The 56,195-nt window shown below is 47.2% G+C and overlaps 2 protein-coding genes across 2 annotated transcripts; both read left to right on the top strand.

Annotated features, from left to right (window-relative positions):
- The first annotated feature begins 21,279 nt into the window (after positions 1 to 21,279).
- HOXC13 (homeobox C13) lies at positions 21,280 to 29,265 on the top strand. Its single transcript, XM_058042179.1, has 2 exons — positions 21,280 to 21,952; positions 29,009 to 29,265. The coding sequence occupies exons 1-2, from the start codon at positions 21,280 to 21,282 to the stop codon at positions 29,263 to 29,265; spliced, it is 930 nt and encodes a 309-aa protein (XP_057898162.1).
- Positions 29,266 to 43,121: 13,856 nt separating this feature from the next.
- On the top strand, positions 43,122 to 50,429 carry HOXC12 (homeobox C12). The gene is made up of 3 exons (XM_058042020.1): positions 43,122 to 43,701; positions 43,922 to 44,026; positions 50,191 to 50,429. Exons 1-3 carry the CDS (start codon positions 43,122 to 43,124, stop codon positions 50,427 to 50,429), a joined length of 924 nt encoding a protein of 307 aa, XP_057898003.1.
- Positions 50,430 to 56,195: the final 5,766 nt, after the last annotated feature.

Genomic DNA, 56,195 nt, shown 5'->3' on the forward strand with positions numbered 1-56,195 from the left:
TGTGTTTTTCTTGGGGAGCGCGGCTGGAACGGGAACGGCTCTTCCAGGTTATCTGGCACTTCTTGGGATGAGGAATTTTGGGATGAGGAATTTTGGGAGGAGGAATTTTTTGGGATGAGATTCTTTTGGGATGAGTTTTTTTTTTGCCAGCTCCAGCGCCGTTTTTCACTCGTCTCTCCAAAATCCCGAATAAACCCAAACAAGCCCAAATAAACCTGGTTTTTCCCCGCAGTCCCCCGGACCAGCACGGTGTAATTACGTTAATTGGCTGCTGCTAATTACGCTGCTGCTGTAATCAGCAATCACGCAAACAACGCGCGGTGACGTCGCCGGGAAGGGGCGGGAGGTGCCCACGGTCGAATTTTGGGGTTTTTGGGGTTTGGTGGAGCTGGGGGAGGGTCCATCCCCCCCAAATCCCATCCCAACCCTGGAATCCCATCCCAAATCCCATCCCAAACTCAGAATCCTCTCCCAAACCTGGAATCCCGCCCCAAATCTCACCCAAACCCTGGATCCCATCCCAAATCCCATCCCAAACCCAGAATCCTGTCCTAAATCTCATCCAAAACCCAGAATCCCATCCTAAATCTCACCCAAACCCAGAATCCCATCCCAAACCTGGAATTTCATCCCAAATCCAATTCCAGATCCAGAATCCCATCCCAAACCTGGAATCCTGTCCCAAATCTCATCCAAACCCAGAATCCCATCCCAAACCCAGAATCCCATCCTAAATCCCATCCCAAACCCGGAATCCTGTCCCAAATCTTATCCCAAGCCCAGAATCCCATCCTAAATCTCATCCAAACCTGGAATCCCATCCCAAACCAGGAATTCCCTCCCAAATCCCATCCCAAACCCAGAATCCCATCCCAAAACCAGAATCCCATCCCAAATCCCACCCAAACCCAATCTCACACACTCCCATCCCAATCCAAATCCCATCCCAAACCCAATCTCACACAATCCCAAATCCCATCCCAAACCCAGAATCCTGTCCCAAATCTCATCCAAAACCCAGAATCCCATCCTAAATCTCATCCAAACCCGGAATCCCATCCCAAACCTGGAATTTCATCCCAAATCTCATCCAAAACCAGAATCCCATCCCAAACCCGGAATCCCATCCCAAATCCCACCCAAACCCAATCTCACACAATCCCAAATCCCAAATCCCATCCCAAACCCGGAATCCCATCCCAAATCTCACCCAAATCCCAGAATCCCGTCCCAAATCCCACCCAAACCCAATCTCACACAATCCCATCCCAATCCCAATCCCATCCCAAATCCCACCCAAACCCAGAATCCCATCCCAAAACCAGAATCCCATCCCAAACCCGGAATCCCATCCCAAATCCCACCCAAACCCAATCTCACACAATCCCAAATCCCATCCCAAACCCAGAATCCCATCCCAAATCTCACCCAAATCCCAGAATCCTGTCCCAAATCCCACCCAAACCCAATCTCACACAATCCCATCCCAATCCCAATCCCATCCCAAATCTCACCCAAACCCAGGTCCTGGCGAGGCCTCGCCCTTTTCCCTCCCCGGGCTGGGATCTGATGGAATTTATCCCAAATCTCCCTTCCCCACCTTCAGCCCCTCCTGAATTTCACCTTTCCCACCTCCACTCCATCCCCGTCCCTCATTTTCCGCGGAATTCACCAAACCCAGCTGTTTTCCCCTGTTTTTATTTTATTTTCTGCGTGTTCCTGCCGGCTCCTGATGGGCCCCTGGAGCCGCTCCCCGCGCAGGTTGATGCATTTTTAAATGGCTCTGATTTTATCGCCCTGCTTAATGATTTGTGCCGTTATTTATTAGGCACGGCCGTCTCCGCGGGGACCCGGCGCGTTAACGGGTAAATAATGGGGGAAACGGTTCAATAGGGCCGTAAAAAAATGGGGGTTTGGGAATAAACTGGCCCCGGGTGCTCCCTGCGCTGGATGGGAACTGGGGGGAAATGATGGGGACAAACTGCGGGGAAAATGGGGAAATCGAGGGAAATATCCCCAAAATATCCCCCTGGGGGTTGGGGATAAACTGCGGGGAAAATGGGGAAATCGAGGGAAATGTCCCCAAAATGTCCCCCTGGGGGTTTGGGATAAGCTGCACTGAAATCGAGGGAAATGTCCCCAAAATATCCCCCTGGGGGTTTGGGATAAGCTGCACTGAAATCAAGGGAAATGTCCCCAAAATGTCCCCCTGGGTGCTGTGGATAAACTGCACTGAAATCAAGGGAAATGTCCCCAAAATGTCACCCTGGGGGGTTGGGATAAGCTGCACTGAAATCAAGGGAAATGTCCCCAAAATCCTACTGGGGGTTTGGGATAAACTGCACTGAAATCAAGGGAAATGTCCCCAAAATCCTACTGGGGGTTTGGGATAAACTGCACTGAAATCAAGGGAAATAGCCCCAAAATCCTACTGGGGGTTTGGGATAAACTGCACTGAAATCAAGGGAAATAGCCCCAAAATATCCCCCTGGGGGTTGGGGATAAACTGGGGTGAAAATCAGGAGATTGAGGGAAATGTCCCCAAAATCCCCCTGGGGGTTTGGGATAAACTGCAGTGAAAATGGAGAAATCGAGGGAAATATCCCCAAAATCCCAAAGCAGCCCCAGATTGTACAGCCCGGCCTCAGGATGTGCCAAAACCCAGGGAAACCACCCCAAAACCCCGTGCGGGAATTCGGGGTGGTTTTGGGGTTTTTTGGGGTTTGTTTTTTGGTTTTTTGGGTTTTTTGGAGGGGGGTTCCCCAGCGCAGCATCCGCGCCCATCCCGGAGCGGGAAATTGGGGAAATTGGGGAAATTCGGGGATTTTCCGCCGTCCCCTCTTTGTTCCCGCGCGCACCTGAGGGCATCCCGGCGCGTTGCCATGGCGACGGGAATGTCGCGTTGCCATGGCGACAGGAATGTCGCGTTGCCATGGCGACGGGAGTGTCGCATTCCCGCGGGAGGCGCCTCGCGAGCGACCCCATAAAAAACCCGAAACGGGGAGAAATAAACGGGAAAAACCAAACCGGGATGGGAAGGGCTCCTATGCAAATGAGCTGCGGATTAATTAACTGCGGGTTTTAATTAGGGCGGCGTGGAGGGGGGGAGCAGGGAGCGGGGAGGGCATTGAGCAAAATCCCCATTTTTGACCATTAACAAAAAAACATTTCTAACGCCAAAATCCCCATTTCTGACCCCAAAAATCCCCATTTGTGGGGTCGGTGGGAATTGTAGGATGCAGGGATTGGTGGGATTGGGCAGATTTGTGGGATCGCCGGGATGCGTTGGGGTGCAGGGGGAGGATTTGGGGCGATTTATGGGATTTATGGGATTTTGGGGATTGGTGGGATTGGTGGGCGGAGCCGTGAGGTGGCGGCGCGGGATTGGCGGGGAGAGGAGCTGGCAGAGCGGGATTGGCTGCGGGGTTGGGGATGGGGATGGGATGGAATTGGAAATGGGATGAAATGGGATGGAATGGGAATGGGATGGAATGGGATGGGAATGGAAATGGAATTGGAAATGGGATGGGAATGGGAATTGGAAATGGGATGGAATGGAAATGGGATGGCATGGAATGGGAATGGAATTGGAAATGGGATGAAATGGGATGGAATGGAATGGAATGGGATGGAATGGGAATGGGATGGGAATTGGTTCATTCCCAGAAATCTCCCCGGATTTGGGGTCATTCCCAGATGTTTGCCTGGATTTGTTTGTCATTCCCAGATCTCGCCCCGGATTTGGGGTCATTCTGAGATATCGCCCCCCGGATTTGGGGGCCATTCCCCCGAAATTTCCCTCAGGATTGGGGATCTTCCCATGGATTTGGGGCCATTCCCAAAAATCCCCCTGGATTTGGGGCAATTTCCAGATGTTTGCCCGCATTTGGGGTCACTCCAAGATCCTCCCATGGATTTGGGGCCATTCCCAAAAATCCCCCTGGATTTGGGGTTATTTCCAGATGTTTTGCCCCGGATTTGGGGTCATTCCCCGAAATCCCCCCCCAGATTTGGGGTCACTCCAAGATCTCCCACTCTGGATTTGGGGCCATTCCCCGAAATTCCCCCCCTCCGGGTTTGGGGTCCCAGCCCCGTTTCTGCCCAATTCTCACCGCCCCCCCCCCCCAGCCGGGGCAGGCCCGGGGCTCGCTCGGAGCCTTCATCCCGAGGCAGACAAGGCTCCCTTTGTGCCGGGCCCCCCCCGGGCCGGGACGTTAATTACGGTAATTACGGTAATTAACACCGCGGCCGCTGCCGCCCCGCCCCCCGCGCCGGGACGCTCCGCACCCTGGCATTTGCGCGGCCTTCCTCCTCCTCCTCCTCCTCCTCCTCCTCCTCCTCCTCCTCCTCCTCCTCCTCCTCCTCCCACGGCCCCGGGGGCAGCGCCCCGACCCCGGCGCGGCCCCAAACGCGCGGCTCGGGCTGGGACGGGGCCTTCGGGGAGCTTTTGGGAGTTTTTGGGACCTTTTGGGAATTTTTGGGGAATTTTTGGGAGCTCTTGTGAGAGTTTTTCAGGAGCTCTTTGGGAGTTTTTTTGGAGATTTTTTTTTTTTTAATTTTTTTGGGAGCTCTTTGGGTGCTTTTCAGAACCTTGGGAGCTCTTTTGGGGACCTTTCCGGAAGCTCTTTGGGAGTTTTTTGGCGATTTTCGGGCGCTCTTTGGGGCCTCTTCAGGAGCTCCTTGGGAGCATTTTGGGGATTTATTTGGGAGCTCTTTGTGAACTTTTCTGGAGCTCTTTGGGATCTTTTTGGCGCCTCTTTCGGGGCAATTTGGGCGCTCTCTGGGGCGCTCCTTGGGAGCATTTTGGGCCCTTTCTGGGCGCTCTTTGGCGCCCTCTCTGGGAGCATTTCGGGCGCTCTTTGGCACCTCTTTGGGAGCTCTCTGGGAGCCCTTTGAGCGCTCCTGGGCAGCGCTGGCGTGCGAGCGGTGCCCGCGCGGCTCCGGGCACGCCCTCGGTGCCGCCCCACGCCCGGCACCGCCCCGACCGAGCGCCGCTTTGGAGGCGCCGCCGCCGCTCCGGGAGCTCCTGGCCCCGCTCCCGGCGGATCCTGGCTCCAGTCCCGCTCCTGGCCCCGCTCCCGGGGTGATCCTGGCTCCAGTCCCGCTCCTGGCATCGGTCCCGGCTGCTCCTGGCCCCGTTCCTGCCCCCGCTCCCTGCCCGGCATCGCCCGCGCGGCGCCCCCCGGCCAGGGCAGGGCCCGGCTGTGCCCCCGTGCCGGGAGAGTTCCAGCCGGGAACGGGCCGGGAATGGCTCCGGGGTTTGTGCCCTTTGCCACGAGAATTCCAGCCGGGAACGGGCCGGGAATGGGATCCTTTGGAGCCGGGGAATGGGCTCGGGTTTGTGCCCCAAGTCAGGAGAATTCCAGCCGGAAACGGGCCGGGAATGGCTCCGGGTTTGTGCCCCTTTCCAGAGGAATTTCAGCCGGGAACGGGCCGGGAATGGCTCCGGGTTTGTGCCCTTTGCCACGAGAATTCCAGCCGGGAACGGGCCGGGAATGGCATCCTTTGGAGCCGGGAATGGGCTCGGGTTTGTGCCCCTTTCCAGAGGAATTCCCAGCCGGGAATGGGCCGGGAATGGCTCCGGGTTTGTGCCCCTTTCCAGAGGAATTTCAGCCGGGAATGGGCCGGGAATGGCATCCTTTGGAGCCGGGAATGGGCTCGGGTTTGTGCCCCAAGTCAGGAGAATTCCAGGCAGAAACGGGCCGGGAATGGTCCTGGGTTGGTGCCCTTTTTCAGGAGCTGGGAATGGGATCCTTTGGAGCCAGGGAATGGCTGCGAGTTTGTGCCCTTTTCCAGAGGAATTCCAGCTGGGGATGGGCCCCGGGCTGTGCCCCTTTTCCAGAAGAATTCCAGCCGGGAATGGGCTGGGAATGGGCCCGGGTTTGTGCCCTTTTACAAGAAAATTCCAGCTGGGAATGGGCCCGGGTTTGTGCCCTTTTCCAGGAGAATTCCATCCGGGAATGGGCCCGGGTTTGTGCCCTTTTCCAGAGGAATGAATGGGCCCGGGTTTGTGCCCTTTTCCAGGAGAATTCCAGCCGGGAATGGGCCCGGTTTTTGCCCCTTTTCCAGGAGAATTCCCCCAAACCTTGCAGGGTGGATAATCCACAATCCCGACCCTCCGTCCTTGCCAGAAGGGTTGGAAGAGGCCGGGAACCCCGGGATGGAGGCCTGGGGATGTTTCCCCCAAATCTGAGTGACCCCAAAAACACCAGGAGGGGTTTTCCTGGGACTCCCCAAACCCACCCACTGGTGAATCCCAGACCTGGGATTTTCTGGGAGATTTCTGGGATATTTGGGGCTCTCAGAGGGAACCCCAAATCTGGGATTTTCCAGGATATTTGAGTCTCTCAAAGAATCCCAGATCTGGGATTTTCCAGGATATTTATGTCTCTCCGAGGGCTGGCACAGCCGTGATTTTCTGGAATATTTGGGGTCCCAGGAACTGGGATTTTCCGGGATTTTTGGGCTCTCAGAGGAACCCCAAATCTGGGATTTTCTGGGACATTTGGGGCCCCCAAATCTGGGGTTTTCTGGGACATTTGGGGCCCCCAAATCTGGGGTTTTCTGGGACATTTGGGGCCCCCAAATCTGGGGTTTTCTGGGACATTTGGGGACCCCAAATCTGGGGTTTTCTGGGACACTTGGGGACCCCAAATCTGGGATTTTCTGGGACATTTAGGGACCCCAAATCTGGGATTTTCTGGGACATTTGGGGCCCCCAAATCTGGGATTTTCTGGGACATTTGTGGCTGTCAGTAACTGGAGTTTTCCAGGATATCTGGGGCTCTCCAAGGAACCCCAAACCTGGGATTTTCCGGGATATTTGGTGCTCCCAGAAGAACCCAAAATCCGGGATTTTCTGGGATTTTTGTGGCACAGAGCCGGAGGGGCCGCAGCTCTGTCCCCTGTCCCTGTCCCCGGCAGTGGCTCGGGTGACACTCGGGTGACACCGATGGTTCCGACCCCGCCCGGGATCATCGCCCCATCCCGGCCCTGGCACAGCCGAGCCCCGGCCCGGCCCAGCCCGGAATTCTCACCCGGCCCAGCCCGGCCTGCCCGGGCAGGACCCGCCTGAGTCACCCCGAGCCCGGATCCAAACCCAGAGCCCCGCACGGAGCGGGGAACGGCCTGGAGCACACAGAAAAATAAATATAAAAATAAAATTAAACATTGGGAAATGGAGGGGAAAGGGAAAAGGAAAGGGGGAAATAGAAGGGGAAAAAAAGGATAAAAGGGGAAGGAAGGGGAAATAAAAGGAAAAAAGGATAAAAGGGGAAGAAGGGGGAAATAAAAGGGGAAGAAAGGAATAAAAGAAAGAGAAATGGGGGAAGGGAAAGGAATGGGAAATTAAAGGGATAAAAAGGAAAGGAAGGGGAAATAAAAGGGAAAAAATAAAAGCGGGAAGAAAGGGGAAATAAACGGGAGATAAATGGGATAAGGGAAAGGAATGTGAAATTAAAGGGGGGAAAGGGGAATAAAGGGGAAAATAAGGGAAAGAAATGGAAAGAAAAGGGGAAAAACCAGGGAAAGAAAGGGGAGAAGGGACGAGAAATCAGGAATAAAACCAGAAGTGTGAGGGAGGAGCCGGAGCCAGGCAGTGCCAGGATTCCCCACAGTGGGACAAACGGGGGCACAGAGGGGAAAAGGGCCAATCCCTGGAATTCCGGGACGTTTCCAGCGGGAACAGAACGGAATGGAAGGCGAGGGAGCGGGGGAGGATCCCGGCCTTATCTCAGATCGCTGAATCATCCCCGGCCTTATCTCGGCATCGGTGAATCATCCCCGAGCAGGTGGATCCTGCCCACCCACCTGGAGCATAACGGGGCCTCGGGAATGCCGCGGTTTGCCTGGGAACGCTGGGATTTACCTGGGAATGCTGGGATTTGTCTGGGAATCTCGGAATTTATCTGGAATCTCGGAATTCTCTGCGGGAATCTCGGAATTCACTGCAGGAGTCTCAGAATTTATCTGGGAATCTCGGAATTTATTGTGCCAATCCAGCCTTCTCCATGGGAATCTTGGAATTTTATTTATTGTGAGAATCCGCCCCTAAAATCCCCCCAGAAAATTCCCAGATTTCCCCCTAAGGGCCTCCTGGAGAAATTCATGGTTTTCCATTAAAATCCCCCCCCCCGAATATTCCCAGTTTTCCATTAAAATCCCCGCCCGAAAATTCCCCGGTTTTCTATTAAAATCCCCCCCAGAAAATTCCCGGTTTTCCCCCCAAAATCCCCCCGAGAGCTGCTGCCGGTCCCGGGTGTGGAGAACCCCAAATCCCAGCGGGAATTGGAACATCCCTGCAGAATCCCAAATCCCATCAATCCCCTCCTTCATCCCAACATTCCTGCCTGCCCTGAGCTCCCAAAATCCCAAATCCTCCTGATTTCGATGCTGCAGGCCTGGATTTGGGGGACAAAACTCCGCCGCAGGATCCCCCAAATCCCAAATCCCAGCCCTTTCCAAATCCCAAAGCCCAAATCCCAAATCCCAAAATCCCAGCCCTTAATCCCAAATCCCAAATCCCAAATCCCAAATCCCAGCCCTTAATCCCAAATCCCAAATCCAAATCCCAGCCCTTAATCCCAAATCCCAAATCCCAAATGCCCCCATCCTCTCCCACCATTCCCAGCCTGGGCCCCTCTGAACTCCAAACTATTTTATTTTATTTTATTTTATTTTATTTTATTTTATTTTATTTTATTTTATTTTATTTTATTTATCTATTTATTTATTTATATTTTTCCTGGTTTATTTAGGGTTTGCGCTGATTTCCGGGGCGCTGCGGGGCTGCACGGACGGATTTACGATTCCCCAGGATTGATTTATCCCCCTCGGGCTCCCCCGCCCCTCTCACCGTTGAAAGGTTTAAGGTTCGCCCCCAGACCAGGCTCCAAAAAATTCGGGAAAAACACAAAAACCAAAAAAAAAAACCATAAAATAAAAAAGGGATTTTCCTGCCCGGAGCGCGGAGCCTGCGGCTGTAATTACCCACCCCATAATCAGCACCCAGTCCTGCAGAACTTTCCAGAAATCCTGCAGAGACAGGGAAAAGCTGCTTCATAGGGACAAAAAAAACTGCTTTATAGGGGGAAAAAAACCTGTTTTATTGGGGAAAAAAAAAAACTGCTGTATAGGGGAAAAGAAATCCTGTTTTATAGGGGAAAAATACTGGTTTATAGGGAAAAATAATCCTGTTTTTTCTAGGGAAAATCCCCCTGTTTTTTAGGGGCGAAACCCCCTGTTGTTTTAGGGGAGAAATCCTGTTTTTATAGGGGAAAAAAATCCTTGTTTTAGGGGAAAAAGACCCTGTGCTTTATAGGGAAAATATCCTGGTTTTTAGGGGAAAAATTCTGCTTTGTAGGGAAAATCCGGGTACATCGCCCTCCTTCCCCGGGGCTTTGGGAAAAGGGAAATTTGGGAATTTTCTGCTGTTCGGGGTGCGGAGCTGCTGCTCCCAAACCCGGGGTTCTGCTCTCCGTCCCCGTTTTCCCGGGATTTGCCCCCAGAATTGCCAGGGACGGGGCTGGATTGGCCAAACGGGGATTTCCTGGCGCTCCGCGAGGCCCAGATTCCCACAATCCCCGGGATTCCCACAATTCTCAGGGATTCCCACAATCCCCAGCGATTCCCACAATCCCCACAATTCCCACAATTCCTGGGGATTCCCACAATCCCCACAATTCCAACAATCCCCGTAATTCCCACAATCCCCACAATTCCCACAATTCATGGGGATTCCCGCAATTCTCAGGGATTCCCACAATCCCCAGCGATTCCCACAATTCCCACAATTCCCACAATCCCCACAATTCCCACAATTCTCAGGGATTCCCACAATCCCCACAATTCCAACAATCCCCGTATTTCCCACAATCCCCACAATTCACACAATTCTCAGGGATTCCCACAATCCCCACAATTCCCACAATCCCCGCAATTCCAACAATCCCCACAATTCCCACAATCCTCACAATTCCCACAATTCCTAGGGATTCCCACAATACCCACAATTCCCACAATTCCTGGGGATTCCCACAATCCCCTGGATTCCCGCAATTCTCGGGGATTCCCACAATCCCCACAATTCCCACAATCCCCACAATTCCCACAATTCTCAGGGATTCCCACAATTCCCGGGGATTCCCACAATCCCCAGCGATTCCCACAATTCCCACAATTCCCACAATCCCCACAATTCCCACAATTCCCAGGGATTCCCGTAATTCACGGAGATTCCCAGAATTCCCAATAATTCCCAGAATTCCCAATAATTCCCACAGTTCCCAGGGATCCCAAATCGCAAAATGGCCCCGGGAGAAACTTCCAGGGATTGGCCGGGGAGAGGGAAATCCCACTGGGGATCATTTTGGGATCATTTTGGGGTAATTTGAGGGTAATTTTGGGGTCACTTGGGATAATTTCGGGGTAATTTTGGGATAACTTTGGGAACACTTTGAGATCGTTCTGGGGTCAAGCTTTGGGGTCACTCTGGGATAATTTTGGGTATAACTTTGGGGGCCATTTTGGGATCACTTTGGGATAATTTCAGGATCACTTGGAGGAACGCTTTGGGATCACTCTGGGATAATTTCAGGCCCAAATTTGGGGATCCCTCTGGGATCACTTTGGGGTCACTTTGGGGATAATTTTGGGAACACTTTGGGGATAATTTGGGGGATCACTCTGGGCTCACTCTGGGATAATTTTTGGGATCACTCTGGAATTACTTTGGGAACATTTTTGGGATAATTTTGGGGATAACTTTGGGATCACTTAAGGATCGCTCCAGGACCATTTTTTGGATCCCTTTGGGATCACTCTGGGCTCACTCTGGGATAATTTTTGAGATCACTCTGGAATTACTTTGGGAACGTTTTAGGGATAATTTTGGGGATAACTTTGGGATCACTCTGGCTTCAATTTGGGACAGAACCGAAGCTTTGTGGGACGCCTTGGGGGCGATCCCGGGTTTGGCAGCGGGAAATTCGGGATCAGGGAACGGCTGAGCCGGGGCTGAGTCACGGGGCCGGGGCCGCGCCCGCACGGAAAATTCCGGATCGGCCGAGGGCGAAGGGCTCGTCCTGCCAGAGCTGCTGCGGCGCCCGGGAGCCACAGCTCTGCACGGGAACCCCAACTCCTGCACAGAAATCCCATTTTCCCACCCCAAAATCCCATTTTTCCACCCAAAAATCCCAATTCCTGCACAGAAATCCCATTTTCCCACCCCAAAATCCCATTTTTCCACCCAAAAATCCCACTTCCCATCCAGAAATCCAAATTCCTGCCGGAAATCCAATTTTTTACCCAAAAATGCCATTTTTCCACCTACAGATCCCAATTCCCACCCAGAAATCCCTTTTTTCCACCAAGGAATCCCAATCCCTGCCCACAAATCCCATTTCTTCCCCAAAATTCCCATTTTTTCCACCCAAAATTCCCATTTTTTCCACCCGGAATTCGGGTTTTCCCTCCCTCTCCAGGCCCCAGGCGGAGCTGGGGATGGATGAAGAGGAAGAGGAGCAGAATTCCCAGGGTTTGTCACCCGGAATTCCGGCGCTGCCGACGCTCCCGGGCGGCTCCGGGGATGCCGAAGCCAAAGCGTGGCCCAAATCCCAGAGCGGCCCGACCGGTTTGGGAATGCGGGAACGAGGGATGGATCCCAAACACATCCCAAACCCCAAACACATCCCAAACACCAAATCCATCCCAAAGCCATCCCAACCCCGTCCCAAATCCCAAACACATCCCAAACCCCACATCCCAAACCCTAAATCCATCCCAAACACATCCCAAATCCCAAACACATCCCAAATCCATCCCAAACACATCCCAAACGCAAATCCATCCCAAAGCCGTCCCAAAGCCATTCCGACCCCATCCCAAATCCCAAACACATCCCAAACCCCACATCCCAAACCCTAAATCCATCCCAAACACATCCCAAATCCCAAACCCATCCCAAATCCATCCCAAGCCTGTCTCAAACGCATCCCAGATCCCTACCACACCCAAATCCCAAAATCCTCCCAAATCCATCCCAAATCCCAAACATATCCCAAATCCAAAACACATCCCAAATCCCAAACCCGTAATCCCATCCCAAATCCCATACTCATCCCAAATTCCATCCCAAATCCCAAACACCCATCCCAAATCCGTCCTAAACAATCCCAAAACCATCGCAACCCCATCCCAACCCCATCCCAAATCCCAAATCCATCCCTAATCCGTCCCAAACCCATCCCAAAATTCCATCCCCATCCCAGAATCCATCCCAAATCCATCCCGACCCTGTCCTAAATCCTAAATCCCAAATCCCATCCCAAATCCTCACCCTGTCCCAAAGCCATCCCAGATCCCAACCCCTTCCCTGGAGCTGCAGGGACGGGAATTTTCCCGCAGGAATTTTTGGGATTTCCCGGAGGGGGAAATTTGGGATTGGTTGGATCGGTCCTGATGCTCCAGGGTCCTTCTGCTGCTCCCGCGGGCAAATCCCGAAATTCCCGAGTCTGGAATTCCCGAGTCTGGAATTCCCACAGGGAATCAGCCCGAGAGGGTCCTCGATGGGATTGGGGAGGGAAAAAATGGGGGAAAATGGGGAAAAAAATGGGGGAAAATGGGAAAAAATGGGAGAAAATGGGGAAAAAATGGAGGAAAAATGGGGAAAGAATGGGGAAAGGGAATAGGGACAGGGAAAAAGGGAAAAGGGGAATATTCATCCCAAATCCACCACCCGGGAATGGTTAACCCCAAAAATGCCGTGGGCATGGCAGGAGGGGCTGGGGCAATTCCCGGCTGGAATTTTTGGGGATCCGGGGAAAAGACGCGCCCGGATCCAACGGAATTGGGGAGTTCAAAAAAGAGACCGGGAAACAGCAAAACAACAAAAATCCCAAAAAATAAAACCCCCCAAAAAAACCCCAAAAAACCCGAGTGGGGATCTCGGAAGGGACTTTGGCATTTTCCAGGTTTTTTAAAGGAAAAAATCTTTGATTCCTCTGGAATTTTCCCGACAAAGGCGGGGAGGGAAGAGGGAAAATCCGGGAAGGGGAAAAACCGGGAAGGGAAATTCGGGAATTGGGGAGGGAGGGAGGGAAGGATTGAGGACGATCCCGGAGCCTCCCAGCAGCCAAACCCGGCGTTTGTCCAGGGAAAAAGAGGAATTTCCCCAGAAAAAAAGAGGAATTTCCCAGGAAAAAAAAGAGGAATTCCGGGGCTCGGGAATGCCTCTGGAACTCTTCCCATTCCTGCCCCTTTATCCCGAATTTTTCCCTTTTTTTTTGGATTCTCGTCCCCATTTTCCCCTCCTAGGAAAGCCCCGGGAGGATCCGGGATCGGCTTTTCAAAAAAAAAAAAAAAATTTAAAATAAAAAGATTTTAAAAGCCTGGGAAAAGGAGAGGGAAACAGAAAATCAGAATGAAGCCTGGAGGGAAAAATTCCCTTCCCTAAACAAATTATCCTTAAATAAACCGTCCCTAAATAAACCGTCCCTAAATAAACCATCCCTAAAGAAATTATCTCTTAAAGAAATTATCCCTGAAGAAATTAAATTATTCCCTAAAATAAACTATCCCGAGAGAAAATATCCTTAAAAAATTGAACTATCCCCAAATAAATTGGATAATCCCTAAATAAAGTGGATTATGCCCAAATAAATTGGATTACTCCCGAATAAATTGGATTATTCTCAAATGAATTGGATTGTTCCCAAATAAATTGGATTATTCTCGAATAAAGTGGATTATCCCCAAATAAACGGTCCCTGCTCCAAGCTGAGAAGGAAAGAAATTCCTGAAATCAATCGGGATTTCGGGGAGCTGGGAATGGACCCGTCCTCACGGAAAATTCACAATTTTTGGCTGTTCCGGGGGTTTTTCGAGCGGAATTTCTCATTTTTGGGGTTTTTTCCGCCTCCTTCCGATGCTTTTCCACGGGTTTTTATCGGGGAAAAATGGGATTTTAAATTTTCCCCTTCCCGTCTGTCTGCCCACAAAACCCTCCCCAGAATTCCCAAATCCGGGAAAAATCGGGAAAAAATCAGGAAAAATCCAAATCTGGTTTGGTCAAATTTTCCTTGAAAAAAAAAAAAAAAAAAACCAAAACCAAAAACAACCCAAATTTTCCCATTCCAGGCGCTTTTCCATGCGGAAAAATCCCTTTGGAAATTCCCCGAGCGGGGCGGGGAAAATATTCGGGAATTTTTGGTGTGGGATTTGGGGAGGAATTTGTAAAAATGGAATTTTTAAATGGGGGAAAAAAGGGGAAATTTAGCGGGAAAAAAAAATGGGGAAAAGGGACCCAGGCCGCTGCTCCTGGAGCCGGGAATGCCGGGAATCATTAAACAATTAACAAAAATAATAAAAAAGGGATTTAAATTAATTAAAATTAATGAGAATAAAGGTGTTAAAGCAATTAAAATTAATTATATCCTGGTAAAATATTAAAATTAATCACATCCGCGGAATTAATTCAATTTTTCCCGGGATTTTTGGCCGCTTCTTCCCAAAGAAAGGGAGGGAAAAGCGGAATTAATTAAGGAAGAAATTAATTGAGGGAGGGATTAAAGGCGCCAAGCGACACCCGGGGAAAATCCAGGGTTTTTCATGGAAAATCCCTTTTTTAATGGAAAAATCTGAATTCCTGCTCGCTTTTATTCGGAAATCGGGAGCGGGATCTCGGTTTTTGGGGAATGGTTTGAGATCCCCAAATTTTGGTGGCTTTAGGGCGTAAAATTCGATTTTTTGGGGCAGATTTTCCCTTAAAAATTCCCCGATTTTGCCCCCAAAATTTCGATTTTCCCTCCAGGTTTTGCAGGTGCCGGTGGCAGAAATTGGGGGGAAAAAGGAAAAATCCGGGCCCCGATGGGAAGGAGGGAATTTCCCGCCTGGGAGTGGCTCCGGGAGACCCCAGAATTTCATTTTTATATTAAAAATAATTTCATTTTTATATTAAATTTCATTTTTATATTAAAAATAATCAAATTTGGATTCCCGGGCCAATTCCCGGGTTTTTCTTGCGGAATTCCCGAGCCACGGGAGCCGCTGGGGAAATGCGGGAATGAACCGAAAATTGCGGAATTCCGCCCAAAATCCGCGCGGGTTCTTAATTAGCGGGGTCGATAATTAATCCCCGCGGTCATTAATTGCCGGCGGTCATTAATTACCGGGATTAATTAACGAATTCCTTCCTTTTCCCGGGATTTGCGGCTTTTCCAGGCACATTTCGGGAGTGGAAATTCCCCTGAAATTCGGATTTTTCTCCCTTTTTCCCCCCTCTCGCTCCCTCCCATCAATAATTTAAATTGATTGAATATTAAAAACCCCAAATTTGCCATTTCGGGATCGTGTCGGGCCGTCCTCTGCCCCTGGAAATTCCAATTTTCGGTGTTTTCCCCTAAAATGGGAATGAATTGGGGAATCCCTCCCAGGACTGAAATATTTGGGTATAAAGGGGGAAAATTGGAATTTTTGGGGAGAAAGCGCCTGGAATATTCCGAACTCTGCATAAAGATTTTGGGGCAAAAAAGGGGAATTTTGGCCTGGGAGGAGAAAACATTCCAAAAACCCCCAACAGCAACAGCGGGAATAAATCCCATTTCATTAACAAATAAATTCAATTTAATTAACAAATAAATTCGGTTTGAATCAGAAAGAAACTCAGTTCAAATCAGAAAGAAATCCGGCTTAAATAAAATAAGGAACTCAATTAAAATTAAAAATAAAGGAGGTTTAAATAAGAAATAAATTCAATTTAAAATCAGAAAGAAATTCAGTTTAAATAGAAAATGAATTCAACTTAAACTCAGAAAGAAAATCAGTTTTAAGAATTTTTAAAAATTCAATTTAAGCAAGAAATAAATGCGCGTTAAACAAGAAATGAATGCGCGTTAAACAAGAAAATAAATGCAAGTTAAATAAGAATTAAATTAAATTAAATGAAAAATTTTAAAAGTCAATTTAAAACCAGAAATAAATCCCGTTTAAATAAGAAATAAATGAGATTTAAATTAAAAAATAAATTCAGTTTCAGTCAGAAATAATTTACGCAAGAAATAAAATTAAATTTAATTAATTTTTATTTTTTTAAATGAGTTTAAAGCCGGAATAAATGGAATTTTGGGGGATAAATTCGCGCTCCGGGAGCGCCGGGGCCGCTCCGGGCTCACCTTGGATTTGAACTTGGACTCGAGCGGCGCCGCCGGAATTTCCTTTGTCTGCAGCGGCCCCGGAAAACGCAAAAAAAAACAGCGGGGAGGGATCGGGGCTGCGGGGATGGGAAATGGGGAAAAATCGGGAAAAAATGGGAAAAATCGGGAAAAAAATGGGAAAAATGGGGGAAAAATGGGGAAAAAATGGGGGGAAAATCGGGGGAAATAATGGGGAAAAATTGAATTAAAGGGGGAATCAAAAGGGAATAGAAAGGGGGGAAAAAGGGAATTTAAAAAGGGAATAAAAATGGGGAAAAGGGAAAAAAAGGGGAATGAAAAGGGAATAGAAAGTAAATAAAAGGGGAATAAAAATGGGGTAAAAGGGAAAAAATGGGGGGAAATCGGGGAAAATAATGGGGAAAAATTGAATAAAAAGGGGAATCCAAAGGGAATAGAGAGAGGGGGAAAGGGAATTTAAAAAGGGAATAAAAATGGGGGGAAAGGGAAAAAATGGGAATGAAAAGGGAATAGAAAAGGGGGGGAAAGGGAATTTTAAAAGGGAATAAAAATGGGGGGAAAGGGAAAAAAAGGGGGAATAAAAAGGGAATAGAAAGTAAATAAAAGGGGAATAAAAATGGGGTAAAAGGAGAATAAAAAAGGGAAAAAAAAGGGATTGAAAAGGAACTAAAAAAGAGGGGGAAAAGGAGATTAAATGCGAGGAAAAGGAGAAAACAGCGGGAGAGAATTGGGGGGAAAAAGGGGGAAAGGGGAAAAAGATGAAAAAAAAAAGGGTAGAAAAGGGAATTAAAGGGAATAAAACCGGGGGGGAAGGGGGGAAAATAGAGGGGGAAAGGGAATAAAAAAGGGAATAAAAAAAGGAATAAAAAGGGAATAAAAAAAGGAATAAAAAGGGAATAAAAAGTCATTTTTGGCCTCAAAAAGCGGAGGCGGTGGGAGAAGAGGAAGAAGAGGATGCGGGAATTCGGGAATTGCTGGAAAATCCCGAATTTCAGTGGGAGCTGATCCCGAATTTCGGCTTTGGGAGGGGATTAAACTGGGGGGGAAATGGAAAAGCGGAGTTTGTTTATTCCCATTTCTAAAGGAATAGTTATACTTTTATTTTTATTTTTATTTATTTATCTCTGTTCGGTCTGAGTTTATCTGGGTAAAGTCCTGGCATTTGCGGAACAACCCTTATTATATGTATAGAAATATATTGATATATTCGTGTCTTTATTTGCCACCTTTAGGGGCAGAAAAATGCGGGCAAATCCAAGGAAAACTCCCCAAAAATCGCCCAGATTTAGGGATCAACCCCCCCGAACCAGGCTGGGAATTAAAAACTGAAAAATTGGGGAAAAGATGGGGAAAATGGAATTTTTGGGGTCTGGGGCCAGAGGGCTGCGGGAATCTGATACCCTGGGAGGGGGGAAAATGATGGAAAATGCAGAAATTGAGGGAAAATCAGAATTTTGGTGGGGTTTGAGCGGGGTTTTTATGGGCAGAAAAAATGGGAATTTATTCTTCTTTTCCCAAGTTTTTCCTGGAATGCTTGAGGCAAAGCCGAGCTGGGGCTTGGCCGCGGGAATGAATGAATGAATTCAGCTCGGAGTCGCTTTTGTATCCCTAAAAAAAATCAAAATAAGCGCGGGGAAAACTGGGGGGGAAAAGGTGAGTTTGGGGGTTTTATTGATCCAAACATTTGGGACAAATATTGGGGAAACTCAGCCGAGAATGGGCGGAAAATCCCCCCGAAATTGGGATTTAAGGGGAGAATCCGCTGGAGTTCGGATTTCCCTCAAAAAGAGAATTAAAATCGCGGGTTTTTTTCCCTCCTTCATTCCCCAAAAATGAAAATCATGGGAAATAATGGGAAATAATGGGAAATAATGGGAAATAATGGGAAATCCTTTTTTCCTCCATTTCGGGGGATTTTCCCGGCGCTGGAGCCGATTTTCCTTCCCGAAAAATTCCAAATTCGGCGATTTTCCTTGGAATGGGGAGGCGGGAAGAGGCAGAAATTCCCATTTTTCCCGAGGGAAAATCGAGGAGTTTTGGGTTTTTTTTCCTTCATTTTAGGGCCAAAATCAAAGCGGGAAACAAATGGAAAAAGAACCCAGGGAATTACCCGGGAATTATTTGATGGAAATTGGAATTTTTCTTTGTTTTTAATATTTTTTCCCAAAACCGCCGCTTACTTTTCCAGGGACGGAAAAGGGAAAAATCGCAGCTCCGGGGATTGGCGATTTTGGGGCAGAATTCCCTTTTTTGGGGCAGAATTCCCTTTTTTTGGGGCAGAATTCCCCCTTTTTTGGGCCGCTCTCCCTGGGATCTTTCCCATCCAAATCCGCTTTTCCCAAGGGGAATTTGTGCAAAACCTCAAATCCACTCCACCTGCGAAAATTGGGCTCAATCCTGAATTTTTGGTGTTTTTCTTAAGGAAAAACCGGGAATAAATTCCTGAATTAAAGGGGAAAAAAATGGGAAAATTCCTCAAATCCCGAGGGGTGAAGCGCTGCAGAGAAAATGTTGGGAGAAGCGGGAGCCAGGAGGAAAAATGGGAATTTTCCTCTTGGATTGGGACAGAAATCGGATTTTTCTGCCTTTTTTCCTGGCAGGGATAAAAAATGAGGAAAAAGACATTAAAAAGTGGATTTTCCCCGGACCTGCCTTCAGAAAAAAGGGAAAACCCGGGGATTCGGGGGAGGAAAATTCCGATTTTTCTGCTCGGTAAAAATCAATTTACCAAGAGGGATCCGCGCGCCCGGGATGAGCAAAAAAAGGGAATTTTCAGGAATTCCTCCATTCCCAAATGGAGCGGGGATTTGGGGGTTCATCCCCGGGATCGCCGCTTTTACCCCAAAAATCCCCAAAATCCGGAATTTCCGACCGGGAGATCTCGCGGGGATTTCCTCCCATTTCCCATTTTTGGTTCCTCATTTCCCCAATTTTTTATCCCAGCCCCGAAAATGCCCCAAAACTCCTGGAAATGCCGATTTTTTAAAAGGTATTTATTTATGGAATTCTCATTTTTCCTGCCCAAAGTTTCCTTTGTTCGGCTCCCGCGGCTCCCCCGGGAATTCCGGCCCGAAATGCGAATTTTCTGCTGCTTTACCTCCGAAAAATGAGATTTTTTTACCTCCTTTTCCTCTTTTCTTCTCCTTCCCCCATTTTCCTTCGGTTTTCTCCCATTTCTCCCATTTTTCCCTTTATTTTTTTTTCCTTTTTTCCCCCTTTATTTTCTCCCTTTTTCCCCCTGATTTTTTCCTCTTTTTCCCTCTCATTTTTTCCTCTTTTTCCCTCTCATTTTTTCCTTTTTTCCCCTCATTTTCCCGCATTTTTTCCCTTCTTTTCCCCCTTCCCCGACCCCCAAACCCCCTCAATTCCCACCCCAAATTTTCCCGTGAAATTCCCGCGAATTCCGCGCTGCCCAAACCACAGAACTGCGGTTTTAATTTGAATTTTTGGGGCATTTTTGGGCCATTTTTAAACTATTTTGGGGCCCTTCCCGCCGCTGCCGCCCGGCCGCAGCTTTTGCCCATAAATCTCGGGGTTTGGGGCCGTTCCGGACGTGCCGCCCCGTGTTCAGCACTTCATAAAAATTAAAAGCGAACAAAAATCCAAATGCAAACCGGGGGCGAGGCCGCGTTTGGGTTTAATTTGGGGATTTTGTCCGGGAGTTGCCGCGGGCACAAAGGAGCAGAATTTCCCCAATTTTCCTGCGTTTTTAAAAATTGTTTCTGGTTTTGTTTGTATCCATCACCAAAGTTATTTTGTTTTATTTCATTTATTGGCGGGTTTTGTTCCCCGCTGGTTTTTATCTTGTTCGTCCATTTATTTTATTCCACCGCCTTCCCTTCCAAGCCTGTTTTCCCTGATTTAATTCAATTTTCTCTCCCCATTTTGTTCCCTTTTTTCCTCATTTAATTCAATTTTCCCCCATTTCAGTCCATCCATCGCCACTTTTCCCCATTTAATTCCATTCTTTTCCCATTTTATTCCATTTTTTGCCCATTTTTGCCCTTTTTCCCTCGTTTTCCCGATTCCCGCCCCCTTTTTTCCCAAACCCGGGAATTTTCCCTTTCCCCTTGAACTTGGCATTCCCGGAATTTGTTTGTTTTAGGGTTTTTTTTCCTTTTCCAGCTTTTTCCCCTTTCGGATGATCTGGGGGTGGGGGCAGAACAAGGGGGCGACCCCAAACCAGCGGCATCGGGGGAATTTTGCGCAATTTTGGCCAATTTTGGGGCATTTTGGGGTTTTTAGCGACACACAAACCGTGGGGAGGGTCTGAACTAGAGACGCGCTGAGGACAAAAATCCTAAAAAATCAGATTTTCCCCCATTTCCCCCCCTTGCTCCCGCTTCACTCCTGCAGCCGAAACCCCCGAAATTTTGGGGCGGAATGGGAGAAAATCCGATTTTTTGGGGGGGAAAGCCCCGATTTTTCGGGGAAAACCCAACTCCTCGGGAATCCGGTAGGAAGACGCGGGTGGGGAGCAGACGGGATGAAATTTTCCTCATTTTTAAAACGGATTTTCGGCAAGGGGGGAGCGCCTGAAAAAGGGGGAAAAAAAAAAAAAAAAAAACCAAAAAATCCCTCGACAGGTCCAAAAAAACAGGAAAAAAAATACAAAAAAAATTTGAAGCGTTAAGAATAATTTAGGATTATTGTAAATAATTATAAATTAAGGGGGGGGGTTATCCCATTGGAATCCGGCGGAAAATCGGGAATTGGGGAGGGGGACGTGGAAAGGGGGGGGGGCACCAAAGGGGGGGGGGCACGCGGTGTGTGGGGGGGAGTGGGCGTGTCCTGGCGGCGCGGGACGAACCAATCAGCGCGCGGCATCCCGCCGGGGGCGTGTCCCCGGGCGCGGTAAAAGGGGCGTGGCCCGCGCGGATTTCTTAATGGAGCGGCGGCGGCGGGCTGGCGGCGCATGCGCGCTCGGCGCGGCGATGGCGGGGGGGTCCCGGGGCGCGGCGCGGAGCTGCCCCCGCCGCCAGCACCGGAGCGGGCGGAGCGGCGGCACCGGCCCCGCCACCGGCACCGGCAGCAGCAGCAGCAGCAGCAGCTCCGAGAGGAGGCGGCGGCAGAGGAAGGGCGGCGGGAGGCGGCGGCGGCAGCGCGGCATGACATGACGGCGCCGCTCGGGCTCCCCCCGCGCTGGCCCGACGCGCTCGGCTGCCGCTGCGAGGACGCGCCGCGGGAGAAGCCGCGCATGGAGAGCCTGGGCCAGTGCCGGGACGGGCTGGGGCACTGCCGGGACGGGCTCGGGCACTGCCGGGACGGGCTGGGGCACTGCCGGGAGATGCTGCCCCACGCCGCGCTGGGCGCGCCGGGCGGCGGCGGCGGCGGCGGCGGAACGGGCGCGGACGGAGGAGCCGCGTTCGCGGAGCTGGCGGGCGCGGAGCCGGCGCGGCAGTGCCCGTCGGGCTCGCTGGGCTACGGCGCCTACCCGTTCGCGCCGGGCTACTACGGCTGCCGCCTGAACCTGCCGCAGAAGCCCTGCGGGTACCACCCGCCCGACAAATTCGGCGAGGCCGGCGGCGCGCTGGGCGCCGAGGAGCTGCCGCCGGCGCGGGCCAAGGAGTTCCCGTTCTACCCCGGCTTCCCCGGCTCGTACCAGGCCGTGCCGGGCTACTTGGACGTGTCGGTGGTGCCGGCGCTGGCCGAGCCGCGGCACGAGGCTTTGCTTCCCATGGAAGGCTACCAGGGCTGGGCGCTGGCCAACGCCGGCTGGGACGGGCAGGTTTACTGCTCCAAGGAGCAGCCGCAGCCCGCGCACCTCTGGAAGGCGCCGTTCCCAGGTAGGCAGCGGCACCGGGAGCGGGAGCGGGAGCGGTGCCCGCCGTGCGAGCGGCTCCTCCGCGGGGATTGATCAGGGCAGCCCAGAAATCCCATATCCCGTGCGTCCCATCTATTCCATCTACCCGGATTTATCCCATCTATCCCGATATATTTATTCCATCTATCCCGTGTATCCCACCTATCCCAGAAATCCCATCTATTCCGTGTATTCCATCTATCCCAGAAATCCCATCTATTCCGTGTATTCCACCTATCCCATCTATTCCATCTACCCCATATAGCCGGATTTATCCCATCTATCCCGATATTCCATATATCCCGATATATTTATTCCATCTATCCCGTGTATCCCATCTATTCCATCTACTCCTATAGCCGGATTTATCCCATCTATCCCGATGTATTTATTCCATCTATCCCATCTATTCCGTGTATTCCATCTATCCCACCTATCCCATCTATTCCCTGTATTCCATCTCTCCCATATATCCGGATCTATCCCATATATCCCGATACATTTATCCCATCTATTCCGTGTATTCCATCTATCCCACCTATCCCATCTATTCCCTGTATTCCATCTATCCCATATATCCGGATCTATCCCATATATCCCGATATATTTACCCCATCTATCCCATCTATTCCGTGTATTCCATCTCTCCCATATGTCCGGATCTATCCCATATATCCCGATATATTTATCCCATCTATTCCGTGTATTCCATCTCTCCCATATATCCGCATCTATCCCATCTATTCCGTGTATTCCATCTCTCCCATATATCCCGATATATTTATCCCATCTATTCCGTGTATTCCATCTCTCCCATATATCTGCATCTATTCCATACATCCCAATATATCTATCCCATCCATCCACATATTCAGTACATCCCGATGTATTTATTCCATCTATCCCCCATATCCTGTGTATCCCACCTATCCCATCCATCCTGTGTACCCCGTGTATTCCATCTATCCTAGAAACCCCTGCATTCAGTGTATCCCGTATATTCCATCTATCCGGGTTTATTCCGTATATCCTGGCATATCAATCCCATCTATCCATACATTCCATCTGTCCCGGTATATTTATCCCGTCTATCCCATATATTATATTTATCCTGTCTGTCCCACCTATCCACATATATTCAATTTATCCCGATATATTTATCCCACCTACCCCACCTGTCTGGATCTATCCCCAAATATCCCATGTACCCCGTGTGTCCCGTATACTCCATCCATCCCACTTATCCCATATATTCCATCTGTCCCGTTTATCCCATATATTCCGTGTATCCCATCTCTCCCCTATATTCCGCGCATTCCACTCATTCCCTATATCCCGATCTATTTATCCCTTATATTCCAAATATCCACACGTATTTATCCCACACGTTCCCGATATCTGGATATACCCCATATATTCAATTTATCCCATTTATCCCGCACCCACCTATCCCATCCATTCCATAGAGCCGGGGACATTAATTCCATATATCCCGGTATATTTATCCCATATATCCCGATATATTCCATATATGATTCCAGCTCTTCCATATACCCCACATATCCGCATATGTTAATTATTAATTCCATGTATCCCGGTACATTAATTCCATTTATCACATATATCCCGATATATTTATCCCATATATCCGGGTATATTTATCCCATATATCCGGGTATATTTATCCCATATATCCGGGTACATTTATTTCATCTATTCCACATATCCCAACATATTAATTCCATATATCCTATATATCAGGGTATATTTATTCCATGTATCCGGCTATATTAATTCCATATATCCGGTACCTTTATTCCATATATCCCATTTATCCTGGTATATTTATTCTATATATTCCATTTATCCGGGTATATTAATTCCCTATATCAGGGTATATTAATTCCCTATGTTCCCTATATCTGGGCACATTTATTCCATTTCTCTGGGTATATTTATTCCCTATATCCGGGTACATTAATTCCATGTATTCCCTATATCCGGGTATATTTATTCCATATATCAGGGTATATTTATTCCATATATCTGGGTATATTAATTCCCTATATTCCCTATATCCGGGTATATTAATTCCATATATTCCCTATATCAGGGTATATTAATTCCCTATATCCGGGTACATTAATTCCATATATTCTCTATATCCAGGTGTATTTATTCCATGTATCTGGGTATGTTAATTCCCTGTATTCCCTATATCCGGGTATATTAATTCCATATATTCCCTATATCAGGGTGTATTAATTCCCTATATCCGGGTACATTAATTCCATATATTCCCTATATCCAGGTATATTTATTCCATATATCTGGGTATGTTAATTCCCCATATCAGGGGATATTAATTCCCTATATTCCCTATATCAGGGTGTATTTATTCCGTGTATCAGGGCACATTTCCCCCCCATATCCGGCCGTGTTTATTCCGCATATCCGGGTGTGTTCCGCGTTTCCCACCAATTCCGCCCGCTCCGTGTATTCCATGCGCCCGCGGAGCTCGGGCCCGGCTAATTAGAGGGAAGCGGCTCAGGAATGCTCGGAGCGGAGCGGGCAATGTGCACGGGCACGCTCGGCGGGGCGAGGCCAGCGCGGCCCCAAACCCGACTTAATTCCATAATTCTGCCCTTCCCCGGCAGCCGAACCCGGCCCCAAAACCCGGAGTTAATGCCACAATTCTGCCCTTTCTGCTGATCCAATCCCGGCCCCAAAACCCGGAGTTAATTCCATAATTCTGCCCTTTCTGTTGATCCAATCCCGGCCCCAAAACCCGGAGTTAATTCCATAATTCTGCCCTTTCTGCTGATCCAATCCCGGCCCCAAAACCCGGAGTTAATGCCACAATTCTGCCCTTTCTCTTGATCCCAAACCCGGAGTTAATTCCATAATTCTGCCCTTTCTGCTGATCCCAAACCCGGAGTTAATTCCATAATTCTGCCCTTTCTGCTGGAGTAATCCAATCTCCAAAACCCCGCGGAAATTCCCGAATTCTGCCATTTTTCCGGCAGCAATCCTGGCCCCAAAAATCCGCGGAAATTCCCTAAACCTGCCATGCCTTCGGAGCCAATCCCGGCCCAATCCAACCCCAAAAATTCCAGAATTCTGCCCTTTCTCCCGATCCAATCCCGGCCCAATCCAACCCCCAAAATTCCAGAATTCTGCCCTTTTTCCCAATCCAATCCCGGCCCAATCCAACCCCCAAAATTCCAGAATTCTGCCCTTTTTCCCGCGACAATCTCGCCCCAATCCAACCCCAAAATTCCCGAATTCTGCCCTTTTTCCCGATCCAATCCCGGCCCAATCCAACCCCCAAAATTCCCGAATTCTGCCCTTTCTCCCGCCCCAATCCAACCCCCAAAATTCCCCAATAATTCCCGAATTTCGCCTTTCCTGCTCCCTCCCCTCCCGCCGCTCCCCCGCGGGCGGAGAGCTCCAAAAAAAGGGGGAAAATGATAAAAATAATTAATAAAAAAAATGAAAATCGCGCTGCAAGCGAATCGCGGAGCGGCTCGGGGGCTGCCAGGGGCCGGGCGCTCAATCAGCTCCCAATTAACGCAATTAACGCCGGAGGTGTCAAGTGCCAGCCGGAGCTGTTCGGGGGGAAGGAGTTTATTTCCCCTTTTATCGGCACAAAAAAACCCAAATTCGGCTTTTTCCTTCACCTTTTATTTTCCCCTTTTATCGGCACGAAAACCCCCAAACTCGCCTTTTCCCTTTACCCTTTAATTCCCTTTTATCAGCACCAAAAACCCCAAATTCGGCCTTTTCCTTTCCCCTTTATTTCCTTTTATTGGCACAAAAACCTCAATTTCGGCTTTTCCCTTTATTTCTCTTTTATCAGCGCCAAAACCCCCAAATCTGTTTTTCCCTTTCCGCTTTATTTTCCTTTTATTACCACCTAAAACCCCAAAATCGCCTTTTCCCCTTTCCCCTTTATTTTCCCTTTATCAGCACAAAATCCCCCAAATGCGACATTCCCCTTTATTTCCTTTTTATCCGCACCAAAACCCCCAAAATCGGCTTTTCGGGGAATTTTGGACACCCGGGATTGGGAATTCTGCCGCGCGGCTCCGGCTGCTTTTTATTTTTATTTTTTGGGGATTTTTTTGGGGGGAGGGGATTTTTATTTTTTGGGGGGGACCCCTCCCCTATTTGTGACCGCAAAACGGATCCGCTGCCCCCCAAACCTCCCCAATTAACACGCGGACCGTAATTAGCGCCCGTCCCCATTTTCCTGCCCCTTTTGGGGCGCCGGATTTGGGGTTCAGCTCCCCCCAAACCCCAAAATTCCGTTTTTGGGGATTTTTGCCCCCCGTTCCCCAGCGCCCCCAAAAACCGCTGGAAATGGGAAAATTTGGGTATTTTGCCCACTCCGAGGGGATTTTTGGGGTTTGGGGCTGCTCAGGGCGGATTTTCCTCTGCGGGAAAAGGGAAAGGGGTGGGAGGAGAAAAAGGAAAGGAGGGAAAAGGGGAAAACGCCGAATTTTGCCCAAATTTGCGGGGTTTGAGGTGCCTGAGGGCGGGCGCTGCTCCTTCATCGGCGGCCAAGGCAAACAGGGAATGGAAACAGGGAATTAAAAAAGGGAATTAAAACAGGAATTAAAACAGAATTAAAACAGGAATTATCCCCGCTGTGTTTGCATTCCCATTATCCACAACACCATCAGCCATTGGCGCCTCCCCCGCCGCCCTTTTCCTCCTTTTTCCCACTTTTTTTCCCACCTTTTTTTCCCTTTTTCCCCCTTTTTTTCCTCTTCTCCCCTTTCCCCGCCTTTTCCCACCTTTTTTATCCCTTTTCCCCCCATTTCCTCCCCATTTTCCCTCCCCTTTCTTCCCCTCTTTCCCCCTCATTTCCATCGTTTTTTTCCCCCCTTTTTTCCCCCAATTCTTTCCCCCCTTTTCCCCCTTTCCCACCCCCATTTTACCCCAATTTTCCCTCTCCCTCCCCAAAATCCTCCCCCAACCCCACGGGCCGCGATTCCCTTTTTTTCCCCTCATTTCATTTCCCAAAATTCCCATTTTTTACCCATTTCCGTTCACCCCGCTTCTCTCCAAAGCAAATCAATCCACGTTATTCCCGTTTTTTATCCATTTCACCTTTGTTTTTAACCCCTTTATCCCCATTCTTTCCATTTATACCCATTTCCCGCGCTCTAACCCCATTTTTACCCATTTCCCCCGTTCTAACCCCATTTTTACCCATTTCCAACTGTTCTAACCCCATTTTTATCCATTTCCACACTTTGTAGCCCCATTTCCCCCGTTTTAACCCCATTTTTACCCGTTTCCAACTGTTCTAACCCCATTTTTACCCATTTCCCCCGTTCTAACCCCATTTTTACCCGTTTCCAACTGTTCCAACCCCATTTTTACCCGTTTCTACTTCACCCCGCTTTGCCTTTAACCCCTTTATCGCCATTTTCACCCATTTCCCCCGTTCTAACCCAATTTTCACCCATTTCCTGCATACCAACCCGGTTTTCACCCATTTCCACCTCACCCCACTCCGCTTTTTAACCCTTTATCCCCGTTATTCCTATTTTTTACCCATTTCCCCCGTCCCAACCCCATTTTTACACAATTCCCCCCATCCCAGCCCCGTTTTTTCCCAGTTTCCCCGTTTCTAACCCCATTTTCGCCATCCCAGCCGTGGTCCCTCTGCAGGCCGAGCCCAGCCCGTTCTGCTGGGGCTGCGAGAAGCGCGTTCCGTACCCCAAAAATCTTTAACCCCTTTATCCCCTTTGTTAACCCCATAACTGCCGTTCTAACGCCATTTTCACCCGTTTTTCATCCATTTTTTCCCAATTTCCCCATTTCTAACCCCATTTTCCCCATCCCTCTGCAGGCCGAGCCCAGCCTGTTCTGCCGGGGCTGCACAAAGCGTGTGCCCCCCAGTGACCCCCAAAACCCCTTTAACCCTTTTGATTAACCCCTTAATTCCCATTTTTGACATTCCTAACCCGGTTTTTCCCCATTTTCCCCCATTTCCCCCCATTCCAGACGTGGTGGCCCCCCAGGCCGACCCCGAGAAGCGCGTGCCGCACCCCGAACCCCTTTAACCCCCTTGTCCCCTTTATTACCTTTTATTAACCCCTTAATAACCTTTCATTAACTCTTTGCTTCCCATAGCCCCCATTTTTCCCCAATTTCCCCGTTTCTAACCCCATTTTCCCCCTCATCCCAGATGTGGTGCCTCTCCAGCCGGAGCCCAGCCCGTGCCCCACCGTGACCCTTTATCCCCATTTTTAACCCATTTTTTCCCCACAACTCCCATTCTAACCCTGTTTTCCCCCCATAACTCCCATTCTAATGCCATTTTTTCCCAATTTCCCCGTTTCTAACCCCATTTTTTCCCTCCATAGACGTGGTGCCGCTGCAGCCGGAGCCCACCCATTCCGGCGCGGCCACAAGGAGCGCGTGCCCCACCGTGCCCCCCATAACTCCCATTCTGACCCCATAACTCCTTTTTTTTCCCCACTTTTACCTATTTTTTTCCCATTTTAACCCATTTCTCCCCATTTTCCCCCCATTCTAGATGTGGTCCCCCTGCAGCCGGAGCCCAGCCCGTTCCGGCCCCACCGTGACCCCCATAACTCCCATTCTAACCCCATAACTCCCATTTTTTCCCATTTTAACCCATTTTTTCCCCATTTCCTCACTCCCCAGACGTGGTGCCCCTGCAGCCGGAGCCCAGCCCGTTCCGGCGCGGCCGCAAGAAGCGCGTGCCCCACCGTGACCCCTTTATTAACCCTTTAATGCCCATATTTCCCCCATAACTCCCATTCTAACCCAATTTTTACCATTTTATCCATTTTTTCCCCCATCCTAGATGTGGTGCCGCTGCAGCCGGAGCCCAGCCCGTTCCGGCGCGGCTGCAAGAAGCACGTGCCCCACCGTGCCCCCCATAACTCCCATTTGCCCCCCATAACTCCCATTCTAACCCCCTAACTCCCGTTTTCCCCCCATAACTCCCATTTTTTCCCATTTTAACCCATTTCTCCCCATTTTCCCCCCATTCTAGATGTGGTCCCCCTGCAGCCGGAGCCCAGCCCGTTCCGGCGCGGCCGCAAGAAGCGCGTGCCGTACACGAAGCCGCAGCTGAAGGAGCTGGAGCGCGAGTTCGCCGCCAGCCGCTTCATCACCAAGGAGAAGCGGCGGCGCATCGCGGGCGCCACCAGCCTGAGCGAGCGCCAGGTCACCATCTGGTTCCAGAACCGCCGCGTCAAGGAGAAGAAGGTGCAGGGCAAGGCGCGGCCCGCGCACCTGCGGGACACCTGAGCGGGACAGGCGACGGAGGAACGGGGGAGAAACGGGCGGAGGGTTCAGCGTCGCACGGCGGACTTTGGGGCGGCGGGAATCGCCGAAATGCGGAAAGCAAAGGGTTAAAAATTCGATGTTTATCCTTGGACTTTGGGGCGGCCAGAATCGCCGAAATATGGGGAAAAAAAATTGGTGGAAAATTCAATATTCATCCTTGGACTTTGGGGCGGCGAGAATCGCCGAAATACGGAAAACAAAGGGTTAAAAATTCGATGTTTGTCCTTGAACTTTGGGGCGGCCAGAATCGCCGAAATATGGGGAAAAATAATCAGTTTTCAATGGGTGGAAAATTCAATATTTATCATCAATACGGTGGAACACTGAGATGGCCACAATTGCCAAAATATGGAAAGCAAAGGGTTAAAAATTCGATGTTTATCCTTGGACTTTGGGGCGGCCAGAATCACCGAAATATGGAAAACAAAGGGTTAAAAATTCAGTATTCATCCTTGGACTTTGGGGCGGCCAGAATCACCAAAATATGGGGGAAAAAAAATTGGTGGAAAATTCGATATTTATCCTTGGACTTTGGGGCGGCGAGAATCACCGAAATGTGGAAGACAAAGGGTTAAAAATTCAATATTTATCCTTGGACTTTGGGGTGGCGAGAATCGCCGAAATACGGAAAACAAAGGGTTAAAAATTCGATGTTTATCCTTGGACTTTGGGGCGGCCAGAATCGCCGAAATATGGGGGAAAAAAAATCAGTTTTCAATGGGTGGAAAATTCAATATATATCATCGTGACAGTGGAACACTGAGATGGCCACAATTGCCAAAATATGGAAAGCAAAGGGTTAAAAATTCGGTATTCATCCTTGGACTTTGGGGCGGCCAGAATCACCAAAATATGGAAAACAAAGGGTTAAAAATTCAATATTTATCCTTGGACTTTGGGGCGGCCAGAATCACCAAAATATGGGGGAAAAAAAAATTGGTGGAAAATTCGATATTTATCCTTGGACTTTGGGGCGGCGAGAATCACCGAAATGTGGAAGACAAAGGGTTAAAAATTCACTGTTTATCCTTGGACTTTGGGGCGGACGGAATCACCAAAAACAAGGGAAAAAAATCGATTTTCAATGGGTGGAAAATTTGATATTTATCATCGTGCCACAAGGACTTTGGGGTGGCCAGAATTGCCAAAATAAGGAAAAAAAAAAATCAGTTTTCAATGGGCGGAAAATTCAATATTTATCATCGGACTTTAAGGCAGCCAGAATTGCCAAAATATGGAAAAAAAGGGTCAAAAATTCAATATTTATCATTGTGCCGGTGGGACACTGAGGTGGCCAGAATTGCCAAAATAAGGAAAAAAAATCAATTTTCAATGGGCGGAAAATTCAATATTTATCATCGTGCCCGCAGGACTTTGGGGCGGCCAAAATCCCCGAGAAAGGAACCAAAAAATCATCAAGAATTCAATATTTATCCTCGTGCTGGTGGGACTTTGGGGTGGCCAAAATCCCCGAAAAAAAGGAGAAAAAAAGTGTTAAAATTGAATATTTCTCCTCGCGCCGGTGGGACACTGGATTCTGAAAAAGGCAAAAAACCACAAAGAATCAGAAGTTAAAAAATTGAATATTTATCCTCGTGCCGGGGGGACTTTGGGGTGGAGAAAACCCCGAAAAAGGAAAAAATCCCAGTGTAAAATTCAATGTTTATCCTCGTGCTGGGGGACTTTGGGGTGGAGAAAACCCCGAAAAAGCCGAAAATCCCGAAAAAAGCCCCAAACCCGAAGGCAGAAGAGCAAAACTCGGTATTTATTTATTTATCCCGGTGCCCGCGGGGAATTTAAGGAGTAAAATCCCAAAAAAAGGAAAATTCCGACCCCAAAACTCCGAAATCCCAGCGCGGGATTCGGGGGGAAATTCGGAATTTTGGCCTGAGAGTGGAAATTCCCGATTTTCCTTTTTTTTTTTTTTTTTTTTTTTTTTGCCGTTATTTCTGTGGCAAAAAAAAATTGTGAAAAAACTCCCAAAAATCGCCCAAAAAAATCCCCAAATTTTATCCAGGGCGGCGTCGGCTCCGCTTGTTTGAGGATGGAAAAATCAGAATTTTCAGGGATGGAGAAATCCAATTTTTTAAGGATGGAAAAATCGGGAATGGAGAAAAATCCCCAGCGAGGTTTGGGGTCGGATTTTGGGGATTTTTGTGGATTTTTTTGTGATTTTTGGGGTTCTCCCCCGCGGGTTCGGATGGGGAAATTGGGAATTTCCGGCCGGATTTTGGGGTTTTTTTGGGGGGAAATTTGGATTTTTTGGGGTTGTGCTGTCGCTGTCAGCTCGTGGTGTCCGCCTTGTACCGGTCCTTGGAAATAAATCGCTTTTTTTGGTCGTTGTTTTGTCTGGAAGACAAAAAAAAAAAGAGAAAAATATTTCTGTTTGTGCGGCTTTTTCAGCACCCGGAGGGAATTCCTGGGGAAAATGGGGAAAATGGGGAAAAAATGGGAAAAAAAAGAAGGAAATTGGAAGGAAAAAAGCAGGAAAATTAGATTTAAAAAAAACCAGGAAAATGAGGGGGAAAAGCAAGAAAATGGCGGGGGGGGAAAGGAGAAAAATTGGGGAAAAAAGGAGAAAAATTGGGGAAAAAAGGAGAAAAATTGGGGAAAAAAGGAGATAAAAAGGGAAAATTAAAGGACGGGAAGGGCAGAGAATAAATGCGAGGGGGTTGAAGTGAGAGCTTTAAAATGGGATTTTTATTGCCTTTAATTTCTATTTATTTCATTTTTCTTGAGGGTGTTTTATTAAATTAATTTTTATTTGGTCTATTTTTATTTGATCTATTTTTATTTAGTCTAATTACGTCTATTTTAGTCTATTTTAATCTATTTCGGTATATTTTTATTTAGTCTTTTTTTTATTTAGTCTGTTTTTGGTGCATTTTTAATTGAATCTCTTTCTAGGTAAGATATTTTCATTGAATTTAATTGAATTAACCTATTTTAATTCAATATATTTGTGTTTGACCGGGTTTTTATTTCACGTGTTTTGATTTCATCATCTTTAATGTGCTTTTATTTCATGTGTTTTTATTTCATTGCGTTCTTGCCCAATTTAAATTTTATTGGATTTTTTTATCTCTTTATTTTTTTCCTCCCTAAACTCCCCCAAGGGCAGGGAAAAATGCCCAGAAATTGTTTAAAATCCCGATTTTTTTTTTTGCTTTAATTTGCCCGAAATGCAGCAAAAAATCGAGTGCAGAATCGGGATGGAAATTGGGGGAAAAAATCGGAATTTTAGAGGCTGCAAAAGCGCTTGTGAGGGTGGCAAAATATTCAATTTATTGTATATTTAATATCAGTTTATTACCGATTTTACATCTATTTAATATTTATTTCTGTGTTCCTTCCAGGCGCGTGGATCTCACCCCCAATATTCCGATTTTTTTTAGGATTTCGGGGTGGATTTTTCCAATTTTTTTAGGATTTCGGGGCGGATTTTTCCATTTTTTCTGCATTTTGCAGCTCTCAATATTCGGGTTTGGGTGTGGGAGAGCCGGGCTTTCAATAATTCAGAATTTTGGGGTTTTTATTTTGGGGTTTTTCCTTTAAATTCTTCCCTAAATTAAAATTTCCATCAGGGTTCGATGGAAACTTCCAGAAATATTTGGGTTAAACAGAGACATTTGTAGGAGAAGGAGAGAAATCGGTGAATTTATAGAAATGGATGATTAAAAAAATTTAAAATGGGGCAATTTGGGAATGGGGGAAAAATTTCTGATTTTCTTCCAAGGGTGGGGAACGGAGCTCGGGCTTGGGAGGAAAATGGGAATTTTGGGGCATTTTGGGCTCAAGTTTTGGCTTTTTGGACTCCATTTTTGGCATTTTGGGCTCCATTTTTGGCATTTTGGGCTCCATTTTTGGCATTTTCAGGACCATTTTGGGTCAGTTCCGGTTCCAGTTTTGGTCAGTTCTGATCTCGGTTTTTGTCACTCCTGGGTTCATTTTTTGGTCACTTCTGGGTTCATTTTTGTCGCTTTTTGCCTCAGTTTTGGTCACTCCGGGCTTTGATTTTGATCAAATTTGTCTCAATTTTTGGTCCATTTGGATTAAACTTTTGGGGTAATTTCCGGTCAATTCTGGTTTCATTTTCGGTCACTTTTGTGTTCATTTTTTATCAGTTCCAGTTTGATTTTTTGGTCACTTTTGGGTTCGTTTTTTGTCACTTCTGGGTCCATTTTTGGCCATTTTGGTTCATTTTTTGTCATTTTCAGGTCGATTTTTCCTCCTGCGCCTCCTTTTCCTTCCCTTGGCCAAACTTTCATTCCTGAGCCCCCAAAATCGGGAAAAATCCCCAAAAGTGACAAAACAGAGAAATCCCTTTGGTTTATTCCTCCTCAGGGCGATTATTTGGGGGATTTGGGTGGGAAAAATTGGGGAAATCCAGGGATTCCTCCTCCTCCGTTTAATCCAAATGGGAAAAAATGAATTTTTGGTTGGAAAAATCAAAATCATCCCTGAATTCTTTCCTTAATTTCCTTTTTTTGGGCGTTTTTTACCCAATCCTTCCTCCCGCTGCTGATTTGGGATTTTTTGGGGGGTTTTCCTTCATATTTTTCCCCAGAAAATTCGGATTTCTGAGCCAAACCTTGGAAATTTCCAGCTCCAATCCTCAATTGATTCTCCCAGCCAGGAGATTCTGATTGATTTTTTAAATTTCTTAATTGATCTTTATTGATCTTTTGGATTTCTGATTCGGAGTTCTGTGGATTTTGGGGATAGAAATTCCCGATCTGGGGCCGAGTTGAGGGAGAAAATGAACTTTGGGAGAGGAAAAAGGGGCAAAAATTGGGATTTTCGGGGTCGTGACGGCGCCTGGAGGGAAGAGGGGAAAATGAATTAGAATTGTTTAAAATTAATTGGAATGGATTGGAATGGAAGAAAATTGAATTTAAATTCATCGCGATGGATGAAAATTGAATTTTAATTCATTGCAATGAATTGGGATGGATGGAAATGAATCGGAGCGGATGAAAATGAATTGGGATGGATGAAAATGAATTGGAATTCATTGCAATGAATTAAAATTAATTAATAAAAATAATTCGGAATTCATTGGTGTGAATGAAAATCGATGAAAAACGGGAAGAAAATGGGAATTGGGTGGGAATTCTGTCCCCTAGTCTGTTCGGGATTTCATTGCAAATGGGGCAAATTCAGGGAAATTTGGGGAAATTCGGGTAAGTTCGGGTTAGTTCGGGTAAATTCAGATGGATTCGGGGAATTTAATTTGGGTAAATCCGGGTAAGTTCGGGTTAGTTCGAGTAAATTCAGATAGATTTGGGGAATTTGGGTAAATCCGGGTAAGTTCGGGTTAATTTGAGTAAATTCAGATAGATTTGGGTCATTTGTGTAAATCCGTGTAAGTTCGGGTTAGTTTGGATCAGTTTGGGTAAATTCGGGTAAGTTCGGGTTAGTTCGGGTAAATTCAGATGGATTCGGGGAATTTAATTTCGGTAAATCCGGGTAAGTTCGGGTTAATTCGGGTAAATTCAGATAGATTCGGGGAATTTGGGGAAATCCGGGTAAGTTCGGGTAAATTCAGATAGATTCGGGTAATTTGGGGAAATTAGGGTAAATTCGGGTTAGTTTGGATCAGTTTGGGTAAATCTGGGTAAGTTCGGGTTAGTTGGGATCAATTTGGGTAAATCCGGGTAAATTCGGGTTAGTTTGGATCAGTTTGGGTAAATCCGGGTAAGTTCGGGTTAGTTGGGATCAATTTGGGTAAATCTGGGTAAGTTCGGGTTAGTTGGGATCAATTCGGGTAAATCCGGGTAAATTCAGGTTTGTTCGGGTAAATTTGGGTAAATTCGGCTCAGTTCAGGCAATCTCTGCTAAATTCAGATGGATTCGTGTAAGTTCGGCTCAGCTCGGGTAACCTCGGGAGATTTCGGGTCAGTTCGTGCCAAGTCGGGCAGTTCCGGCCAGTTCCGGATTTTTCCCGGGTTTTCGGTCCCAAACTCGCTCCCGGGCGGCGGTGACGTCAGGGGCGGTGACGTCACGGGGGTTACCCTTGACCTTGACATCACGGGGGAGGTCCGGGGGCCCCGGGCCGGGTTTGCTTTAACCCGGGCTCAGTTAAACCGGGTTTGGTTTAACTGGGTTTGCTTTAACCCGGGCTCGGTTTAACCCGGGTTTAGGTTAAACCGGGTTTGGTTTAACCCGGGCCTGGTTTAACCCGGGCTCGGTTAACCCGGGTTTGGGTTAACCCGGGCTTGGTTAAACCGGGTTTGGTTTAACCCGGGTTTGCTTTAACCCGGGCCTGGTTTAACCCGGGCTCGGTTAAACCGGGTTTGCTTTAACCGGGTTTGGTTTAACCCGGGTTTGCTTTAACCCGGGTTTGGTTTAACCCGGGCCTGGTTTAACCCGGGCTCGGTTCAACCGGGTTTGGTTTAACCCGGATTTAGGTTAACCCGGGTTTGCTTTAACCCGGGCTCGGTTAAACCGGGTTTGCTTTAACCCAGGTCTGGTTTAACCCGGGCTCGGTTTAACCCGGGTTTACCTTAACCCGGGCCTGGATCTCCTTTATTTTTCCTATTATTCCTTTATTTTTCCTATTATTCCTTTATTTTTCCCATTATTCCTTTATTTTTCCCATTATTCCTTTATTTTTCCCATTATTCCTTCCTTTCCCCTATTTTTCCTTTCTCCTGTTATTTCTTTTCCCGTTTATTTCCATTCCTCCTGTTTTCCCTTTCTTTATTTCCTGTCTTTTATCCCGTAATTTTTCTTTTTCCTGTTATTTCCTTCCTTTTTCTTTTCTTTCTCTTTTCTTTAAACCCGATTTTTTTTCTATTTCTATTTATTTCCTTTCTTTTTTCTATTTTCTCTTCCTTTTTTCCCTTTTATTTTTCCCATTTTTTCTCTTTTATTTTCCCTTCCCCCCCCTTTCTTATTTCCTTTATTTTTTCTATTTTCCCCTTATTTTTCCTTTTATTTTTCCCTTTTTTTCTCCCTTTCTTTTTCCCATTTTCCCATTATTTCTCCTTTTTTTCTCCCTCTTTATTCCCGCTCCCACCCCCACATTTCCTCGTTTATTTTTTTTCCCCAAAATCCGTTTTTTTAAGGCTGAAATCCCCGTCAGGATCGGGAATTTCTCTCAGTTCAGCTCCAGGTGAGTGCAGCTCCCGTTTTACCCAAAATCCTGCAAAAACTTGGCCCCGAAAGACCAAAAAAGAGGGGAAAGAAGGAGAAAAAAGGAAAATAAAGGAGAAAAATAGAGGAAAAATTAAAAAGGGGAAAAATAAAAAAAAAATAAATAAAAAGAGGAAAAAGGGAGAGGAAAGAAAGGGAAGAAAAGGAGAAGAAAATGAAAATAAAGAGGATTTTTTATTATTTTTGGGAGCTTTGCCAAGGAATTTTTCCCGAGGCGTTTCCAGCGCCGCTTCCCAGGGTTTGGGGTTTTGGGTTTTTTGGGTTTTGGGTTTTTTTGTTTTTTGGTTTTTTTCCCTTTCTTGGCTGCTCCGCCTCAAAGTGGGGAAAATTCCATTTTTTTGGGGGATTTTTGGGAACCGAGCCCGGAATTGGCGGCCGCGCCTCGGGTCCCAGAAATTCCATTTTTTCCTCCTCTTTTCCCACAAAAAATGGGATTAAAATGGATTAAAAATCGCTTTTTTTTTTTGGTTATTTGGGTCGCGATTGGGACGGAGAATCCCGCGGGGTTTTTTCAGTTTTTTTGGGGATTTTTTAGGAATTCCAGGGAAAAAACCTCGAATTTCTGCCCCAAAAGCAGCGCTGGAGTCAAACCCGAAATTCCCTCCCCGATTTGGGGTTGGATTTTCCCGTCCGGAGATTCTCCGCTGGCAAAAATTGAGAAAATTTGGGAAAAAATGGGATTTTCCATTCATTTCCCTCTTTGGGACCTGAACTGGAACCGCCCGCAGAAAATTCTTATTTTTTCCATTTAATTTAATTTAATTTTATTTTATTTTATTTTAGGGTGCGATCCCGTTTTCCCGGGTTTTTAACGGAATGTAATTTTATTTTTGGGGGGGCTCAATCCAATTTCCGGATGGAAAAATTCGGGATATTTTAATCTATTTATTCCATTTTTAATCGGCGACATTCGGGATATTTTATTTCATTTATTCCATTTTTAACTGGCGACATTCGGGACGTTTACAATTTTTTTTTTGTTCCGTTTTTAATCGGCGCAATTGGGGATATTTTAATTCATTTATTCCATTTTTAATTGGCGACATTCGGGACATTTCAATTTTTTTTTAATCGGCGCAATTGGCGATATTTTAATTCATTTATTCCATTTTTAATTGGCGACATTCGGGACGTTTACAAATTTTTTTGTTCCGTTTTTAATCGGCGCAATTCGGGATATTTTAATTCATTTATTCCATTTTTAATTGGCGATATTCGGGACATTTCATTTTTTTTTAATCGGCGCAATTCGGGATATTTTAATTCATTTATTCCATTTTTAACTGGCGACATTCGGGACATTTACAATTTTTTTGTTCCGTTTTTAGTCGGCGCAATTGGCGATATTTTAATTCATTTATTCCATTTTTAATCCGCATTCCTCGCGCTAAAATCCCCTCTCCGGGCCGAGCCGAGCGCTGGGAATAAATTGAATTCGCCAGGGAGGAAAAATCCCCAAAAATTGAATTTTTCAGCGCCGCGACGAGAAAGGGAAAAAAGGAACAAAAAAAAAGAGAAAAATCGCGGGGACAAAAAGGAGGGGAAAGCTGCAAAAAGCGGGAATTGGGCCGAAATTGGGAATTTTGGGGAATTTTGGGGAATTTTGGGGGATTTTGGCGGCCGCTGCTTTGCTTGGACCCCTTTTACTGCGAGGCAGTGACCTTGAACTGCGCCGCCTTTATGGCCCGGCCGCGATCGCCTTTTTTTCTCCTTTTTTTCTCCTTTTCTTCGCCTTTTCTCCACCCAGACTGGCAATTTCCGCCGCTTCCCCCCCAAAAAACGAGCGAAAATTCAAACCAAATTCTCTTTCCAGGGAGGTTTTGCCGAAAAATCGGGATTTTTTTTTTCGCAGCGGGGGAAAAAGGAAATTTTAATTTATTTTAATTTTATTTTTTCCCCCCCATTTAAAATATATATATATATATATTAATTTTTTCCATTTATCTAAAATATATTTATTTTTTTTCCCATTTATTTAAAATATATTTTAAATTTATATTTCATTTTAATATTCATTTATTTTTTTAGCTGATTAAATCAATTTTTTTTTTCCCCGGGGGTTTTTTTGAGTTAAAAAAGGAATTCCAAATCCGGGGGGTTTTTCCGAGCGATTTAAGCGGGAATTGGGATTTTTTTCTGTTCTTTATTTTTTCACAAAAGGCGTCCCCGGGGTTTTTAAAGTGATTTTTCCGAGCATTCCCAGCGCACAGAAATGGGATTTTAATGGGAAAAATCCCCCTGGAAAGGCGGGAGCGCCGCCGAGGGGTTTTTAGACTTTATTTTATTTCCATTTCTGGCTTTATTTCGGGTTTTTATTTCTATTTCTGGCTTTATTTCGGCTTTTATTTCTGGTTCGGGAGCTCAGGCCACGCTTGGGATGTTCGGGGCTTTCCCTGCTTGGAAAATGAGGAAAAATGAGGAAAAACCCCCCAAAAACCCCAGAATAATTCGCTTTTCTCAGCCCGAGTCTCCCCCGCTCAAGCCCGCGGCGCCGCCCCCAAAATCGCGATTTTTAAATTGGATTTTTGGGCAAAAACGCCCAAAGTCAGGAGCCCGAAACCCCTGAAAAAATCGGGATTTTGGGGCAGAAATTCCCTTTTCCAGCAGGGAACGGAGCCCCGGGCGGGAATTTTTGGCGGAGGGGAAGAATTTCAATTTTTTTTTTTTCGCAGAAAAATAAATAAAAAATGCAGCGAACAAAAGGGAGGGAGGGAAATGATTGAAAATGATCCAGAGGCTTTGGGTTCTCGCCTCGTACCTGGAGGGGGAAAAATTCCTTGGCAGGGCTTGGAAAGCGACCAAAAAAAGGGGAAAAAATTAAAAAATAAATAGAGAAAAACGGCCCCAAAAAGGGGGGGGAAATAGGGGGGGGAAAAAGAAACAAAAAGGGGGGAAAATAAAAAATAAATAGAGAAAAATCGCCCCAAAAAAGGGAGAAAAATAAAAAAAATAAATAGAGAAAAACCGCCCCAAAAAAGGGGGGGAAATAGGGGGGGAAAAAAAGAAACAAAAAGGGGGGAAAATAAAAAATAAATAGAGAAAAAAGGCCCCAAAAAAGGGAGAAAAATAAAAAAATAGAGAAAAAACCCCAGAAAGGGGGAAGGGGGAATAAAATTAAATAGAGAAAAATCGCCCAGAAAAGGGGAAAAATTGAAAAATAAATAGAATAAAAGACGTCCCAAAATAGGGAAAAAAATAAAAATAAATAGAAAAAAAATAGGGGGAAAATATAAATGGAAAGAAATAAGAAAGATATCGCGAAAAATAAATTTTAAAGCCCCAAAACGAGGGGGAAAGAGGAGCGGGCGGAGTTCTCCAGGCTGGAAAAAGCTGGAGAAAAGCGGAATTTCGGGTTTTTCAAGCAGAATTTCGGGTTTTTCCACCTCCGCACGGACAGAAAGCGCCCGAGGAGCCGCACCTGATTTATTTGGGGTTTTTATTTTTATTTTTTGATGTTTTTTGGGGGTTTTTTGAGGGAGTTTGGAGCCTCCAGGGGAGAGGAAAAATCTGAATTTATTTTGGGGGCAATGCCTGAAATGAGCGGCGGGAGGGAAAATGAGAATCCGGGGAGGATTTTGGGGAGGAAAACTCGAAATTCCGGCCGGGGGCAGAAAAAGCAAAATAAAGGTGGGGAAAGGGGAAGAAAAAAAAGGATTAAAAGTGGCCAAAAGGGGAAATTCCGCCCCAAAACGCCGCCGGTCCTTCTGCCCTGCGTTTATTTCCCGTTTCTCCATTTATTTCCCGTTTCTCCATTTATTTTGGGGATTTTTTGGAGTTTATTTTACGCTGGAAGGAGCCGGGATCGATTTTTATTTTTATTTTTATTTTTTTTTTCCCCCTTGGTTTTCCACGGAAGAAGGGAATGGGAAAAAAATCAAAATAAATGGAATTAAATTGAATTAAATCCCCTCCGCGCCGCTGGTGGGGCGCTGGAAAATGCGGATTTTTGGGGGATTTCTGGGGGGAAAATGGGGTGAAAAATCAGAATTTGAGGGTTTGGGGTTCGCAGGGGATGAAGGAAGGGAAATCAAAGCAATAAAATGAGGATTTGTCCCCAAAAAAGAAATCCTGGAGAGGCCGGGAAGGGGCTGGGGCAGCCCCGGAGCTGAGGGGACGCGAAAATGAGGGGAAAAAAGGAAATAATGATCAAAAAATGGCAAAAAAAAGGTGAAATAATGGTAAAAACGGTCCAAAAATAACAAAAATAATAAAACGGTGATGAAAAACGATCAACGGTTTTATGGGATGGACCAAAGATTATAAGAAAGGATGAAAGAATGATGAAATTATTAAAGATGATCTAAAATGGTAAAACAGTGGCAGAAATTAACAATAAATTATTAAAAAGGAAAAAATAAAGATAAAAATGACCGAAAATGGTGTGAAACGGCCCAGAATGATGAGAAGACACAAAACGATGACAAAAATTATGAACAAACGATAAAACAACGACAAAAATGAACAAGAAATCTGATAAAATCCGATGAAGCAATGATCAAAAATGGATCGAAAATGACCAGAAAATTACGGGAAACGACCAAAACACGATAAAAAATGACCAGAAAATTATTCCAAGGGGGAAGAAATGATTTTAAATGAATAGAAAAGCTGATTAAGAACCCAAAACCCAAAACCCGAGAATGGGGCGGGTTAAAAATGGGGATTTTGGGGGTGAAAAAGGCGAATATTGAGGGTTAAAAATGGGGATTATTGGGATGAAAAACGCGAATATTGAGGGTTAAAAATGGGGATTATTGGGGTGAAAACCGCGAATATTGAGGGTTAAAAATGGGGATTTTGGGGGTTCCGGCAGAGACGGAGAGGATGGAAAGGGTAAAAAAAAAATGGAATTAAATTCGGGTTGGGTTTGGGAGGGCGGGGAAAAATGGGGGAAAATGGGGGGGGGAAAAAAAGGGAAAATGAGGGAAAATGAGGGAAAATAGGGGAAAGGAGGGAAAAGGAGAAAAACGGGAAGGGAAAGGAGGGGAAATGTGGGAAAAGGGAGGGAACGGGAGGAAGAAGGGAGGGAAGAGAAGGAAGAAAAAGGGAGGGAAATGGAGAATAAAAGGAGGGGGAAAGGGAGGAATAAAGGAGAAAAAACGGAGAAATAAAGGAGAAAAAACGGAGGAATCAAGGAGAGAAATGGAAGAAAAAAAATGGAGAGAAAATGGAAGAAAAAAGGAGGGAAAAGGGGGAGGATAAAAAGGATGGAAATGGAGGAAAAAGACGGGAAAAAAAAGGAGAGAAAAAGGGACGAAGAAAGGACGAAAAGGGGAGGAAAAGGGGACGAAAGAGGAGGGGGAAAATGAGGGAAAATGAGGGAAAAAGGGAGGAAATCGGGAGGAACTCGGGAGGAACTCGCCGCTGTTTTGTCTGGGCTGCGGAGGGGAGGGGACACCGGGGGGGGGGAGGGGACACCGGGGGGGGGGGAGGGGACACCGAGGGACCCCCGGGCCGGGCGGGCCCCACGTGACGGCGGCGCCGGGGCCGATGGGCGCGGGCCGAGCCTTTTAACGGCGCCCCATGGCCGGGGCCGCGGCGGCCGCAGCAGCGCCGGAGCCCCGCTCGGGGCCGCTCTGCCCCGGAACCGCCCGGTTCGCCCCGGTTCCCCCCGCTCCGGGGCTGCCGAACCCCATTTTCCCCTCGGTTTGCCCCGATTTTCCCCCGCTCCGGGGCTGCCGAACCCCATTTTCCCCTCGGTTCCCCCCGCGCCCGGGGCTGCCGAACCCCATTTTGCCCCCGGTGTCCCCCGGTTCCTGCGCGCTCAGGGATCGCTGAACCGCCCTCTGTCCCCGCTCTCCCCCATTTCCCTCCGTTTGCCCCGGTTTTCCCTCCGTTTGCCCCGGTTTTCCCCCATTTCCCCCGGTTTCCCCCATTTTCCCCGGTTTTCCCCCATTTTCCCCGGTTTTCCCCCATTTTCCCCGGTCTCCCCGACTCTCCCCCGGTTTCCCTCCGGTCCCTCCCGGTTCTTCCCGGTCCCCCCTGATTTCGCCCGGTTCCCCCGCTTTCCCCCGGTTCCCTCCACTTCCCCCGGCGTCCCCCCGGTCCCTCCTCTTCTCCTTTTCACCCCATTTTCGCTCCGTGCCCCGCGATCCTCCCGTTTTGCCCGCTGCTCCCCCATTCCTTCCTCTTCCCCCCGGTGTCCACCCGGTCCCTCCTCTTCTCCCCTTCACCCCGTTTTCTCCCCGATCCTCCCGTTTTCCCGGTTGTTTCCCCGATTGCCCCTGATCTCCCCGGTGTCCCCCCGTTCCTCCCGGTCCCTGTTCTTCTCCTTCTCGCCCCATTTTCCCTGGCGTTTTCCCGGTCCCCTTCTTCTGCTTCTCGCCCCATTTTCCCTGGCGTTTTCCCGGTCCCTCTTCTTCTCCGTTTTACCCCATTTTCCCTGGCATTTTCCCGGTCCCCTTCTTCTGCTTCTCGCCCCATTTTCCCTGCCGTTTCCCCGCTTTCCCCCCCTCCCCCGGTGTCCCCCTGATCCCTCCGTTCCCTCTTCTTCTCCCTTTTGCCCCATTTTCCCTGGCATTTTCCCGGTCCCCTTCTTCTCCTTCTCGCCCCATTTTCCCTGCCATTTTCCCGCTTTCCCCCCCGCCTTTCCCCCTGATCCCTCGGTTCCCTCTTCTCCTCCCTTTCGCCCCATTTCCCCCCCGGTGTCCCCGCGGGCCATGGGCGAGCACAACCTGCTGAACCCCGGCTTCGTGGGGCCGCTGCTCAACATCCACACGGGCGACGCCTTCTACTTCCCCAACTTCCGCGCCGCCTCCGGGCCGCAGCTGCCGGCGCTGCCGTCGCTGCCGTACCCGCGCCGCGACAACTTCGCCTCGCTGCCCGCCTGGGCCGCGCCCGCGGAGCCGTGCGCGCCCTACGCGCAGCCCTACCTGGGCTTCGGCCGCGCCTGCGAGCTCGCCCGCCCCGACGACACCAAGTGCTGCTATCGCGACAGCGGCGGCGACAGCAAGGGCCGCGAGGGCCGGGACGCGGCGCTGCTGCCGCTGGAGCCGCCGCAGAGCGCCGGGAGCGGCCCGAACGGCCCGAACGGCGGCGGCCATTTGGGGAACGGCCTGGGGAGCCTGGGCAGCCCCGCGGCGGCGTTCGGCAAGTTCGAGTTCGGCGGCGCCGAGGGCGGCGCGCAGGAGGCGCAGGGGTGCCCCGGGCTGGAGGCGGACCCGGCAGCGGCGCTGATCGGGGACGGAGGGAAAGGAGACCCGGCCGGGCTGCTCTCGCCGCTGGGAGCCGGAGGGAACGGTGAGAAAATGGGTTTTGGGGTGAATTTTGGGGTTTTTGGGTGGGTGTTGGAAGGGGTGCCCCGGGCTGGAGGCGGACCCGGCAGCGGCGCTGATCGGGGACGGAGGGAAGGGAGACCCGGCCGGGCTGCTCTCGCCGCTGGGAGCCGGAGGGAACGGTGAGGAAATGGGGTTTGGGGTGAATTTTGGGGGTTTTGGGGGTTTTGGGTGGGTGTTGGAAGGGTTTGTCCCCGGGCTGGAGGCGGACCCGGCAGCGGCGCTGATCGGGGACGGAGGGAAGGGAGACCCGGCCGGGCTGCTCTCACCGCTGGGAGCCGGAGGGAACGGTGAGAGAATTGGGTTTGGGGTGAATTTTGGGGTTTTGGGGGGTTTTTTGGGGTTTTTTTTGGTGCTTTCCGTTTGTTTTTGTTGGGCATTGGAAGGGTTTGTCCCCGGGAATGAAGGGGACGCGCCCGGGCTGCTGTCACTGCTCGGAGCCAGAGGGAACGGCGAGAGAACGGGAAATCGGGGATTTTGCGGGGTTTTGGTGTCATTTCGGGGTTTGGGGTTTTTGGGGGCAGTTTTGGGGGTTTTGGGGCTTTTTTTTTTTTTTTTTTGGTGGGTATTGGACTGCTTTGGGAAGGGGTTCCCCGGGAATGAAGGGGACCCGGCCAGGCTCTGTCACCGCCGGGCGCCAGCGGGAACAGTGAGACTGAGGGAATTGGGGTTTGGGGGGTTTTGGGGTTTTTGGGGTGAGTTTTGGGGATTTTGGGGCTTTTTTTGGTGGGCATTGCAAGAGTTGTCCCCGGCAATGAAGGGCACCCGGCCGGGCTCTGTCACCGCTGGGCGCCAGTGGAACTGCTGAGAGAGCGGGGTTGGGGTTTTGGGGTGGGTTTTGCATTTTTTGGGGAGTTTTTGGGGGTGGGTTCGGGGTTCGTTGGGGTTATTTGGGGTTTTGGGGTCATTTTTGGGGATTTTGGGGCATTTTTCTTTTTTTGTGGGTATTGCAAGAGTTGTCCCCGGGAATGGAGGGGATGCGCGGGGCGCTCAACTCGGTCTGAGCTGGTGAGACTGCGGGATTTGGGGTTGTTTTGGGGGTTTTGGGGTTGTTTTGGGGGTTTTGGGGTTGTTTTGGGGATTTGGGGTTGTTTTGGGGATTTTGGGGTGTTTTGGGGTGGTTTTGGGGTTTTCATTTTCCTTTGGGAGATTTTTTGGGGTTTTTTGGGCGGATTCTGGAAGGGTTCTCCCCAGGAATGAAGGGAATGGAGCAGGGCGCGTGTCACCGCTCCACTCGGGCTGAGCTGGTGAGAAAACGATGGTTTGGGGTTGTTTTTTTTGGGGGGTGGTTTTGGGGTTTCTTTGGGGTTTTTTTTGGGTTTATTTGGGGTTATTTTGGGGTTTCAGAGGATTTTCTTGGCGGGTTTTGGAAAGGTTTTCAGCGGGAGTGAAGGGGATCTGGTGTCGCCCATGAACGCGGGGAGAGGCGCTGAGGAAATGGGATTTTGGGGGTTTTTTTGGGGATTTTTTGGATATTTTTGGGGTTTTTTTGGAGGGCTTTGGGATTTTTGAGGGGTTTCAGAGGGGAATTTTGGTGGGTTTTGGAAGAGGATCTGGCGGGGCTGGTGTCACCCCTGAGGACGGGGAGAGGCGCTGAGAAAATGGGGTTCGGGTTGAATTTGGGGGATTTTGGGGGTGGTGAGAGAACAGCAATGGGGGTTTTGGGTGGGTTTTGGGATTTTTTTAGAGCTTTGGGGCTTTTTTTGGGTTTTTAGACCTTTTTTGGGTGGGTGCTGGAAGGATTTTCCCCAGGGACACGTCGGGGTTTCCGTCACCCCCGAGCGCCGGGAATGGCGGGGACAGAACGGGGGTTTGGGGGAATTTGGGGGAATTTGGGGTGGATTTGGGTTTTTTGGGGATTTTGAGAGGTTTTTGGGAGGTTTTAGGGGGTTTTTTTAGGGGATTTAGAGGGATTTTGGGGGAGTTTTGGGATAAAAGGACAGGCTCGGTTTGGGGTCACCCCTGAAGGTGGGGAGCGCTGGCGAGAGCCTGAGATTGGGGATTTTTGGGTTTTTTTTGGGTTTTTGGGGTTTTTTGGGTTTTTTTTCTGGGTTTTTGTTGGTTTTTTTTTTTTTGATTTGGGATATTCTGGGGTTATTTTGGGGGGGTTTTAGGGTTTTTTTGATGGTTTTTTTTGGTGGGTGTTGGAAGGGATTTTGCTGGGGATGAAGGAGACGGAGCGGGGCTGATGGTAGAGCCCGGAAATTTGATTTTTTGGGGATTTTTTGGGGTTTTTTGGGGATTTTTTGGGGGTTTTTTTGGGTGGTTTTGGGTTTTTTGGGATGGTTTGGGGTTTTTTGGGATTTTTTTGGGTGGTTTTGGGGTTTTTGGAAGGATCTTTTTGGGGTGTGTCCCTGGGAATGAAGGGGACACAGCGGGGTTGGGGTCACCCCAAATGGTGGCACCGCTCGGGCCATAAAAAAGGCGGGTTTGGGTTTTTATGGCGTTTTTGGAATTTTGTTTTGTTTTGGGGTGGTTTTGGGGTTTTTGAGGGTTTTTTTAGGGGGATATCGGGAGGATTTTGAGGATATTTGTCCCATGAATAAAGGGGACAAAGCGGGGTTGGGCTTTGCGGGGTGGTCAGGTTCTGAAAATTGGAATTTTGGGGTTTTTTTTTTGGGTTGGTTTTGGGGTTTTTGGATCTTTATTGATTTTTAAGGGTTTTTTTGGCCGCTTTTGGGAGGATTTCCCCGGGAATTTGGGGTTTTGTGGGGTCGGAGTCGCCCCAAACACACAGAGCAGGGTTCGGGTCCTAAAAAAGGGTAAAATTGGGGTTTTTTGGGGGGATTTAAAGGGTTTTCCCAGGGAATTTGGGGTCCGGAGGGGTTGGTGGCGCCCCTGAACCCCGACAGGGATGGTCAGGGTCTGAAAAAAGCGGATTTGGGGTTTTTGGAGGGGATTTTGGGGTTTTTGGAGGGGTTTTGGGGTTTTGGAGGGGCTTGTGGCGTTTTGGGGGTGTTTTTGAGGAATTTCGGGTTTTTTTGTTTTTTTTTTGTAGGGATTTTTTTGGGGGATTTGGAAGGGTTTGGGGATTTTTGGTTTTTCTTTGTTTTGGAGGGGTTTTTTGAGGGATTTTTGGGAGTTTTATTTGTGAGTTTTTGGAGGGGATTTGGGGTTCGCTGGGGCTGCTGCCACCCCTGGAGCCTGGAAATGGTGGCAAGGTCCCTAAAACCCGAATTTTTTTGGGGTTCATTTTCCCGGTTTTGGGTGAAATTCGGGGTTCGGCGGGGTCGGTGTCAGCCCTGAACCTTGGCAAGGGCGCGAAGGTGCAAAAAAAAAAAGGAAATTTTGGGGTTTTTTGGGGTTTTCTGGAAGGGGTTTGGGGTGTTTTAGAGGGATTTGGGGGTATTTTAGAGAGATTTCGGGGTGTTTTAGAGGGATTTTGGGACATTTTAGAGGGATTTTGGGGTGTTTTAGCGGGATTTTGGGGTGTTTTAGCGGGATTTTGGGACGTTTTAGAGGGGTTTTGGGACATTTTAGCGGGGTTTTGGGGTGTTTTAGAGGCGTTTTGGGGTGTTTTAGCGGGGTTTTGGGGTGTTTTAGAGGGGTTTTGGATGGGGAATTTTGGGTTTGGCGGGGTACAGGAATGGGGATTTTTTGGAGTTTTTTGGAAGGATTTTGGGGTATTTTAAAGGGATTTTGGGGTGTTTTGGATGGGGAATTTTGGGTTCGGCGGGGTCGGTTCCACCCTGAACCCCGACAGGGCTGGGATTGGGATTTTTGGGGTGTTTTGGGGTGAAATTTGGGGTTCCGGGCGCTGTGGGGTCAGGCCGCTAGGGGTAGCAGCGGAATCCCGAATGTTTTATGGGGTGCCGCCGCCGCCGCCGCCGCTTTTAAGAGAAAAGCCGTAAAAAAAGAAATTTCCCATAAAAAACGCGGCCGGGGCGGCGGCGGCGGCCGGAGGGGCGGAAAAAAGGGGCAAAAACGGGAAAAAACGGGAAAAAAACGGGAAAAAACGGGAAAATCCCCCCCAAAAAAAAACATCGGGGAGAGATTTTGGGGTCACGGGGGAGGGAAAATTGGGGGAAAAAGAGATTTTGAAAGAAAAACCGAGCCGGGGTTGGGGGCACGGGTGGGGAAAAGGGAAAAATAAAGAAATCATTAAAAAAAAAAAAAACCAAAATCAGAAATCGCAAAGCTGGGATTTGGGGACAGTCCCCGGTTTTGGGGTTTTTCTCCCCATTTTTTGGGGGAATTCTGAATTTCCAGCGGCCCCGAAGCTTTGGGGACTGGGAAAAAGGGAAAAAGGGGAAAAAAGTGGAATTTTGGAGAGAGACTTTGGGGGGGAAAAGGGGAAAAAGGGGGTTTGGGGAGGGTTTTAGCGGAAAAAAGAAAAATTGAACATTTCAGAGAGGTTTTTATGGAAAAAGGAGATTTTGGGGAGGGTTTTTAGGGGGAAAAGGGGAAAGAGGCTTTTCGGGAAGGGTTTTTTTAGGGGAAAAAATTCGGGTCTTATTTTAGGGGAAAAAATAGAAATGGAGCATTTCGGGGAGGTTTTTTATGGAAAAGGGGAATTTTGGGAAGTTTTCTTAGCGGAAAAAAGGAAATGGAGAATTTCGGGGAGGTTTTTTATGGAAAAGGGGAATTTTGGGAAGTTTTTTTATCGGAAAAAAAGGAAAACGGAGAATTTCGGGGAGGTTTTTATGGAAAAGAAACATTTCAGGGATGCTTTTTTCGCGGGAAAATGCGAATTTCAATGAGTTTTTTTAGGGAGAAGAGGAACATTTTGGGGACGTTTTTTAGCAGGAAAATGAACATTTCGGGAAGTTTGGCTTTTTTAGAGGGAAAATGAACATTTCGAGGAAGACTTTTAGAAGGAAAAAAACCGAATATGAAGCATTTCAAGGATGCTTTTTAGCGTGAAAATGAACATTTCGGGAAGGTTTTTTTAGCGGCCAAATGAACATTTCAGGGAGCTTTTCTTAGAGGGAAAAATGGACATTTTGGGTAAAATTTTTAGAAGGAAAAATCGAATCTGGAGCATTTCAGGGAAGCTTTTCTCGGCAAACCCTTACAGACCGACACGGCGCCTCTTTTTCCCCCAAAAACCGCTGGAAAAAATCGATATTTTCGGTGTGGAAAACCCTTTTTTCGACGGGGAAAATCCATTTTTTTCGGGTAAAACCCATTTTTTTAACGAGGAAAACCCTTTTTTTGACGGGGAAATTCCATTTTTTTTCGGGTTAAACTCATTTTTTGACGGGGAAAACCCATTTTTTTGACGGGGAAAATCCATGTTTTTCTGGATAAAATCCATTTTTTGCAGGGGAAAATCCATTTTTTTTTTCAGGGAAAACCCATTTTTTGCCGGGGAAAATCCATTTTTTGCCGGGCAAAATTCCATTTTTTTTGGGTAAAATTAATTTTTTGCCGGGGAAAACTAATTTTTTGACGAGGAAAACCCATTTTTTGCCGGGGAAAATCCATTTTTTTTCGGGGAAAATCCATTTTTTGGGGGGGGGGAAATCCATTTTTTGCCGGAGAAAACTAATTTTTTGACGGGGAAACCCTACTTTTTGACGGGAAAAATTCCATTTTTTTCGGGTAAAACTCATTTTTTGCCGAGGAAAACTCATTTTTTGCCGGGGAAAATCCATTTTTTTTCGGGTAAAACCCATTTTTTAACGGGGAAAACCCATTTTTTAACGGGGAAAACCCATTTTTTGACGGGGAAATTCCATTTTTTTTCGGGTAAAACCCATTTTTTGCCGAGGAAAACTCATTTTTTGCCGGGGAAAATCCATTTTTTGCCGGGGAAAACTAATTTTTTGCCGGGGAAAACTAATTTTTTGCCGGGGAAAACTAATTTTTTGACGGAGAAACCCTATTTTGTGACGGGGAAATTCCATTTTTTTTCGGGAAAACTCATTTTTTTCGGGTAAAACTCATTTTTTGCCGGGGAAAACTCTTTTTTTTGACGGGGAAATTCCATTTTTTGACGGGGAAATTCCATTTTTTTTCGGGTAAAACCCGTTTTTTTTCGGGGAAAACCCATTTTTTAACGGGGAAAACTCATTTTTTGACGGGGAAAACCCATTTTTTGCCGGGGATAATCCATGTTTTTCTGGGTAAAATCAATTTTTTGCCGGGGAAAATCCATTTTTCGCCGGGGAAAACTGATTTTTTGACGGGGAAAATCCGTTTTTTTCCCGGTAAAACCCATTTTTTTTTCGGGTAAAACCCATTTTTTGCCGGGGAAAACTCATTTTTGGACGGAGAGAATAGGTTTTTTTTCGGGGAAACCCTATTTTTTGACGGGGAAATGCCATTTTTTTTCGGGTAAAACTCCTTTTTTGACGGGGAAAACCCATTTTTTGACGGGGAAAATCCATGTTTTTCCGGGTAAAATCCATTTTTTTCAGGTAAAACCCATTTTTTTTCGGGCAAAACCCATTTTTTTCCGATGAAACCCCATTTTCGCAGTGGAAAGAGCCGCGTTCGCTGTTTCCCGCAGGCGCGCCCTGGTACCCGCTGCAGCCGCGCTCCCGCAAGAAGCGCAAGCCGTACTCCAAGCTGCAGCTGGCCGAGCTGGAGGGCGAGTTCCTCGTCAACGAGTTCATCACCCGCCAGCGCCGCCGCGAGCTCTCGGACCGCCTCAACCTCAGCGACCAGCAGGTCAAAATCTGGTTCCAGAACCGCCGCATGAAGAAGAAGAGGCTCCTCCTCCGCGAGCAGGCGCTCGGCTTCTTCTAGGAGCAAAAATCCCGGCGGGAAAAGGCCCAGACTCGGCCGAGAAAAGGGCGGAATTCCGCCCGAACCGGGGTCGGGACGCGCAGGGGGAAAGGGGGAAATGGGAAAATTGAAAAATTGAGATTTTCCCCCCAAAAACGACCCCGAGAGGACTCGGAGCGGTGAGGAGGAGCGCGGGGAGATGGAGACGGAAACGAGAATGAATTGGGAATTTTGGGAGTGCTGAGGATGGCACGGAAATGAGAATGAATTGGGAATTTCGGGAATGGAGGAGAATTGAGAAATGAGAATGAATTGTGAATATTGGGAAATGAAGAGGATTGGATGGAAACGAGAATGAATTGTGAATTTCGGGAAATGAGGAGGATTGGATGGAAACGAGAATGAATTGGGAATTTTGGGAGTGCTGAGGATGGCACGGAAATGAGAATGAATTGTGAATATTGGAAATGAGGAGGATTGGGTGGAAATGAGAATGAATTGTGAATATTGGAAATGAGGAGGATTGGATGGAAATGAGAATTAATTGTAAATATTGGAAATGAGGAGGATTTGATGGAAATGAGAGTTAATTGTGAATATTGGGAATGGAGGAAATGAGAATTAATTGTAAATATTGGGAAATGAGGAGGATTGGATGGAAATGAGAATGAATGAATTGTGAACCTGGGGAACGGAGGAAATGAGGAGGAGGAGGAGGAGGAGGAGGAAGGGGAGGTTTTGGGGAGCAGCCCCGGCTCAGGGAATCCCGGAATTCCCGAATTTCACCCCAAAATCCCGGCCCGGGATTGAGGGGAGGGTTTGGGGTGTGAAGGGGGAAAAAGCGGCGGAAATTCGGGAATTTTGGGGGGAAATGGAGGAAAAAGGAGGCGGCGACAGAAGGAATCGGTGACAGGGTGGAAAATGGGAATTTAAAACTGGAATGAAGGAATTTGGGGGGGAAATGGGAAAATCGAGGTGGTGCCACAAAGAATCGGAGGTTTGGGCGGAAAATGGGAATTTAAAATTGGAATGAAGGAATTTGGGGGGAAAATGGGAAAATCCAGGTGGTGCCACAAAGAATCGCTGGTTTGGATGGAAAATGGGAATTTTTTTGGTACAAATGAAGGAAATTGGGGGGAAGTGGAGCTGGAATCCTAAAAGAGGTGTAATTTGGGTGGAAAATGGGAATTGTTTTGGTACAAATGAAGGAAAATGGGGGGAAGTGGAGCTGGAATCCTAAAGGATCTTTAATTCGGGTGGAAAATGGGAATTGTTTTGTTGGGATGAAGGGATTTTGGGGGAAAATGGGAAAATCGAAGTGCGGTGATGAAGACGCTTTAATTTAGGTGGAAAATGCGAATTTTTTTTTTTTTTTTTGGTCAAAATGAAGGAAACTGGGGGGAAATGGGGAAAATCGAGGTCACGGTCACGGCCGCGCCGCCTTTATGGGCGAATCCCGAAAAAATAAAAAACAAAACCCGGGAAAATCCAAATAAACTCCGGGAAAATCCTCAAAAAAACCCTGGAAAATCCCAAAAAACCCCCTGGAAAATCCCAAAAAAACCCTGGAAAATCCCAAAAAACCCTGGAAAATCCCCAAAAAACCTTGGAAAATCCCCAAAAACCCCTCTGGAAGGAGAATTTCCATTTTCCTGCCCCTTTTTTCCTCCTCCAGCGCCTCCTTCTCCTTTTCCCTTTTTTCATCCATTTTTCCGATTTTCCCCACTTTTTTTTCCTCATTTTCCCTCATTTTTCTCCCGATTTTTTCCCATTTTTCCCATTTTTTTTCCTCATTTCCCCCTCTCCGAGCGGCCTCGGGGCCGCGCATGAATCCCCCCCAAATCCCCATTTTGGGGCCGTTTCGCCTGCAATGGGAAAATTCCAATTTTTGGGGGGAATTTTGGGGCTCCCCGAGGAGATTTTGGGGCCGTTTCGCGTCCCGGGGGCGCGGAAATCACCGGGAAAATCCAAATTTTGGTGAATTTTGGGTCCTGAGCGCCTCCGGGAAGGGGAGGAGGGCGGGAGCTCGGAAATTTGGGGGATTTACCCCAAAAATCCCAACGGGAGCCGCGAGCCTCGGGAAATCCAAATGAAATGGAAATAAAGGGAGAATTGCACGGAAAACCGGAAAGAAAAGGAAAATCAGAGGGAAAAGAGACTGGAATGAGAATAAAGTGAAAAAATGGAAATGAAATGGAAATAAAATGGAAATAAAATGGAAATAAAATGGAAATAAAATGGAAATTAAATGGAAATATGGAACTGAAATGGGAATGAAATGGAGTGAAAGGAAAAGGAAACGGGGAAAAAAAAAGGGAAATTAAATGGAAAAATGACAATGGAATGGCAAAAACGAGAACGGGATGGAATAAAGCGAATAAAATGAAATTGTTATGTGGATAAAGTGAACATGTGGAAGCGGAAGGAAAACGAAATGGAAAAAGAAGAGAATAAATTGTAAAAAATAAAAATGAAATGTGAATAAAATGTGAATAAAGGAAATCGCGGCTCCCGAGTCTCCCCCGCGGCATCGGCAGCGAAAATGCCCCAAAAATGCCCAAAAATTCCCAAAAATGCCCCAAAAATGCCCCCAAAATGCCCCAAAAATGCCCCAAAAATGCCCCAAAATTGGGAATTTCTGCCCCATCCCCGCGTTAATGAATCCCCGCGTTAATGAATGCCGGCATTAATTAATTAATGAGCGCGGTAATTGCGGGCAATGCGCGGCCGCGGCTCCTCCGTGCACAAAGCTGCGGCTGCGGCAATTAACGGCGGTAATTAATGAGGGCTTAATTAATGAATGAATTAATTAACTTCATTCATTAATTAATGAATTTCTTCCCCGCTGAGGGGAAGAAAGAATAAAGGAACTCAGCCCAAAGCCGCGCCGGGATCCTGTATTTATTTTATTTATTTTATTTTATTTTATTTTATTTTATTTTATTTTATTTTATTTTATTTTATTTTATTTTATTTTATTTTTTATTTTATTTTATTTTATTTTATTTTATTTTATTTTATTTTATTTTATTTTATTTTATTTTTAGTTTTGTACTTTTTAATATTTATTTTTGAAATTTTGAAGTATTTAAAAATAATATTTCTATTTCTATTTCTATTTCTATTTCTATTTCTATTTCTATTTCTATTTCTATTTCTATTTCTATTTCTATTTCTATTTCTATTTTTGCTTTATTGCTAAGTTATTACTTCTTTTCTTTGTTATAATTATTATTGTTATTATTGTTATTAGCGATTAAAATGAAAAATCGCCCCTGAAACTCATCAAAAACGAGAGAAAAATCAAAATATTCGCTTTTTTTTTTTTTTTTTTTACTTTTAAAGGGTGACAATAATTTTAAAAGGCGACGAAGTTAAATGTGCCGAGAAATTCAAAATATCGAGAGGAAAAAATGGGGGAAAATCCCCGGAAAACAAAAAATTTTGGGAGGTAAAAAGCTGAAATATGGATTTTTTTTTGTGGGGGGGGAAGCCTGAACGAGGAGTTCTTGTTGGGAATTTGGGATCCTTTTTCCAGCCTGAAAATTTGGAGAAATTGGAATTTTCAGAGCCTCAATTCCAGCGAGAAACCCGGGGAAGAAACGGCGAAAATGCTGGGAAAAAACGGGAAAAAATGGGGGAAAAATGGGGGGAAAATGGGGGAAAAATCGGGAAAAAATCAAGACAAAAATCGGGATAAAAATCGGGATAAAAATCGGGATAAAAATCAGGATAAAAAATGGCTTTTTTCATTTGCTGGCCGGGCCCGGAGGAGCCGCGGGGGGTTTTAATTAACGAGAATTAATTAATTAATTAATGAGCGAATCGGGCATGGATGGAGGAGCCTCGTTGAGGGGAGATGGATGAAGGAACCAGGCCGGGGATGGGGAGAAAAAGCCGAAATTAAAGAGAAAACCCGAAATAAAAGAAGAAAACCCGAAATTAAAGAGAAAAACCCGAAATTAAAGAGGAAAACCCGAAATAAAAAAGGAAAACCCAAAATTAAAGAGAAAAACCCGAAATAAAAGAGGAAAACCCGAAATAATAAAAAAAAAAAGAAAACTCCAAATAAGTTTTGGCTTTTTTAATTCCCTTCTCCCCCTTTTTAATTCCCCTTTTTCTCCCTTTATTTTTTTCCTTTTTTCCCCTTTTTTATTCCCATTTTCCCCCTCCCCACCCCCCTTTTTCCCTTTGAATTCCCGCTCCTTTTTTTTTCCCATTTTTCCTTTTTTTTCCCCTTTTTTCCCCTTTTTTCCCCTTTTTTCCCTTTTTTTTCCCTTCCCCCCCCCTTTTTTCCCCCTTTTTTCCCTTTTTTTTCCCTTTTTCCCCCTTTTTTCCTCTTTTTCCCCCTTTTTCCCCCCCTTTTTCCCCCCTTTTTCCCCCCTTTTTTCCCCCTTTTTTCCCCCTTTTCCCTCTTTTTTCCCTTTTCCCCCCTTTTTTCCCCCTTTTCCCCTTTTTTTCCCCATTTCTCCCTCCCGAAGGGATCGAGGCCTTTTGGGCTCTTTCAGGCCCTCGAATCCATTTTTGGGAATTTTTTTTTTTGGACCTTGAACCCATTTTTAGAGTCCTGTAGGACCTTGAATCCATTTTGGGGATTTTTTTTTTTTGACCTTGAATCCATTTTTGGGATTTTTCAGCACCTTGGATCTTTTTTGGGATTTTTTTTTTTTGCCCTTGAATCCATTTTTGAGGACTTTTACGACCTTGGGTCAATTTTTAGGGTTTTTACGGACCTCGGATCCCTTTTTGGGGTCCTACCTCGAAATTTCCCCCTCAAGTCCTCCCTTCCTTGCTTTGTCCCTCCTAAACCCCAAATTCCAAACCCCAAAATCCCAAAATCTCAACCCCCAAACCCCCAAAAACTCTCAATTACCAAACCCCCAAAATCCCAAACACCCAAAATCCCCAAACCCCAAAATCTCAACCCCCAAACCCCAAAAATCCCCAAACCCCAAATCCCGAATTCCAAACCTCAAAAATCCCAAATCCCCAAAACCCCAAACCCCAAAAATCTCAAACCCCAAAAATCCCAAACCCCAAATCTCGGAACCCCAAAAATCCCAAACCCCAAAAAAACCCCAAACCCCAAAACCCCAAACCCCAAAAATCCCAAAACCCCCAAAATCTCAAACCCCAAATCCCCAAATCTCATAACCCCAAAAATCCAAAACCCCAAAAAAACCCCAAACCCCCAAATCCCCAAACCCCAAAACCCCAAACCCCAAAACTCCAAACCCCCAAATCCCCAAACCCCAAAAATCCCAAACCCCAAAAACCCCAAACCCCAAAAATCCCAAAACCCCCAAATCCCAAACCCCCAAATTCCAAACCCCAAAGCCCCAAAAACTCCAAACCCCAAAACCCCAAACCCCAAAACTCCAAACCCCCAAATCTCCAAACCCCAAAAATCCCAAACCCCAAAACCCCAAACCCCAAAAATCTCAAACCCCAAAAATCCCAAACCCCCAAATTCCAAACCCCAAAGCCCCCAAAACTCCAAACCCCAAAAAACTCCAAACCCCAAAAACTCCAAACCCCAAAACCCCAAACCGCCCCAAATTCCTCTTTTCCAGGCCCATCCCCTGCCCGCTTTCATTGGGGTTTTATTGGGATTTATTGGGATTTTATTGGGATTTTATTGGGATTTTATTGGGATTTCTGCCCCTTTTGGGATTTTTACGATTTCCCTTTACGGGGCGCGGCTGAGACAAAGCAGCCGCTCCTCCCCGGCCGCGTCGCTTCCTCCGAACCCCAAAATTCCCTTTTTCCCCCCATTTTCCCACCCCA

Source organism: Melospiza georgiana, chromosome 29 (genome assembly GCF_028018845.1).
Source record: "Melospiza georgiana isolate bMelGeo1 chromosome 29, bMelGeo1.pri, whole genome shotgun sequence".
NCBI lineage: Eukaryota > Metazoa > Chordata > Aves > Passeriformes > Passerellidae > Melospiza > Melospiza georgiana.

Coding starts and splice junctions, on each gene's coding strand:
- HOXC13 (XM_058042179.1), top strand. CDS start 21,280: ATGACGGCGCCGCTCGGGCTCCCCCCGCGCTGGCCCGACGCGCTCGGC. Junction 21,953..29,008: donor CTGGAAGGCGCCGTTCCCAG/GTAGGCAGCGGC, acceptor CCCCCATTCTAG/ATGTGGTCCCCCTGCAGCCG.
- HOXC12 (XM_058042020.1), top strand. CDS start 43,122: ATGGGCGAGCACAACCTGCTGAACCCCGGCTTCGTGGGGCCGCTGCTC. Junction 43,702..43,921: donor GCTGGGAGCCGGAGGGAACG/GTGAGAAAATGG, acceptor GGGTGTTGGAAG/GGTTTGTCCCCGGGCTGGAG. Junction 44,027..50,190: donor GCTGGGAGCCGGAGGGAACG/GTGAGAGAATTG, acceptor TGTTTCCCGCAG/GCGCGCCCTGGTACCCGCTG.